We start from the raw sequence: 58,465 nt of genomic DNA on the forward strand, positions 1-58,465 counted from the left end.
TTATTCTTTATTTTTATTTCATTTATTTAATGATCAATGTTGTTTTATGGGCAATAACTTATAGGCTTTGTTAGTTCCAGGTTCAATATGTGCAATAAGGCCATTTCAATACGTTTTCAATAAACATTTAACCAGTCCGGCCCGCGACTTGCATCACCTTTAAAAGATTTGGCCAACTGTGTATTTGAGTTTGACACTACTGATTTAGTTAACCTTACATAACTTCTAGACTGATGGTCTTTCATAAATTGTTATCAACAATTTTAACCCCTGCCTATTAACTTAACTTAAAAAAACAAAGAACAGGAGCGGTCCCAGGGGGGTGTGCCACATAGTTTGAGAATTACTAAACTAACGTAACAAAACTTTTTTTTAAGTTACACATTACCAATGGGAGAAACCGGAGCAACTGGCATAAACCCAACCACACATGGGGGTGAACATGTGAACTCCACAAAGACAGGTCTAGAATGAGCCAGAACCTGACTGTGAGGCACATTAAGTGACCCCATGCTGACCTAAAGAACGGTTCCTCATTCCTTTTCTGTCCTGCAGATGTTCCCCTGCCCCAAAACACAGAAGGGATATAAGAAAGAAATGAAGGTAGAGAGTGTGAAGAGAGGAGATGCTGAAAGGGAATTTGGTAAAAAGGGAAAACGTTTTTTTAGGTTACACCTAACCAATGGGAGAAACCGGAGCACCCGGAGTTAACCCAACCACACGTGGGGATGAACATGCTAACGCAACACAGGCATGTCTGGGCGTCACATCCTGCCTGTACCTCTAGCTTTCTTCTTTGAAGCTGAGGCGTTCATAGATTTTGGCTGGAGTGTTTTATGAATGGGTGGTAGGACAGTCAGAGGTTTGCCCACGAGTTGGGGTAGTTCAATTTTACTAACTGGTTCACAAGCATCACAATTACGTCCAGCCATGTGCACGACACCATGAGTCTTTCCTTTGGCCACAGTCTGGGTAGAGGGACGCACGTCCGTATTGACGGTGCCTTGCTGACTGGCAGGGGTAAGTGTGGGTTTCCTGCTACAATTTTGCGACACCTGCTCGTTCATCACATGAGAGCTCTCCTGTCTTACAGCAGTGGAATGTACCTCAGATATGTAGTGCAGGGTTTCTGGATCCTGGTTCCTGTTGCACTGCTCCGGAGCAGGAACAGTACATGAACTTGATTGAGCGGTGGTCTCAAGTGGTGGGAATCAAGGATATGAGGGCTTTTGCATCCAGGCCGGTCTTGGCATGTGTTTGAGAACTGGTTTGTCACATGAGAGGCACTGAAACCTCTCTCCAAGTGGTTCTCTTAAACCAGCAGTGTCATCTCCTTCCTGAGGCATCTCGTGCTGTTTTAACTGCCTCTTGAGGATTGAATTCACGTCAGCTTTGGTCACCTTAGATTCCATCTCGACGGTGAGTTTGGACTGCTTTGACACAAAGTCAGACTGCTGACGGCTCACTTTGCTTCCCAGGTTCTTTGTGATCTGGTTGAGTTTGTCGGAGTGGCTCTGTTCTTGTTTTTAAAGCTGCAGGATTGCATTCTGTAAATTGGTCATCACATCGACATTCTCTGTATCCCTAACCAGCGTTTTTACTCTCTGCTGCAGCTGTTCGTAGCGTTGGAACAGAAGTTTGAACTTGCTGCCAATTTCCACAGAGTTGGTGGTAGAAGCGGACCTGTCTTCACTCTCATCCTGTTCAGCCTCATCTTGGAGGCATTTGTGGATCAAAGACATCACCGTATTCTCGATCATGCCTTGCAGGTCGTCCAGCTTATCTGGAAGGTCTTGATGTGTGTTTGTCTTCTCACATAGAGTCACTTTAGTGCTCAGCTTCTTAATGTCCTCTTCCCGCCCTGACGGAGAAGATTTGCTGCCTGAGCTCATGAGAGGCTTCTCTGTGTGAATCTAGACTCTCTGATGTTGCTGAGGTTGTTTCCATTACTGGTCTATGGTTCAGAAACATGTCCTCCAAACTGTCATGTTTGACTGTTAGGTTGTCTATCAAAGCTCTGAGCTGGCTTGATTCATTGACAAGGCTTTCTAATAAAGATTTCATCTGGCTCAGTTGCTTAGAAGGAATCTCTGGAGGTTCCGTCTGAGCAACACCATGATCAACAGGCCCTGAATGTAAAAGCTCCTTCCTAAGGCTTTGTTTCTCACTTAGCAGACCTGACTGCATGACATCCAAAGTCACACACTGATTCAACATTTCTGGGTCCGGATACTTCTGGAGAGTTTCCCTCAGAGATGGCAATTCCTCCCCGTGTTGGTCCTGCTCACTATGTCATCTATCTGACCAATCATGTGATGTATAAGAGGGCGCAGGTTCAGGAAGTTCACCACTCCAAGCTGCCGTACAGGTTCTTTTAAATAGCCCGTTCAAGTCTCTGTTAGCCATTTGTTTTTTGTGTGGGAAAACAGATTTAAATTCAAATTGAAGTTAAGCATATTTAAACTTATCAAGCAAAATCTTTCAGTGCCACTTGTATACTTTCGTCACTTGGCATCGCCCTGATCCCTGACATCACAGCGATGCCAAGTGACGTCACATGGAATCGCTTTAATTGAAAGCCACGCGGGATACGTCCCTAAAATTAGAGTGATTCCAAGTGACGTCACACGGAGCTGAGTTCAGGTGATCAGTGCGCCTGTGCGAAGACCGGTAAACGTGTTCTGTGGAAGTCCAAGTGCTTTCTAGAAATAACAGCCTACAGTGACCTGTTTTTGTTATTACTTGATTAAATATGCGTTATTTGTGATTATCAGCCGCATAGATATGAGTGAGAAGCAGCATACTACACTAAATGTACGACCGTCATCGTCTGTTTACATGGACACAAATGAGGTTACAGGAGGACCGCAGCCGACTTCAGTCCAGGAGGAAAGGGCTCGCCGCTGAAGCTCACTGAAGCCAGGTGGATCCGCGGTCTCTGCAGGTAAGACAGTTTAATATGAAAGCATTCAAATGCAGTTTACACATCAAAACAATACAGCAATAGTTTTAAGTTGACATGAGTGTTGACAAGCTAACCATTGTTGACAAGCTAACCATTTTGAGGTTGCATTTGCAAGCTAGCTGCTATATTATTATGAACGCATCACCAAGTTTCTGCGGCTTAGCATGTTTAAATCGTCTACTGTGAGGTAAACAAAGTCATTACTACCGCTAGTAAGGTAAAAACACAAATAACTGCCCCCCACGAGTCCTGTTCAATGCCCCCATTAGCTTCATTAGCTTCTAAATTAGCCTGTAGGCTACTTTTTCCATACTGTATAATAGCGTCACATGTATATTATTAATCTGCTTGTTCTAACCCTATACTGATGCTATATCATACTCATGTTTAGAGAAAATAAAAACCAAAGACTCCTTTTTATGGCTAAACCAACAGTAAAGTCCAGATGTGCTGGTCATGATAATATACAGTGGCATGCACACTTCAACATAACAACGCCACATCTCTTCTTAGCACACCTGACACCTGTGAGTTTAAGCTAGATGCTTACCACGAGACTCCACCAGATACGTGTGTTCGTTACAGCTCCGATCTGGTTTTGCTCCGCCGTCCACCGTCCGGCAACCTCCACCGGTTGCGTTTTGAGTTGGCCATGGCGCAGTACGGTCGACAGCCGTCGTCACGAGTCCGAGGAGTTCCCATGTGGCAAAGCAGCGAGGGTGTACTTTTTAAGTTGGGCTAGATTTAACTCTGACAACGCCACCTAGGGGAATTTCACCCCCAGGAAATATTTAGGTGGATACAGCCACTTTGGTATTACACGGAAAAAAAGGTCACAGGTTCAAAATCACTGAGCAGAGACATGCTTCCAAAACTAGACAAGTTTATCCATATATATATATATATATATATATATATATATATATATATATATATATATATATATATATATTTTATTTTTTTATTTTTTTATTATTTTTTTTTTAAATGTACATAATTCTCTATAAAAAGTTCTACATACGGTCTGTTGGAGGATATTTGGTAAACTATATTGCACAATTACCCTTTGGCCCTTCAATCAAAGTACAAAGAATCAAAATTAAAGGTGTAGTGAGCAGGGCTGTGGGCCTCCCAGTGAAGGTGACTGGCTCAGGGAGGGGGGGAAGGGGTCCAATGAGACACACCAAACGTGAAAACCTACACACTGTCGGATCACACCACGTTGCACACTACTGCAAAAGGAAGTGAAGGGGACCGCCACCAAAGGGGATCAGTCAGCCACCCGCTCAGGCCCAACAGTTCCTGTCACCACAACCAACGGGCTAGCTAGATGAATAATAAAATAAGGAAAATATAAGCACAACAATTAAACACAGGAAGTTACAACAAAAAAATAATAAATGAAAAATAATAAATGAAATGTCACTGTACAAAACAACCCAACGGTCATGTCGCATTTAAATGAAAATCCTGAATGCTCCTTTAATCAGGCTCAGAGTAGAGCGAGCAGACAGAGCAAAGCAGAGTAGCGTAGACAGAACAGCAGATATCACCAGCGAGCATACGGCTCAGGGTTGGAGATGAACCACCTGCCACGGTGTGCAGCTTGGCCTACACGTGCACAAAACACACTTGAATTATAAAAGAGATTGCACTTGAATTCTTAGGAGAAAGGTACATTCAAATACATACCGTAACGTTTCAAGCGCCGCGGCCCGTCAACGGGAGTAAGAGCCACAAAGTTATTTAGTTTGCTGCTAACAGACAGCATGAATACGGCAGACAGACAATGAGCAGGCCTGGCTCAGCAAAGCAACTCCGAGAGCACACAGGCCATTACGCACGGGATCTGGGCCACATGTTCCCAACACACTTCTCCAGGCCAGCTCTGCTGTGAAGCATGAAAGCGCATGCCGATATAATGCCAATAACACTGTAAGTGTGCCGACGTAGCAAGAATGTCAGAGAGTTTACCTTATGATCCCAGTGGGGGAACTGAAAAGTAACCGGATGTTAAATTGTTGTTTCGGTGTGTGTCTTCCTGCCTGCTCGGTACTAAATTCAGCTGAATTGCTGCGTTGTGCTCCGGCATCCGCCAGAAATAGAAGTCCTGCGTATCTGTACCAGAGGGCTCCGGACTGCCAGAGCTGGACCTACAAGATACGCAGCGGTTGGGACAATTAAAAAAAAATTAAATCAATGTTCTCTTTAATTTGCTCCGCCGCCGCTCCCCATGGGCTCCCTTAGTTCATAGTAGGCTCCGCCCTCCCCCCGCATTGACTTTCCACAGAGAAACAAACACAACATGCAGCAAGCCAAGAGTTCATTCCTAAAACGGCACTGTCTCGTCAGTAGTTTGGTTTTGTGGCTTTGGGCCTCGAACAAACCACGGTCCGCCGCAAAATTTGTGCAAAGGCTGTTGCAACTAAAGGCAACGGCCGACACATTTACTTCAGCATCTCAAACAGACACATGTATCAGAGTAGGACAGTTGTTGCTCACTACTAGAAGACCGCGGCAGCCCACAAACACCCGCTACCCCCAGGTTTGTGTTACGAAGCCACAACGGGGCCTCTAGGCAGAGGAAGCAGACAGGCTTGTCTTCCTGGTCAAAAATGTGTTATAAAGACAGCAAGCACACACCTCATGTCTTGTACATCTACTAGGGCTGCAACGTTAAGTCGACATAATTGATTATGTCGACGCGACGTATTTATTATTGTTACAATAATTTTTTTAAAACACAAACCTACAAGCAAGCAACTTGCATTTTTTAAAGACATATTCATCCATTCGTGTGCAACCCAAAAGTGATTTATTAAAATTCATAGTTTTGGGATTACATAGCTGGAGACAAGCTCTTTGAATACATTAATTGGTTAATATTGTGTACAGACGTGAAGAGTGGCCGGTAAAATCGATTATGAAAAAGTAAGTCAAATTTTCAAATAACAGGTATCTGTCTGAAAGCAACGATATCAGTAATAATTCATGTGATCATGTGTAGGTTATTTAATCAGTACAAAACAGTCATAATTTGAATTGGATAAAACACCTAATAATAAACCTCCACTTGCAATGATTTATGTAAGGGATAATGCCCTTCGAGGTGTCCATAATCAGGAATTAATGGACTTCGTGGAGGCAACTGTCCTCCGTGTCGTCCATTAATTCCTGATTATGGACACCACATCGGCTTTACCATGGTCACTTGCCAAAGAAAAGAAATTGAGACCATTCATTTAAATTTTTAATGCGTTTTACAATCAAAATTTAAAGTTTTTCACAAGCCATAACTTTCCCTGATAACACCTGAGGGTTTGACTAACGCCTGGAACAATCATTACCCTCCCGTAAGGTTCTTATGCAGCGGAAACGTTGTTCACTCCTCCAGTGAATAGGACAGACCTTAGATATACGACTTGGCAACGGGAGATATTCTAGTACGCTCAGCGATGAAGCAGAAAGCTAACACTATGTTAGCAAAATTCAAAGTCAATAACATTGCGTACGGTTGACAAACAGTAAATATAATTTGACAGAATGTTTAGTAGTCCCCCCAGAAATCTGCAGGGGAAAAGTTTAAATTCCGCGGAGAGCAATTTTGATTCTGCGGAGAGCAATTCTTGATTCGGTGGCTTGAAAGTAAAAAAATTCCGCAAACATTGAAAAAACTTACTTTTTATAATGTGCAATCAAGTCGGCCGGGATGAAAACTACATACAAAATGTGATATTCCGCGGAGGGTCTTTGAACCCGTGGACGGCCGAGAAATCTGCCGTAATTTACGCAACCACGGAATCGCGGATTCCTGGGGGGGACTAGTTTAACAACAAGACTAGCTAGCTAACCAGTCATGTCATTGTCCCCAAATCAATATCAAGATTTTCACGAACAAATGATCGGCCGTGCGTGACGTTACTGTGGCCGCAGCCTGAAGTAGAGAGCTGAACAGCAAACAGGATGTGAGATTATTCGCGTATCACTAAATTTAGAGGGGAAGTGTACTTTCTGCAGTCTGAAGGACTGACAGACTGCACTCTGTGTTGGAAATAAAATATTCAGATTTTTTTTCATGTGGATTTAATTTATTTTTAATGTTGAGGCCAGCTGATGCCAATGCCAGCAGAGGTTTGTAGGACTAGATATATTGCAACATTGTATCCATCCCCATAATATAATAGACTGTTATTTCTTTATTAGCCATAAGTGAAGCCTAATCACCGCTTCGCTGACCTTTTTCAACATGTTCCCAAGGGAGTGGACACCCATCGGCTCCCGGCTATACCACATGTCCGAGGCCAGGCCGCGCTTCGCGTGGAGGTAGAAAAATTTGGCATCTGATGGACATTTCGATAGATTTCTTGAAACTTAACACTGGACACAGCGGATCTTCGGGCCTGGCAAACGTTAACCCTCTTAGGTTTTCCTTTTCTGGGTCATTCGGGTCTTTGTGATTCTTAGTTTGTCGATTGTGCGCCAGGCTGACATACTCGACCCAATCCTCGTCTCTCTGGAGGATGAAAGATGCCATGGATAGCTCCCGGTTGCCCTCCCTGCCACGCCGAGCCAAACATAGTTGGATGTTGTACCAGACTTTTCTGACCAGGCCGACGGGCGTATCAGGAGACAGTGCTGTGGAATTTGTAATTAAGGTCAAGGTCCGACTCAGAGACACGGGGATCGTGGAGGCTTTTTGTACGGTTTTACGTTACGAAAGCACGGCTTTAAACACGGCATTGCTGGTCCTGAATCTGGTGTCAGTTATGACATTGAATCCAATTAACCCCTTGACACCTGAATTTATATGCAATTAGGTTAAAAAATTAATTATTTGTGTTTTTGCTTTCAAGCAGAGACTAAATTAAGTGGAGATAATTAATTTGACTGTAGCACATAGAATAGTTATAAATTTGGGTATGATGCAAATTAGTGACAACAGGCATTAGTAAGAAATAAAGTAATAATTAAAACACATTTCCCATCTGAGGCATGAAATTGATTTTATTAATGCCAACATACTATTTAAATTTAAATTGTAATCTGGTTTCATGACAGACATTCAAAACTTCATCATGACAATGATAACAAAACAACAAGTACTAGATTAATTATGTTCATTTTGTCTTCTAGTATATATTAGTTATATAGCTGCGCTAGGAAGTGCATCATCCTCTTCTTCAGTGCTGCTGTCATCACTACTGCTGCTGCTGTGGTCACCTGTTTCTTGCCTAAAAAAAAAAAACACTATTGAAAAGTGCAGACATTTTTATTTACATATACACAACATGCTCTCACGGTGACATCCACAAATATGTGGCTAACAACACAAAAGCTGAAAGTCTGTACAATATTATAGCATTATTACTGCTATGTTCATCACCTTGTGCAGGTATGTACTCGTCATCCCTGTCTCCACTCTCACTAAGACAGCTGTCATCACTATCTGCTGGTGGAACCCTGGTTTGTACTCCAGGAGTTCGCTTTCCATAGAACATGGATGCATGCATATTCTCCTGAGTAAAAATAAACGGCAAAAATTGCATTCATATAACATGCTAATTCTATAATGATTAGAAAGAGTTACAAGAATTGTATTTGCTATAGAATTTGTGTGTGACTGCTGAAAGCCATCTAAATGTAGTATTGTTTACATGTAGCCAATATGGCAGAACGTTGCGTATTCGCGACGAACACAAAACTTCAAATATCTTCAAAAATATCGGTCAAAAGTACTCTATTTTGCTTTTGCTAGCTCCATAGACAAACAAAAAGGAGACATGTATTTTTATTTTACTATACCTGAGGATTAATGGACACCCTGCCGCCAATCAGAATCAAGTATTCCCCCAGACCATGGTATGAAACATAATAATAATTCATTTGTAAGGTAAGTAATCAATTAAAAACTGTATTAATTAGTATTAATTAGGGCTGGGTATCACCAGGTACCTCGCGATACGATACTATCACGATATTTTGCCCACGATAACGATAATATCACGATACAGCAATTCTGCGATAATCGATATATTGCAAAAAAATTTCATCCACGATACATCACGATATCTGTGTCACTGAAGAAATTCAGAATTTATTGACTGCACTGAATCCATTTCATAGGAATTACAAAACATTGTCAATCAATTTCACATGAATGACAGCCAAGTAAACAAAGAGTATATTGCACAGTGACTGTTCTTAACACACATACTGACTACTATCATTATCTATCATTAAATATCTATATGTGTGGGTTTCAGAGCTACTTAAACCATTTTTTAAATTTTATTTGGTTGTATACCTTTGTTTGAATAAAGATAAAGCTGTCCTCCGAAGAGGGGCTTTGGTGGTGGGCCGAAAAAAAAAAAAAAAAAAATGTTATTTTTTTTTTACATTTTTAAATATCGATATTTGGCACCAGTGTATCGATAACGTACCTCAAGACGAAATATTGCGATGTATCGTAGAATCGATATTTTGGCACACCCCTAGTATTAATTAGTTCAAATAATATATTAAAAATTCAGTTGTGTTTCAAAATATTATGTTTTCAGTTGCATGTTTCATGGGTAGTCATGGGACTAATCGAAAAGATTAATTTAGTTTACATATCTTCAGGGATATAAAATACTTTTTTGTAAACAAAGGCACCTTTTGCAAAATTATTTATTTAATGAAAGTTATGTTAACACTTTATCAATACCAATAGGGAAACTGTTTTTAAAATAGCAAGCAATCTGACAAGCATTTTAACAGATAGGGACACATTCTTTTCAAAAGGGTGCACTTTCATTTATTTTTTCGAGTGAGTTCGAAGCTGCACTGTCTACAATGGCTGGGCAAATTTGTTTAAAATAAAAGCATTAAAATAAATGCAATGTTTTTAATAATTTCTTTGTAATATGAAGTTTGTTCTTGAGAAGGAAAAAAAAGATTAAAATCGTAACTCAAGTGTGGTGTGATACAAAAAGGAGATTCAATTTTTAGGCCATATCGCCCAGCCCTTCTCTCTGTGCTAAACAAAATCAGATGGAGTATTTATTAGTGATTAATTTGAAATGACAAAATAATCTAAATATATTTCAGTTGTCTGTCACAGTGTTCTGCTCACATCACGATCGCTGTCAGTCCTCCTGCCAGTACTATAACCACATCACTAATGCCGGGGAAATGAAGCAAAACATTTCAATTGTCATTTTAAAGAAAAAAGAAACAACAACCAAATAATCAGAAGAATGCTGAATATCAGATCTGATAATTGGCCAGGCTGATAATGAATAGATCAATAGTCTATTGTATGTTCATACATTTAAATACATGTTTAATTACTTTAACTTGTACATGTAATACTCAAGTACATTTAATATCAGTTACTTTAAGACTTTTGCTCAAAGTATGGGTGACTTTCATGCTTATCAAAGTAATACTTCAACATGAGAATTGAACAAATCTTTACTTTGACTTAAGTATGACTTATGGGTACTTTATACAACTCTGGTTCTCAGGCTCTGGTTATCTGTCTCCGAACAGAAGCTGGTGAGGAACCAGAGGGCCATCATTCAGGAGAGGGACAGGCAGCGTGGGAGCAGGGGAGGTAAGAGCTGCTGGAGCTCCAGAACGTGAACTTCCAGGGAAACGCTCTCCGGACAATGTATTTGTAAACAATTATTTTTATTTTAAAGTTAAGATTTTACCTTGTTTGATTCATAACATTGACTCTGTTCAGATTTTGCTCAAAAATTAATTTCCATGATATTTTCGGATCAGATTTTCTCTGAATGATGTGAATCTACTCGCCGCACTATGACACGCTGTGTGTTTGTTTTTCCTGCCGGGTGTGACACTGGGGGCGTGGCTAACATTTGTAATATATCTCTGTCTTCAGAGTACAAGCAGCAGACAGAGGAGCCCTGGTACCTGACTGAATTGAACACACTTCATTTAAAGAAGCTGACAATGTGGAAGATTTCTGAATTCAACACAATCACAGAGTGCCTCAAATAAAAGACACCCAAACAAGAACAATTATTCTGGCAGTTTTTCCTTGAATGTTTGGAAATGCTGTTGTATTGTTAGGGGGGGATTATACAACACAAAGATCCTTTCAAACAGAATTGGTCTTTTGGAGAATTAAAGCTTTCACCTGACAGTGTGCACCTTACACATACTCAAATATGCAGCTCAATATTGGAGCAGTAATATGGAAGTGTGTAACATTAATATTGAAAGGGTTTTGAAAATGTATTATAAAATAACATAGAAACAAAATATTGACTATGTCAAAGATATTTAACCTCATGGGTCGATGAAAGACAGGTGAGGCTTGTGGGAAAGACTGAGTGCATCTGGTAGAGAAGTAAGATAACACAAATTCCGGAAACTTCCATCAAGAAAGCTCTCTGCAGCTTTAGCATTGTGCTCATGTGGCACTGTCAGACTCATGATGGACAGTTAGAAAACAAAAAAAGGAAATCCAAGCAGCAGAACCAAACTTTTAATTCCATTTTCTCTCTTGCCTAAGCCAGGGCCTACAATCCCCATGATGCACTTGGACTGAGTACAGCTTCCCTTCTGTTTGTACAGCTTATTCTAAATAATAGCTCGGCTCGATTGTTGAAGTTCCAATTCAGCGAAGTCCAAAATATTCCTATCCTCATTGGGGGATAAAAAAAAGAAGGGTTAACAGAATTTGATTTGAAACCGTTTTTATTGAAAGATTAGTCAAGAGTCGCACTCAAATTTGGGTTTTCACTGAGTTTGTTTTATGAGATACAAAGGGCAGTGATTATTTGTGACAAATAGACAAGTCCCTAGATGGCCCTTAGAAAAAGCTTCACATTACATGTTTGACTTCAGGCGTTATGACAGAATTCTCCATGAAACATTTCAGTTTGATAAAATCTAATGGCATCCTTGGTCCTTGACTTGTTGTGTTCAGCCATCAGCAGCATCACACTGAAAGTGACAACATCAATCCCTGAAGGCATTGCACTTGCACACCATGGCTTTAGTTCCTGTTCCGTGGTATGTGTGGGTGTGGCCAGTTCCTGGACTGAAAGTAGCCTCTGAGTCCTTCCAGGTCCACGGGAGGGAAGTAAGCTCCAATGCGTTTTCTCAGCCACCACTTGCCCTGTGCTGCGCTGGAACTGCCCGGCTGGCTGAACTTGTATTTGAAATGTTCCCCTCGAACCCACCTGACAAGGATGAAGACACGGAGAGGAGTTTAGTTTTGCATGAAACAAAGGTATTTTAAATCCCAGTTCAAAACCAGCCAGATATGATCCACCTCACTCCACTTGCAAAATAATGATTTTTTTAATTGTCTATTGTTTTCTTCATTAAAAGGTCAATTTAGTCTATATGATGTCAAAACAAATGGAACATGCCATTGAAATTTTCCAAGAGCCTAAAGTGAACCTTCTAATTGCTTCATCGGTTCAGCCAACAATCAGTAAATCCTTACATTTAGGAAGCTGGAATCAGCAAATGTTTGACATTTTTGCTTGAAAAATGGCTAAATGACAGAAATATTATTATTCATATCAATGATATTCTGTTATTATTTCTGATTAGCGGTATAAACTGTCCTAATGAATGCATTGTGATTCAATGCACAGCCTCTTCACCTTTTTATATTGACAAAAGACACTATTTGCTCATTGTTTCACCAGAGGGAGCTATAGCACAGAGAAAAATTACTCATCATATTGATTCTTGCCAATACATATTTAAGGACAACCGGGGCTTGATCATTAATTGGACATTAATTGGATCATATTGATCATTACAAACAGGCACCTATTCAGGAAAAAAAACAGCTGAAAACAAAAGGTGTTTTTAAAACCATGAGTTCATGGGACAATATCACCAAGATGCACTGTGTGGATCTCTGCTGCCACCTTGTGCTCTGTGCTCACCTGGGAGTTTCTCTACCCTGGAAGGGGTTGCGGTCGAGCAGCGAGAGGACCGCGCTGTCATTTGACAGCAGACGTCCCGCTATGTGGATCACCCACTCACTCTGCTCGTAGGTCTGTGTGAAGACAGGGAGACGGACTGTTAGAAACTGGAACCAACGAAAATAACACGGGGTGTGACAGAGATGCGAGTGTGGAAAATGCAAAGAGGCGGGCAGAGACCAAGACAGGAGGGGGAATGTGAATTGTTGTAGTAGGCTCTCAGGCAAAATAGTAAAGACTGAAGATGAGGTAAAAGAGTGTTTGTCGTATAAGAAAAGTGATAGGTATGCACACAATAAGACAAGGACAAATAAACACCAAAAGAGAAATGCAGATGCAAAAAGATTAACAGCAACCGGCAGAGAGACGGACCCAGAGTCAACTTATTCAACTGAGGTTAGCAACATGAAAATACTGCCCTCTAGTGGCTAGGCAAGTTTATTTTGTATAGCACAATGTAGACACAAGGCAACTCAAAGGGCTTTACAGGGGCATACAAATAATGCTTCATTAACTTGACATCATCAGAGGCGACAAGATGAAAGTCTTACACCTTGAGACACATTGAACAACAGAAAAATCAGTTTTGCCACAAATATTAGCCAAAACCTATACCCATACTCCAAATCTGTCATGAAGACAAGCAAATATGTTTATAGGCTGGAAGTGTACTTCACTCCATACATCATGTCCCGCTACTGTTCAGTTTCTCACCTGGAAGGCAGCGAACCACATGAGCCAGTCCAGCCGGTAGTGGTAGGGCGATATGAGGCACGGTCGGCGGTAGACGTCGCCTGGTTTACACAGGAACTGGTACTCCTCCCAAACCGCCTCCGGGTCCTTGGGATCCTGGCTCAGAGTGCCCTGGAAGATCACTTCTGTACGCTCCTTGGTAATGCTGAAGAGAGGTCATTGTACTGTTGAGGTATGTTTGATGGATCTACAGATGTCCCCTCCAACCTCATGAGCCCGGTGACCCCTGACCGTACTGTACCTGCCGAAGGCCCCGTAGGTGTTGACGATGCGCAGCGGCTCGAATGACGTGTTCATCATCTGCCTGGAACTCAGCAGGTTCATCACCACGGGAATGCTCAGGTAGCCAATCAGAACCGCCAGAGAAATGTTCACCACCCGACGCATCAGCATACCTGGATTAGAGAGAGAGAGTTCGTACACGCACAAACAGGAAGGGTGAAATGCATGAAAGACAGCACGGCGAAGGATACTGGAGACGGTTTAACGACTTGGTTTTAACAACGCTTTGTGGATTGGAAGCAATAATGTTCCGGACGATTTTAATGCACGTAATTGTTCCTGTTTGGCCTAAAGAAGCTGCTGCGGCGTTTGGTAAAGGAAAAAAAAACAAAAACTAAGTGGCCCAGGGAATAAACTTTAATTACAGCTCAAATAAAGGGGACATATTTGTTAGTGTCCGGTGCTGAAGGAGGGATTCATCATTTCATGTTTACTAAAGCCCTATTAAGCTTACGCTTCTGCGTGTTTAAAAGCGTGTGCGTGATGACTTTAACACTTCCTCGGTGGAAAAGGTTTGACCCGTTAGATCATGGGACGGCTGGTACTGACAAACGTTGGCCGGCTCCTCGCTACCTGCGTCTGCCTGCTTATCCGCACATGTTCAACACATCAGCGCCATCCAAGGCAAACTTTCTTCACACCAGCACGCACTCTCTGGGTCTGCTCGAACGATTAAAAACGCAGTCACACTGCAGGTAGAAGCCTATTTTATATTCAACATCCTACAATAAAGCAAAGACACTAATGGGTCCAATGAGACCAATTATAAAAAGGGACCAGTCTTGTTTTACCACATTCTAAGCGGTCTGTATTGTAAAAAAAAATAAAAATGTTAGCGACATCACATTAAATTCCAATAAACCATATGTCATGCTTTTCCCAGCTACTCAGCTGTCCAAGTGCTAATCCCCTTTCTTCCCATAATTCCCTCTCCAATATGACCGGACCCATTACAGGCCGGTTGTACAAGCCTCGACTGTTAGCGACACCAATGTTTTTTTTACATACTGGTTGCCAAAATGAGATACCAACCATTTTAAAAAATAAAACTAAAGACTGAAAAAGGTCAAAAACTCTGAAGTGAAAATATATAAATTGTTTTATTGACGCAGACAGTGCATACGGCCATGACTCAGGATGACTCATACATTTTTCTGATTTACAAATTATCTTATATCACCGCTGGCAGTCATCCCAAATAGCTCTAAAAGTATCCTCTGAGGACCAATTCACAAAGCCACTGACAGACGCTGTTGGTAAGGAGCTGAGAGAAGGGCCAGGGCTGACATCATGTGTTTGTGTTAGTGAATGTGAAATAAAATAAAGTATTTAACAATTAAAAAGGAGCACAAGGAACAACTTCAATTAGGATGGATGGAGGAAGCAGGTCCTCCCATCACATAGTCCGCCATTTGATACCCTCACGTTTCTACAGTAACCCAGAAGGGACACAAAACCCTGGCTCTAGCATTTTTCAGGGTTTTAGCAGCCCTTGCAGTCTGCAGTCTCACAGCTAGATGTTTCTAATTTCTACACACTGGACCTTGAAAGCAACTTTTTGACATCATGTCCCCCGTCATATTGTGTACCTACTTAGCAATACATGTCAAAAGTCTTCAACTTTTAGTGGCACAGAGCTACAGTATGATTGGTTAGTAAGCTAGCAGGCTGTACTATGTTACGCCGCTGTGTCTTTGGGTGTTTTGCCACTTTAAACCTGGTTTGCTGGCTTAAACATCACACTGTGATGTCACACTAACGCCAACAGTCATTTCTTGCCTGACAGCTGGCAGTTGATTTGCATTGCGCAGATGGCAAGCTTGTTTGATCATGTTGACTTTGAAAAACAGCCCAAAAAAAGACTATTACATTCTTTTTAAAGGGCCAGTGTGTAGCTGTTGTTAATGAGGTAATAATACAAGTTCAGAAATATTTGTTTTTTGCCATAACTGAACAAACAAGCTGTTAATAAGGTCCCTAGAACACTGTTTGGAGCTAGAAAGGTGGCAGGGTCCGCCACATATAAAACAAAGTAAAACAGTATGAAACTGTGTTTTCCTTTAAAGTCAGTGGGTTTAAGGTTAAGAGTTTGTTTATTAAGTTTGCTTCAGCATAAAAAAAAAACAAAAAAAAAACAAGTCAATGAATCTTCTCTTCTTTAATCTTATGATTAAAATGTATTGAACAAATCTACACATTTAAGCTTGTGCATGATGCGGGGGTTTCCTACTCAAGAGTTACTGAATACAAACACTGTGATTGGTTCACAGCTCTAGACGATGCGCAAGGCATTTCACAGTGCGCTGCCTTAGAAACAACGTGAAGCATGACATGGGCTTTATCTCTCTCATCGACCTATCATCCATTTCAACTGCTCAGAAATAGGTCATGATAGAGAAGCTAGTAACTCTCGACATGCTGTTTCATCTGCATTTTAACTAGCTGCTGCCAAAATGTAGAAATCTGTATTGGCGTAATTAAAATGGACACCAGCATGATGTCCTCTGGACGGCCTCTAATATATCTCAGAACTAGGAGCCAACTCTCATTTGATTAAAAAAGATTTGTGAATCACTGTTAAATCCTAGGAATTCTAAAGTTAGGACTGACACGCTCTTTATTTTTAGGACAGTCTGCTGACTCAGCCAGTTAGGAGCTACTTTTAGCCATCAGATGTTTTGTGAATACGGTCCCTGACTACCTTTGGTGGGTGTGGGGGTCCGTCCGGCTGCACCCTCATTCTGTATCTCGAGCACCGCCTTCTTGGCTCCCCCTCTGGACTGAAACAAGAAGCCCAGCGATGCGTCGTCAAAACAGGCCAGACTGGGAACGATGGTGAGCCAGTTGAGGAAACTGAGGTTCCCACTCACTATCAGAACCACCTGTGGCGCAAGAGACAAGACGACAGATACAAACAACATCCAGGCAGTGTAGAAATCTTTATCATACAACTGCTCCCACGTGACGGAGTTCAGCCAAGATGTGGATGGTGAGAACTGACTTATTTTTAGGCCGGGCACACTGAGATACATTAACATGGAGCTCTGGCATCCCCAGCACATGATGCACAAATTACATTTCAGTGTACGGTGACGGATAATCCGATAAAACACAGATAAATGTAATAAAACATCCCCCTTAAATCCGCCGTGAATCATGTTTAACGTGATAATAATGTTCTGACAGAACAATTAAACTCGCATTACTGCCTCTGCTGTGTTTCTTGCATGTTACAAGATTAAGTGTTCCTTTGTGGAATATGAAAAAAAAAAGTTAAGGTCAAAATGATATTCTCAAGCAAAGTTAATCATTTTAAATACCCAATGGGTTATCTGAAAAATGCAGTGTGACAAAGTTGAAAAGGCAAAAAAAAAGTCTGAGACTTAGAACTCCACCTCAATACACCAGACGTGTCCGTAGTTTGGTTATGATGTACGCATTATTATTATTCAATAATGACATAAAAAATTGAATCATCTGCATGGCTACAAACTTAAGCACGGATACTCCACCCGAACCCATCCGCACCGGGCACTGCACTGATCCGGTTAAGCGCATAATTGTAGAAATGATGTCTGGGTTTGCATAAAATAACTTATAAGTGATATGAGGAAAAGCAGATGAGCTGTAACCATGGTAACAACTGCTTGACAGGGTAATACACACTCAGCGCGCGAGCTTACATGAAGTTCGTATGGGTCGAGTCAGGTTCAGACGTTAAAAAAAAACCAGGTACAAATAAAAAACACCTCTTCATGAAACTCAAACACAAGCTTTCTTGACCAGATGCCACCATTAACTGGCGCTGGTGTTTGTCGTCATCATTTCCTGTGAGTGGGCGAACGGCGCGAGGTACCTGGAACAGGATCTGGACTGCTCCGTTGACCATACACATCCACCTGCCCAGGAAGGTGAAGAACGGGAAGATGAGCTCGATGAGGTGGTTGGACAGCGTCTCGAAGCGATGGAACCACCACGGGGAGCGATGCATGTAGTACGACATGGGGTTGGGAACCGGCTGGGTCTAGGGAAGAGAGGGAGGGGCCGGAGGGTGAATATGTGAAACCCAGACCGTCTTTGAGACGGTGCTTTGAGGCAGCGAATGTGTCAGAAAAGGCTGCGTTTGTCAAGATAATCGTGATCTTTAATCAGCATTTCTGTTCCACGCACTTATGCATTAAAACAAGTTTAATAACTCTTCGGAACATAGACTCCTTCTTCTGCTTAAAATGCATGTTTTCCCTGATTTACTTTGGCTCTAAAATCTCGTCCGAGCCCGGGTTGCAGAGTAATTTATGGTGCTCCACCTTGAGGGAAACATTTCCATGTCTAAATAAAGATGGAACTTTATTTAAATTAAGGCAATCCCACCTACACCCAAAAAAAAAAAAGACACGCACTCAGAGGTTTCATACAGAGCTGTGCAGTGTTTGTGTACATGTGATTAAGTGTGTGTGTGTGCGATGTGGTCGCATGCAAACCGTGTAATAGCTGAACATGCAAACAGTCTCAGGTGAGGTGGTGAAAAGTAAATATAGCGCAGAAATAGGTGGCGGTGGGGCGGAGAGAAAACAAGACACTGCCACGCTCGTCTGTGCTCTTATTATTTTTATGGAATGGAGGGGAAAAAAAGAAAAAGGGCTCATTCAACCTGCAGCTTACCAAAACAGCCCTGGAAATCCGAGGGCAAGGAGCCTGTAACCTCAGACAACCAAACAACCCCACCTGGGCTGTAAACTAGCTGCGTTACAAGGAACAAACCGATGCAGACAAAACACCAACTATGCCGAAAGCATTCTACGCAGCCCCCACCCCCCCTGAGAGCGGGGACAGGAGGGGGATCTGCAGCTTCTCTGCAGGTTTGAAAGGGAGCAGTGTGTCAGAGGGGGTTAATAAGGCTTCACCCGGCGCCAGTGGCTTCCGTCGCTGGCCATTGACATTTGAGGTTAAAGCAGGTCAAGGAAACTGACCCAGCATGGAATAAGGTCCATATAGCAATATGATTTGTCAGGCGACAACCAGTTTTCTAATAGACTCCATTTAATGACATTTTAAAGGGACATTTCCCCCCCAAAATCAAAAAAAGACACATTTTTCCTCTCACCTGTAGAGCTACTTATTCGTCCAGTCAATTCATAGATTGCTTTGGTGCGAGGTGCTGAGTTTTAGAGATACGTCAGTCTTCTCTCTAATACAGTGGAACTAGAATGGCTCTTTCGACACATCAGCAGTATGTTTCCTTTCTGTATCATACTGCAGAAGAAAGAGTGCAGGATGCCATGTAGCCATGCACGTCTTAAATAATGTTTAAATGCTGCACTGCCACAAACGCAAAGCTCTACTCCATCAATAGATGCACATTTTCTTTTTAAATGGTGACAAGATTCTTGGGTGTCGATTGGTAAAAGACATGATAATTCCTACATAAGAAGGTCTGTGGTTTAGGTTCAGTAGCCGGGTCACACTTTCTTCAACTCTCACTGGATCAAGCTAGATGGACTAAGAAAAAATTACGTGTTTTTCATTTTGAGGAGAACCATCCCTTCAAAAAAAACTGAATATACTTTGCCTATACAAGCATTTATATCATATTTCAGCTTCAAGGAGCGTTTTAGCGTCTTCAAGGTCATCTTCCATACGTCCCGTGACGTTACTGCTGAGTATGAACTCTCACAAAAATCTTGCTTACGGCTTCGGTAAAAGACAGAACTATAGGCAGAATGAATATCTAACTTTTGTCAGTCAGACAGACAAATGACTAAAAATCCATGCTAGTTGTACGTTACCTGCAGACCGTGTGATAAGCAGATGTTTGCTAGCTTGTCCACATAAACACTATAGGCATCTGCTGATATACAGCTTTGGTTAAAAACAGAACGGCAGTGCACACGGACGCAATAAAGACCCACATGAAGGGAACTGATTTAAAACCGTAAAAAGGCACACACGCAAACATAAGTATAAGGCTGTCACGGGACACAGATATACTGTCCAGTATGTAAACCACAGAGCGGTAAATTGGAAGCCACACCACGCTGGTTTACATGTAAAAAAAACAACAAAAAAAAACAAGCTGACATTTCGATGTTTCAGATGACTCTCCTTGTTACAGTTCATCAGTGCTGCCACTGCAGATGGTCCACATTTTCCTGCTTTATTGTTGAACAACCGACTGCTCTTGTATTCTATTTAAAATGGTAGAGGCAAACAACCAAGTCATGGTTCCTTTTAGTCACAGGAGTTTGGAATCAATGCATCAGTGAATTACTCTCGTTTTTGTGTAAATTGTAAGTGACAGGCTCAATGTTCCCTTCAAGTTTCCTTGACCACTGCATAATTATATTGGGTCACTCTTCCTTCAATAATTACAGTCATTTAGAAGAACAAAATTCGAGAGAGTTTTACATGAAGATGGTTAAAAAAACAAACCTATGCAGATATTTCTTATTGGCATATAAACATTTGCTACCGTACAATTCTTTGGTGGCCCGATCCTAATCTGTAATTACAGTTATGATTATACTGTATTACATTTATAAACACATTGCTTTAAGGTTTAAAAAGAGTTTTTAATGGAGACCAACGCCATGTTCAGACAGACCAAATCCATCTTGCCAGGCTTCAAGCTATTTGCTCTTGGCCTGACCACAGTTATTCGGACCAATCAACATGTTACTGATAACTACTCGACGTTAAAAAGAAAAGAACAATTTAAGAGCTTTTCTCAATGAAAAAGATGTTTTTGCGCTTTGGCTTTGTCAACAGCATGATTTACCAACTGGTTCCACTGGAAGTGCCCTACTGTTATTGGAATGGTTTAAGTTAGATGATAGATAATGTGGTTTGTCATATCAGCTGCCAATTTTGGGCCTGCCCTTTTGAAAACATTTTCTAAAGAAGGTTTTTCCAGATGCAAGCTCAGTGTACCAAACTCACCAGATTAGCAAAATGTAGCACAGACATTCGTGGTCCCCAGACAATAAACTTTATAAAACGTTTGATCTCTTGACCTTTCCTCCGGCACCACTGTCAATTTTCTGTTTGTTTCCCCAATATCTATTTGGTTTGGAATAGGGGTAGAGTGATTATCAACCCTGGCAGATTACCTGGGCCAATATTTAGCATTTTCCGATTATCAGTACTGGTGATTTTTCTGTCAGATTGCTGATAAAATTTAAAATGTAAAAATGTGCTACTTTGGCTGTAATGCAAACATCCTGGCACGCAATGTCTCGCCCACAACAATATCTGATTGGTAACTCATCACAATTAATATCTTATAAACACCGAATAATCTGAATCTGCGAAGTCACTAGTTAGCAAGTAAAGTACCTCTAAATTGTACTTAAAGTGAAAGCGAGGAGCCTTCAGTTGTAGATTCTAGCGGCCCCTTATGTCAAAAGCGGTACGACACCAGCGCCTGCTGTTGTGAAGATCTATGCCTGCATTTGTTTAGGAGGCGAGTGACGGAGAGACCGCAGGATGGATTGCGATGAGGTCATGTATTTATATGTAATTTTATATGTGATATACATGATCGGACAGCAGTTTCTTTCGCTGATGATCACGTTTGCTGTTACAGGTCATTTATATTCATCAGAAGAATCAGGAGACTCTTTCATAAACACCTCGCTTTTTTTTTTTGTCACTTTAATACTGCTCTTATAGTGAGTAAATTGCACTTGGTACTGAAATTTCGACACAAAGATTTTAGTTTTTACCGCAAATGAATATTGGTCCCAAACATCAACTTTTAGTCTCCTTGATTTCCAATCATCGTTATCGGCCCAGAAAAATGTATAGCAATCAACCCATAGTGTATAAGCAAATTCTTTCTAAACTGATGACATTCCAAATAGCCTCGGAAATAGGTTACTTTGTGTACCTTGCTAAGTTGAAAATGCTAATATGCTAAATAAATATTTAGCTGGATGTAGCTATAAATGACATTCAGCTCAATGCACCACTGTGCTTCAGGACAGTGTCAGAGTCACTAGCATGGTTGTAGACTCTTGTGTCTGACTAAGCATAGTTTATCTGTCTGCATGGAAATCTCTGTATTTTGTCTTATCATCCCTTTAAACAAAAGTACTGTACTTGTGACTCACTATCACATTCTTCATAAAGCACAATGGTGACTCTGCATGTACAGTTGAACCAAGGAATGATTTCCCCTGTGTTTCATTTGATTAATATCACAGAGGACGGTGACTCTGAAACTGTTCAATATTTAACACGAAATAGAGATAACAAATTGCAGCAGCGGATAAAATATCCTATCCCATATTTCATCTTGCCACCCCTGTGGTTTTACAATCACATACATAGTGATTTCCATGGTGTTAGCAATGCTAAAATTGTTGTGAACCTGGGAACTAAATATCAGGGTATAAACTACAGTAGATTTACAATGCAGTGCACCAGAAAAAAAAACATATTTCTCCCCAAAAACGTTCATATACAAGGTTTGTACACCTCCAGTGTATCAGACCGTGTACTATTCAATATTGTGCTCTTAAAACATGTTAGAGTGTCATCTTCAGTCATCAAGTCCCATCGGAGCCAGTGTATTCTTGTCTATGTTAATTACAGAAGATGCACGGCCCTCCTCCCTCTGCGGGTTGGAAACACAGAGCAGAGTAGGTCACGGTGGTTGAGTGTCCCACAGGGGAAAAACAAACAAGGGATTTGCACAACCTCAGGGTCTGTGCAAGACGCTGATTTATTGAATCCCACAACAGCGGTTACCTTAATGTGTTGCCCTGGTGTGGTCAGCCTGATGTGAATTCACTGCTGTCTTGTCATCACTCAGGACACAAAGCCAAGGCGCAATGTTTTTGTGCATCTGGATCAGTGTTGGAAGTTCAGCGCGGCAAAGAAAAAGAGGCCTTTGGGGAAATTTACAAACTAGTGTTTCAGAGGATGATTTAGGCCTTTTTCTGAAGTTGTGCTGGCCATCTGCCCGCAAGAATATTTCAAAATATAACTGTGTCGCAGAAAGTGTCTTAACTGGTAATTTGTTTTGTTTTTTTAGCAGCATCTTTGGTGCTCGGGGCTCATTGCTGTGGAGTTTTTTTTCTGCACTAGACTTCTCAGAAGTCAACAAACAGCCTTGGGATTTTATGATGAGAAAAATCAGAGTTTCTCTTGTTTCCTCCTTCACTCAAGACAACCACGCTGTTAATCTCGCACTGTTGTTGCGTTTGAAAGTGCCAGCTGCATAATTTCTCGTGCACCAGCAAACTTTTCCCACGAAAGGAACAACCAAGTACCGAATGTTCTGCTCAGACAACATAAATGCTTTCGCACACTTATATTTCAAAATAAACTGTCAGCATTTGAGTTGCGTTGTGGGCGCCATATGCGTCACATTTTTGACAAGAAAGAAAAATGTGTGGCTTCAGAAAAAAAGACTGCAAAAACTGCATCATAAGGCGTCACTGTGGTTCAGTGGTTAGCTCTGCTGCCCCACAACAAGAAGGTTCTCACTTCAACACATCAAAAAATTCAGGTAGGGTTAATGGGTCAGTCGGCCTGTAGGGGTGAGCCCGACCTCTCCGGGATGTACCCGGCATCACCTCACCAGAGTGAGCTTGAATCTCCTCCAACTTTCAAAATCAGGGGTCTTACACTCAATTTCATCCTGGGCTACATGAGCATTAAGGTTGCCCTCAAAGGGGCAAATAATAATGTGAGACTATAGAAATCTACCTGTGTGATATAAAACTAATAAAAACATTTACACTGTACTTTAGAATTTAGAATTTGCAATTTATTCAAGATTTTACTCAACTACAATTTTATGGTACTTTACATTTCTGCTAATCCACTTCATTCTGTCACAAATATTGCACTCTTTTAACCACTACATTTGATTGACAACTTTACTGATTCAGACTATTATTACAAAGTAAAAGTCTAGTGATATGAACAGTTATTTTTTAACCTCTTAGTGAACGCCCCCATTTTAAGGTTCTTTTTCCAAAACGACATACCGAAATTAAAAGCATGACAGCTCCCACATAGTTTGAGACTCAGGGATGTGCTTGGTACCATTGGAAAGGTAACACCTTTACACTTACACTTCTAGAAGTGTAAGTGTGATTCTATGACATACTGACACAGAGTTACAGAGGTTGGAACACAGGTTTTGGTTTCCAAAAACAAATGTTCAATTCAAATGTCAATAAACTGACTAAGATATAAGGGTTCAGGTATGTCTATGGACACAGCAGACACAATTAGGCCATAGCCACAGGTCTCAGCTTGCTACACTCAAAATTTGAAGTCAAAAGACTAAAAAATTGATTTTTCACTTTTTTTTTTCTAAAGGCATGTCTGTGCGTTTTGCTTGGGTCCTTTTTTTCCAAGAGCGCCTACTGAGATTCAAAGGCTTATAACTTGAGAACCCCTTTACCTAGAAACATAAACTTGGTCTCAAATGAAAGCTAAGACCCTGGGGTTTCTTGCTTGTTCGACACTTGTAGCTAGTTTTGGGTAAAATGACATGGATATTCCCATTCTATGGACTCTTGGCGAACTATGAAAAAAAAATGTGGCATGACGTTGTAGCTGTGGAAAAAGGGATAACTCTGAAGGTATGTGGGCATTCTTGCTTCTTGCGGTAGAGGGCTCTTTCTAATGTTGTGTCATGGTGAGTTTAGAAGGCTATTACATGGTCTGGAAATAACTTTTTTCCTTTGTGTTTGGGCTTAAAATAATCATGACAGTCTCAGCTTTCCAACAGTGAGTATATACTGTTAAGATCTGATGCTTAAAACTATTAGCAAAAAAACTATTAGTTTTTACGAAGGGTGTTCCTATCTTGGAACGGTGTTCCTTAAGGGGTTAAAGGTGGGTGTAGCCGATGGATGTCCGTCGTGGGCATCATGAGATGCTTAATCGGTGGAGTCATTTATAAGTTAATTATTCTGAATTTCTGATTCTGCACTTTACTTGGGAATGACAAAACTTGCACTTAAAAGTTACATTTTAAGTTTCTATTACAACATGCTGTAGAAACAAAGTGAGTAACTTGTAACATATATATATGTGCATATTTACTGTCATCACACTTCATAAATAAAAATAAAAAAAACTATGGACCAATCTGCAATAAAGAGTCCAGTTTTGCATCTGATGCAAACACCACGTTTAAACAATCAAAGCTGAACTAACTGGTTCATAAACAGATTATTTTATTGACTAAATATCAATTAACCAATCATTGAAGTGTTACTGTTGTGTTATTGTGCATTAATAAAAAAAAAAAACTATTAATTCTCAAAAAGTCTTAGTATGTATTGGACTGTTTGATAACTTTTCCTTAGAGTCTGAATTCATGACAGCTTTGGGAAAAAAAGCTGAAAGGAACATCAAAGAGGACAGAAAGCAGAGCCCGGCAGCTGATGGAAAGATCAGTCAGTTTCATCAACTTATGGATGCAGGGCGTGACAGTGAGAAAGATGTGCGTTATGTACTGCAAAGGCACGACCGCCACTGCAGGGAAACACACACACGCACGCACAGAGTATACATCAAACAGTTTCTGTACACACACCTCGTAGTGGTAGTCCATGCAGGTGAGGTCTCTCCAGCATTTGTCGCCTCGGATCTTAATGAGACCCTGAAAGAGACAGAAGACATACGAACGTGTTACAGTTTACGATGCGCTATATTTAGCGAGCCGCGCTGCTGACAATCTAACAAGCAACAACCGAGAGTCAATTAGACCAGATCAGATTACAGACTGCAGTCAACTAAATCCCATATTTACTTGAAACGGTTCAAATACAACAAACCTAATTAGGATTTACTCGCCACATGCAGACGTGACTGGAACACGTGTTCAAAAACAAGAGATTTCCTCACTAATTGAGAATAAATAGAGATATTATTTGTTTCAAATGGGACCGCTGCTTTTCAATGATCAAAATGACATTACTTCATTAACTAGATCCCTCTACATACATGAGGCATCTATAGATAGATAGATAGTATAGATAGATCTGTAGTACATTTAGAAGGACCCTGCGTAAATCATCCAACACAGACAAGATTAAATATTTATAGGAAAAAACTGATGTGCAAAGCCTCCAAAGAAACAAAAGAAAGGACTCAATATCAATTTTAACTTAACTTCTGCTAATGAATTTATTCAGTTGCTAGCCAAGACAGAGAAGACACAAAAACAATTTGGCTCAGAAGAAAGAGAGGAAGTGAGCTGTATTTTTAGAGTGACTGTGCTCTCCTTTCAGGCCAGATTAAGCAGTATATGAGCATATAAGAATAATAATAATAATAATAATAATAATAATAATAATAATAATAATAAGAGTTTCAGTAGTAGTTTCAGTTGATTTCTGATGAGTTTTTACAGAATATGTGTAATTAAACATGGGGGGGGGGGGTAAATCCAAATGAAACAGCTCAATAAACTCCCTTTCCTAATCAATGTTGGTGGCTTCTTTATGAAAAGTTCTGAGTGCGTCACACAAAATGACACAATGACAAATGACAAAATGATGATTCATAAATCCTCCCCAATCGAAATGTACTTCTCCCTATAGACTAAATCACTAAATGTCTTTACCCTCAGTCCTTCTATCCGTCATATATGGGGAGTAGTAAATGATTGCACGAGTGTGCTGGTGAGGGTAAATTCATTTGCGATTTATCAGTCACCATTCTCGCATTTAAAAATTATATATAATCTAATAACGGCTAAAAGTTTGATTCTGCTAATGCAATGTGTCTGCTCGTCCTCTCTTCTCTCCCGCTGCTGTTTGTTACCATCCGTCTCTTCTCTCCATGCTTCATGTTCCCCCCGCTACTCTGGTGATCTCTCAACCCTTTCTCTTCAAGTCATTCTTTTTTTTATTCGTCCAACACAGTGCAAATGTTAGTGCAACAAATGTCAGCACTGTCAGCACACCCTCGCACAGCTGCTGGAGCATCTATGGGCTCTTTTTTTATATACATGAACATATATTTGTATTTAATTTGATACAGGCAAAAACAAATAAACCCATGACTACATACAATATATCTTCACAAAAGGACAAAACAACAGTTGGATAGAAAGAGGTAAGGAAAAAAGCGAATAAATAAAAAAATAATTAAAATTAAAACAATAAAATGTAGTCCCTTCAGCAGTTCATAGAAATGTCAAACATAGTTATTTGTTATACTAAAACTAAATTCAAATTGGTTCTTGATTGCTTTTAATTTGTATTCAATATCCAGGGACAGTTTTCACCCAAAACCTCCAACATAAAATACATTTAAAATCAAGGCTGAACGACTTTCGGCAATTGTGGATACTGGTCAACAGATTGGCTCGGTTAAGACACTAGAAAATAAAATGCAATTTCTCTTCCTCTTTCTCATTACAGAATCTAAATAACTGGTGAAATTAATATCTTAAAGATTCTGAAATATGTGTTGAGAACTGTTCTGAATAATTGGTTCATTTTTTGGGACTCTTTTTCTGATAGTTTGTTGCTTTAAAGAGCAAGAGTGCAATTAGGTGCTGTCAACACTGGCCAAAGAATCTATCACAATCTAGTATTTCACAATCACAAACCATAGGCTCAATAGTGATCTTCTTTCTCAGGTTTATAATTGACCTACAGTCTGTAGTCAGACTTGAAATAGCCCGTGAAAGTTAAACAAAGTATTGCATGCAAGATAGTTATTTTCTATCATAATCTCCTCATCTGCCGTGCCACTAGCTCACAATGCTTTGTTTACAATAGATCACCCACTGAAGAGCCATCTGAGTTAGCATAGCTGTCGTGGCTAGATCACTCTACTGCCGTATCTGCTAGTCATCCGCTAATTGTGATAAATATGGAAACAGAACGTAGAGGACATAAAATAATGCAATCGCTGTGATTCACCACAAAAGCAGCTTGTGGATGCCTTGAAGAACGATCTCGATCAAAGTTGTTACTAAAAAAATACTGCACACTTTGTAGGAGGTTGCTTTTTCAAAGATAATTTGATAAAATGTTGTAGAAGTACATGGTTGGCCTCGAACCCCGTGTCTTCAGTTAAAATCACAAAGTGGACGAATCCAAAAGAAACAAATCAGATTTGTTTGCCGTCTGAACACATCGTTAGCTGTTCAGACCTTCAGTTTCCTCGGTAACAGCTCACAGATGTGTAATGTGCGTTATACTAATAGAGAACAGCCCATACAGACTGGCAATAAGCAACAAATCTAAGTATACAGGGTGTTGGGGAGGGAACAGAAGTGCTGTGCAACATGAAATGCTTCTGTAACTCTAGGCTTGCTTTTGACCTAAAGAAAAGAGGAAGTACTCTATCGAAGACACAAGGCTTGGGCGATAATTATAAACCTTTTTTTTTTACTCCCCGCCTTTGATTGGAGTTGTTCAACGGCATTTTGGGAAATAAAGGAAACCACTAAGTGAGGTAGATGAGGCACATATTAAAAAAAAAGATACTGATAAATAATATTTGAAGTGTACCAGAGAGGATTTTCCTATAAGTAATAGGAAACAAAACTCAATCTCCTTTGCTCAGGGCCTGTTTTTCACTAAATTAACTAGTGAGTAAATACTACGCTGTCCAGGACACGAGGCTGTCAATATTGACACATCAGCCCAGCCCATGTTGGCATGGAATGTGGAAAAAAAAAATCAGCAGATGACCTCTCTAACCAGATTTAGAAAAACCAGGACATTTCATTCTGATTATGACCTTGGCTGTTGGGATGATGTCGCTGATAATTCAATTCAGTCATGAGATCCTGAAATGTCATCAATTACAACCTGATACACAGACCTCTGACAGAAACACAGCAGTCTGCCAGGAGTGTCTGGAGCACTGACGAAAAGGATGTGAATGATGTGAATTCAACACATTTACAGGAGAAAGAAGACTTACTCGCAAAATGTATCTAACCGTCAAAGACCTGGCTTGCTATAGGAATGTCTGTTGGACATTTCCTTTTTTTTTTTTCAGACGAAAACTGCGTGATCCTCCAACAACTTTATTACTAAAATAGATCATGAAAAATTTCGTCAACATGTTATATCATTAGGTCACAATGTGAACTGATTCAGCCTTACTAAAAAAAGAAACTTCACCCCTTCCAAAACAACTCTGGGTACGACCACAAGCCAAGTTCAGTCGTCCAGGTGCACTGAGCCTGACAAAAATGCAAATGACATGAGGTAGACCGCAGCATTTCAATGTGAGAGACTGGCAAAGCAAAGGTTTACCCTGGATCCCGACAATGACACAGGGTTTAAAAAAGAAAACGCAGGAGGAACCGTGTTGGCAGCACTACTGCTATACTGCAGTTTTCTAACATAGAGTAGAGGTGGAGAAACATCTCGATTGTAAGATGCATCGCAGCGCGAATGTGGAAGATTCTGCATCGATGCAGAGACAGAGCATAACCAAGAGTCTGCAGCTTGCGATGATTGTTGAAAAAGGTACGTTGCAACGTTGCTCCCATGCTTTCAATTGTGGGCAGACATTAGGCCAACGTTAAGTATGTAGGAGGTATGTCGGAGGGAGGCAGAGATCATCTGCAAGCGCTAAGAAAACTCACTCATTTTTTATCAGACATCTTGGGGTACCTGTCGGATTTTATGATGAATTACTGGGAAGAACAAACTGTACGAGACCCACAACAATCACTAATCACGTTAGCCCCTTTCCATTTTCATGTACAGTAATATAGATCACTGAGGATGCCATACACTGAGACGCATCGAGAATCGTTTTTTTCATTTGAATCGTTGACAGCTGAATCTTAGTCGAATCGAATCTTGATGCCAATGAAGATTCAAACCTGCAGCATATAGTAACTTATAATATCCTGTTTTTAACTCAAACATATTGAAATCATCAATCTAAATTGACTTCCCTTTCAGAGCTCCTTTGTTAGTTCAACATAACCAGCAGTGTTCTGGTTCGAGTGACTGTAGCTCAGGAGGTAGAGCGGGTCGTGTAGTAATCGGAAGGTCGCTGGTTCGAATCACAGCGCCTACTAGCTGCATGTAGAAGTGTCCTTGATCAAGATACTTAACCCCAAAATGCTCCTGATGAGCAGCTGGTACCTTGCATGGCAGCCCCTGCCATCAGTGTATGAATGTGTGTGTGAATGCGTGAATCTGACAAGTGTTCTAAAGCGGCTTTGAGCGGTCAGTAGACTGGAAAAGCACTATAGAAATGCAAGTCCATTTATCAATTAGTGCCTAGCATGCCTCATTAGCAACATTACCATAACCAAACTTATGGTCAGCTGTAACTATTATGTAAGACCAGACTGTTTGTTCTGACCTGCCGTGCCAGATGTCTTTCGTTTGTTTTACACAGAACCATATAGAAAGTAGTCCGTGGAAACTGTTTGCCACGGTCAAGCACATTCAAAAAAATATATTTGGAAAATGTTTGTACAATCCATCGGCTTATCAACGTTGATCATGGGTTAACTTCAACCAATCAGATCAACAGTAGGAGAGCACTCCAAGCAAAACTCAGACTATTTCCAAAGCCAGCTGGAGAAGAGCTTCCATTGAGAATACCCTTAGTGCTGTTTTCTTTTTTCAAAGACGTACTCCATCGTTCTGATACCACATGAATAATGGCACTAGTAGTGACAAAGCCAAAGAGGACTACCATCCCACTTTGCAGCCTTCCTCAGCTCAACAGAGCATCTTAGTTTCTTTCAGCTCATTGTTTTGGCTTTGCGACCCACAACTTTACAAGTTTCATTAGATCCTTAGTCAAATTATGCAGCTGTTCTACACAAAAAAAGGGGTGATAACTGCATTTGATAAGCACGCTATTTATTTAGCACTAAACAGCAGGCAGACAATTAGCCGATGAAGAAGGTCTAACATTAAGCAGAAGCAAAGAGGCAGATATTTCCATTTTAGTGTAAACTAAAAACAGGGCTAAATGGGTGGTGTTTGCTAGCATGTTCACCATATTAACCTAAAATGTGGTAATACAGTATGTCACTGTTCACAGCTTGTTTCTCTGCTGCCTCTTGGTGGCTGAAGAACGTGTGAACGCAGGTTCGAATTGTAACTCCAGATTCAATGCAATCATTTCAGATTATTTTACAAAGGGGCTCCAGGATTGGGAAGCCAGACAGACCATTGATACCACAAAGACAAAGAGGAATGGGAAAAAGAAAGAAAACATTCCTCATATCTTTGAATATCACAAAGTAGAATCAAATTAGAGCACTGCAAAACAAAACAACAATCTTCATAATCCAGACTGCTAGACTGTTCCTTGTAACTTCTTGTACATTAAGGAGAGGAAAACTTGCTAAATGGGTAACAAAATGTTTTTTCTCAAAAGGTTATGGCAACTGTGCAACGGCAGTAGCACAAGCTTATGGGTCCTCACCATCAACTACACATGTACAGGTTGAGAAGGACCTACCCATTCCAATTGGCCAGGTCTGCACCAACTCCCTTTACAAGTCATCATGCCAGCAACACTATATCTAAAAATTCCTTAGCAACAGTCAAACCAATCTGATTTGCACTCACCAAACACCTACTCACGGCAACTCTCTAATCCCAGTTAACACCCAAAGCTCCACACCTAGCGGAGCATTTCCAACTGTTGGAGTGTTTAATAGAGATGTTCCTGCCAGCAGCGAAATGTGCGATCCAATTCACGATCGCTTGTGCCAGAGCTTTAGACAGGAAGCTCTTAAATATCAGCAGCAAACCTGAGAAATGAATCACTTCAAAGTTCCTCCCAAAAAAAGGTACTAAGGAACATAAGGTAAAATATCAACAAACCCATATTTACTGCATTTATAATGTATTAAACAACATGATTAAGGTAAGGGCTTACAGGTTTTGTTCAATTGCTAATATGCTCGCAGTACTTAGCATTGTAGAAACTCTTCTATGGACAAAACCCAAGTTACTAGCTTGCTTGCTAACAACGTAGAAAGTGTAAATCAGCGCAGCTCTCCGGGGAAGGTAGTTTTAATCGTCTGAATGAGCAAGACTATCTGTGTACTCCCTGCTTCCATGGTTTGTGCAAAGCTAATACAATACCAACCACGGACCTGAAGTAGTTATGTGCTAGATGAACAGATTAAACTGGTAACTATCTCCTTTTGTGGTTATGAATAAGCCAGCATATCAAAATATACCCCCAATTGTTTTTTAATGTTTTTTCCATACTAACAGAAAACTAGCTAGCATATAATGATGGTTCATTGCAATTAAATGTTTTAAATAGTCCGGCGGCACATTAGGGAGTAATACTGCATTTTACCTGCGATACACCTTACCTTACCTTGTTGAGCTAACAAGGAGCACCAGGATCAGATCACATTAGCTACACTTTTTGTCGCTCATCACCTAAACACCAGATTACAAACTATCATGTTTTCACGCTTCTATCGCCACACAAATCAAGAGACTTGTCAACTATGCTAATGGCAACGCTTATAATTGCACAGCATCTATTTGTTTGTAAATTATTCTCTGTCAACACACTTGTTTAGCACAACATATGGCCATCCGGTATTCCTTTTTTTATTTTTGCAGCCATATGTTAGAACTGATTGTATTTTGGGCAACCTGCTGCGCCACTGCTATGTGTGTGCATTTGCTTTACAGGCTCTGTGTTGAAGGGTTATTTCCACACAACACTTAATGTTTATTTTTTAAGTAAAGATATGTCTTAAAAAAAATGTAATGATTTACATGGAACTATCATTAAGCAACATCTGGTGATGGATAATATATTAAAATGCACCATCAGTAATGGTCATAGAAAAGCACATCAACCAGTCCCAAGTACAAATACACGCTTACCATCTTAATGCATTTTCTTCCTTACTGATGTGACAGATACCAACCATGACAGCATGCACCATGATGTCAGGACAGAAATCAGAGATAAAAAAAAAGCATGTGAACGATGCAATCAGTGTGGGGACAGTCTGGAACATTTGTTAGTCACGCTGTGAAAATACACTTGAGCAACATGACGGGTGGGCTCTTGCACCCCCCTCTCCCACTCATTTGCTACGACCGAGGGGTCCTTTTGAAGCGTGTGCTACACCATGTCGCCCTCACAAGCGCAAACTCTGTGGCAGCCGCAGAGCAGTGGTTAACCGCAGGCTGTTAGACAGAAAAATGACTGTGACCAGGGTGGATTAAACACTGAGGGAACTGTACTGTACTTAACACTGCTGAGCTGCTACACAAACAAGGTCACTAAGACAGAGTCGTGCTCCCATCCCATACGTGTGAGCGTAATTTTCTGGGAATGTTCATTGCATATTGAAATCTATGTTGTCGCAAACACATAACACAGATTTAATTTAGATGAGGAAAAGACACATAGTTGAGTAGTTTGGTGAAAGTTTTGTTTTTTTGTTTTCTTTGTTCATTGTTTGACGTCCGGATTGGATTTCCTGACAATGCAGCATGTGAGCGCTAAATTCTGGATGTCCGACATTCTTTCCAGCACTTGAATGCAGCATTGTGGGAAATTACCAAAAAAATGACAATCTCATTGTGTGATTTCTACATCTAGATTGTCACAAAAATCTAATCAGCTGATATAACTGGGCTGAGCAGAGAGCTGATCAGCAGATCTATTTTTCGGTCACTACTTCCAATAGTTTGCATACAATACAATCCGACAGGGCAGCATCATCACCTTTTGGCTAATGGCAAAGACAGAAGTTTTTAGAAATGCACCATCTATTCAACAATGAAGAATGATGATTAGATTTATTGACTGACAGATTAGACAAATATTTTGAAAACAATAAATAAACTGGCATACGTAGCAGGGCTGCAACACAAGACGACAATACTGACATTATCAAAAAAATCTGGTGACTGTTTTCTCAATTAATCGGGAACTCTGCTGATTTTCAACCAGCTCTGAATCACGACAATGTTGGTGTTATGTACAAATTGACAATGGCAAACTTCTCTCCATCTTGCCTGCTCCCAGAGACCCAATTCCACTGCCAGCAAAATTCCCCATAATCACACAAAACGTGACATCTGCCAGATTGAGAGAGAGAGAGAGAGAGAGAGAGAGACACCGCCCGCTCTTTCACTCCGACTCCAGAGAGGGTTGGAACTCAGATCCAACTGTCTAGACTAGGCAGAGCTGATAAACTATAACATAGGATTCTGTTGTTCTGCTACTGTACACAAAACTGTTTAGCCTTTAATACAATATTGTTTGGTAATAGCTGGCCGCCGTACGGTTTCCTTTTTCAAAACGGAAGACGAGCCGGGCACTGAGCAACTGTCAGCACAACACCCATCAGCCACTGTGCGGCGCGGTGCATTCAGGCTGTTCTCTGCTTTTCAGTAAAAGGGAATGCCACAGCCCCTTCTCCCTGATTTCTGTGATCATGTCGCACCAGATTTAAAAAATATCTCTGTCTTTCTGCTGCATAGACAGCCATGGTTTTATGCAATGGCACATTTTCCAGCGGTGATGATTCAGTGTACAGTATTTATAGCACTGACAGGGCCAAAAACATCACAGAAGCAATTGGCATATACATATCAACATCTATGCGCCCTCATGCCGTAGTAGAGGAGCCCGGCTTCAAGTATTTATTAAAGGTGCTTGAGCCACGCTACAGTGTCCTGTCACGTGCGAACATCAACCAGTCTGTGGTCCCTGCCATTTACAAGCCTGCACGAGCAGTGGTGGAGCATGAGCTGCCTACTTGCACTAACAACTGATGGGTAGACCTCCCATTCCACTGAAAGGTACCTCACGGTTACCGCCCACTTCATCACCCCTGAGTGGGAAATGAAAAATCCAGTTTTATTAACACGCCCAGTGTATGAAACCCAACACACCAGCACTTAGTTAACAGAATGAGAACCCTCCAAATACATCTGTTTTATGTTTAATTCTATTAGTTTTATATATTAGTTTACTTTTATAACAGGAGATGTTTTTTTTATTTTGCAGTCAATTGGTGTCTGTTCAAAATAAAAAAATAAAAAAGAGAGTCTTTTACATTTTTTTTTCCCGTTGTACCGAACCCGTACTGAACCGTGACCCCCATACTGAGGTACGTACCAAACTGGGACTTGTGTGTACCGTTACACCCCTAACATATAATACAACAAAAGCCAACTAACGTTCTCAAACCAAAGACATATTAAATTCACTTAAATATCCGAATAGGAAAACGGAGCAAATTCTGAAATTTAAGACATTCTTGCTTGAAAAATGACATCAACAAATATTCAGGCGGTCAGAGATTCATTTTCTGTCAACAAGCCTAATAAATAATTGACATAGATCCTAAATGTATTCAGAGAATCTCCTATTACCATTTAGAAAAAAACATAACTCAATGGTCAAAACAACACAACTCTCACACTTGTGTTGACATTGTATACTGCTGAATGGCATAAGGTCTGTAGAGTTTCCTTGTGTTTCAGCTCTCTTCACAGTACTGACTGAAAAAAAACCCTTCATGATTTGTGCAAACTGCAATGACTGGCAGATGAAACCGAGCTGGTGGGCTAAAATTCACCATGGAAACAGTCTGACAACAAACAACCAACTGTATATTTGGGTTGGATCTCCAAATGCTGGTTGTGTTTTACAGCGAAAGACACCAAAAGTAGCATGTTTAAAATCGGACGGGTAAACACTGAATTACCCCAGGGAATTCAAATGTTGCAAAATGGCTTTATTTCTCCATGCTGGCCTCCTGGATGCCTTTTCCTCGAGGCAGGAATATAATCTGTAACCTGTTATAATTTGTATTCTGCCTGTGCAGGATATCACAATAGGAAATGTGCTAGTTAAGGTGCTGGTGACAGTGAATGGATTGGCTTTAGGAATAAGACTAGTAATTAGTCAAAAGGAATGCAGGTAACCCTTGTATGTATTTGTAAAGAGTTTTACTTACAGCTCCGAGCATGATGCGAACAATGAGCCATCTGAAGGTCCAGATGCAGATGAGGGAGGGCGGACAGTTGCGGGGGACCTGAGACAGAGTCCACAGCGGACACAGGAAAATGGCCAGAAACCCCGTCTCCAACAGCTGACTCTCCCAACCTGCGCACATCATCACAGTATCATTTGTGAGAAATTACTGTCTGAATTACGGGACATTCATGTTGATCAATACAACAATTGTTGAGACATTTGATTTTAACACACAGTATGTAATTTAACAAAATGAAACACGCATAAAATGTTCGCTTTCTCTAGGTTTTAACATTTTCCATAACTTTTAGGATAATGTACTGTAAGCACACAACTCACAAAAATATATAACAACGGTCTTGTTTTGTTTTGGGGAACATTTTGATGCAGAAACCCAAATGTCAACCTAATAATGGCACTACAGGAACAGTCAGGGGATCGCCAGAATTACTAGAGTAGATCCTGTAGAGACCATGAATGTGCATAACTTTGCATGAATCCACTTGTTATTTGAGATATTTCACAGGATTAGTGAACATTTGGACCTGCTGCTGGTTCTAGATGAAATGAAAAGAAATCAGTCAAGTCAGCTGGTTTCACTCTCTGGGGACCATGAATGTCTACACAAAATTGAAATATTTCAGTCTGGGCTTAAGTGTCAGACCAACCTCCTGACACTGCCAGCTCCACAGCCATGCTTTTAGTGTGGCTAAACATCACAGTTACTGTTGTGAAGAACTGACAGCTTCAGTTGCAGTTCAGAGACAACTGTTATATAATCATGTTATATGGTCAAAGCTCTTGGGTGGAGACCATTTTTTCAAAAGAAATGTGATTTAATTCTCATTTATATCATAAGATTTACTTTTAAAAGGTGATGTTTTTGACTCTAAAACAAGGACTGAACAATGCCAGCCAGGCATGCTAACCCAGGAACCAATTGCTTCTGACGGCAACAACTCAATCTTCTCTGTATTTTAGTCGAGACTTGGGAACTATTGGAGGAGCTCAGTCTGCAGACTTAAAGCTGCACTGTCAGCTATAGGGTGATCACTGGTCCAAAAGAAATTAGACAGTGAGGGAGAAAGACAGTGAGTTATTTAAAAAAAGAAATAAAAGCCACAAGCCCCAGCCACAGACACCGGCCTGGCGTCTCTGACTACAAAGTGTCATTAACCAATCACAGAGCTGCCACTGACCTCGCCACTTATCTGGGCCGGAGCCCTACATGCAACCTCCTATTTATACTTTCTTATTACTTTCCTTTCTGTCCTCCGTCTCCACTATTAAGTTCATGACAGCTAGCTGGGTTCACCATGTAAGAGGGCAATTTACTGCACGTCAGCAAACCTCAGTTCTGTCAGTCACCGTGTTTTAACCCAATAACAGAGAGTAAACAATCTGGGAAACAATCATGAGAAAGCTTGTAGTGACACTCCGATGCCTTGGAACAGATTTATGTGCAGTGACTGTACTGTATTTAATCGCATTTATATGATTTATATGATACTTATGTGCTCCATGACAGTGCAGCTCCATGCTGCCCAAGAATGAATGTTGTTTTTTTTTTGCATTCTTAGAGCTCAGTTCTTAACAGAATCCTACTGTGGGCCCATCAGAAACCTTCTTGAGAAAGTAAAACTGGATAGATATCACTCAATAGCAGTTTGAGGAACTTCACTACATTTGTTTCCCCACAAAACAAACTAAAATGACATCCAAACCTGAGTGTCTCACATATAATGCTTCGCTTCAAATCCACTTCTTCTATTGGCTGTGGAGGAACAAAGGAAGGAAGTCCTGGATTGTGTGTCAAGGTTGAAAACTGAGAGGCTCTTGGTTTGGATCACGAAGTTCACTTACCAAAGGAATACCTAGAACAAGAATACAGAGAAGACAAAGAGGGATATTAAAAATTGTATGTATTCTTTTAACATTAAACTAAGGGCTTAGAGAAACAAACAGGATTCCCTCTATTTGACAAATTCTACATTTCTTTAATTCATTTAAAGCTGCAACCACTAATTTTGATTTGGCACCTTTGCAGGGACAACAGGACAATTGCAGTCAAATCAATTGATTGTGGTAATTACAGTATTTTGTGTTCATATTTTCTAGCCAGTCTGATGTGGACAGGAGACTCCGACAGGGGTGCATGGGGTCATTATCATTCGATAGTGGCATTCATTTGGAGTCCTGTGTCTGTCAACTATATGACTGGAAGTCCAATATTTACCCTCTTTTAGCTCTCCATCCAACTCCTAAGAAACATACGACGATCAGCCAAACGTTAAAACCCCTGACATTTGAAGTGAACGGAATTCTTCATCTCCTAACAATGCAAAGTTCTGCTGGGAAACCTCTGGTCCTGGCATTCAGGGGGAATGTCCTTCGATACGTACCTCCAATATAAACCCAGCTGCAGACCAAGTTCAACCCCCTCATGGCAAGGGCATTAATTGATCGCGGTGGGCCCTCCAGTAGGACACTGCGTCCTGACACACCACAAAAAACTCTCAGGAATGGCTTGAGGAAGATGATGTAGAGCTCATCCTGCCAACCTGGCCCTCGAGCACCGCAGATCTTGATCTGGGCTAAGATCCATGGGGTGTGCAATATTTAAGCATTGTTGTGGCCTTTTAATGTGGTGGCTAATTTGAATCTTGTATGTCGCGAGCTGGGCCACCATAGATGTCCCACAAATATTAATTTGTATTGGGATAATTCCTGAATGATTTTAGTGTCGTAGTGTAGCACATTTTCCTGTTAGGGGGCAAGGTAATAACGTTGCCTTTTGGGGGTTGTACGTCATCTGCATTGGTATTTAGATGGGTGGCACGTATTAAAGAACAAGGTTTCCCAGTAGAACATTGCAACGTAAAGCATTTTAAGTTTTTAAGTCTTCAGTGTCTGTGGTTTTAAATTGATATTCCGGTGTAAGTTTAATCCATGGCCTAACAGACCGTGAAACTGTGTTAGACTCCCTCTCGAGAGATCAAGTTAGCAGACCGTTAATTTACAGGGATTTATCAACCTCAGAAACGACCGCACAACAACAATACACTGCAGTAAACGGATCCAAATATAAACCGCCACTAAAAAGCCACAAATAATGCTCAGAACAGCACCAAACTTCAGCAACAGTACCAATAGAGTCTCAGCACATAGTCCCGGGCATCTAACCTCCGCTAGCTTAGCTGGAGTGGAGTGTGTTAGACCATGGATTAAACTTACACCAGAATATCCCTACAATGTTTTGGCTGATCGGTGCGTCCAGCTTATTAGCTGCTAAAAGCTCCACTATGTAACGATTGCTTTCATTTTCGATCACTATGCCGATTATTTTCACGATTAATTGATTACTGTCAACTGTCAAAAAGATTTTGAAAAACGCGCATCACATTCTCGCTGGGCCAAAAGTGCTTTTTTTTCCTGTTGTTCAGAAAACACTCCAACACCAAAGGACTCTTCATTCACCATCATAAATGACAGATAGCAGTCCTTAAAATTAAAAAGGTGAAATCAGCAAATGTTTGACACTCAAACTCAAAAAAAGATAGCATGGAAATAAACACTAACCCTAACTGAATATGATAATTTTATATTGAGGTTCTTCTTATACAGTTTTAGAATTTCCATATGATCCCAGTTGTATGTATCTATATGTAAATCCCAGACTCACCACAGCTGTCCCACGTTGACCAGAGAGTGATAAAGCACCCACAGCGCGCCCATGATCACCATGTTGGCCATTCCCGTCACCAGGACAAACGCAGACAGGGCCATCCCAGCCAGGGCGATGCCATCCAGGTTGGCATCCATGTCGCTCCAGTCTAACAACCAGAGGATGGAGGGTGTGTACGCGAAGGCGGCCATGCCTATCTTTCCCCCCACATAGCGCTTGACGCTGTTGAGGTAGTTCTTGCAGGGCATCAGGCCGTGCTCGCCTATCAGCTGCTTGTTCTGGTTGTAAGCGACGCTGAAGGCCACCACTGCAGAAGAGAGGAGACGAAAGGGGATGAAGGCACAGACACATGGACGATGAGCAAGTCAGAGGCCATGTTTTTTCTATGCAAAATGTTAACTGTTCCATCGACGTCATGGAAACAGGAAAGCGAGATTAGGTTCCTGAACAGGTTGTATAGTCAATGGTTAGAGTTAATTTGCATTGACGGTTCAGGTGCAGTGCACACGAAGGTAACACAGCCTCTTAAAGGCATTATTGACTGAGAGGAGATCCCAGGACAGACCTAGAACACGTTTGAGGTATTGCATCTTCTATGTAGCTGGTCAAGAAGCAAAGGAATAGCCCGAGAGAAAGTGGAGGAAGGCAGTTAGGTTCCCAGAATAAAATATTGGCATTGTATGTTTCTGCAAACCATGGATATGTTAAATATTTCGTTAGGTACATATTATATCAGCATTTCTACAATATGCGTCATGCCATGTTCAGATTACATATATGAACAGACTATAATGTCAAGAGGAGAGGATGGCGGTGTCTTGACAGCTAGTTGATGGCATTACACCATATTTTTAACAAGATGTCAGGACATTTTCCTGCCATGTCACAGGGAACACTTTTGACAAGGCGTTGGGGCAATCTCCAGCATTGTTTGTGGCAACAGGACCAGGCAAGCCCAAACATGATCTGGTCCTATCTGTGGCCAAATGGTTTTTGGGCCTCGGCTTAACCAGCACAGCACAGAGCTGTCAAAACATGAAACTTAAAACTGAACTAAAACCAATGTAAAGTTGCAATGTAAAGAATCGTTTCAACATATCCACGTTTTTATTAGACAGGTACTATTCCAACATTTATTCTGGGGATTGGGTTGACGAACGTGAACATTAACTAACCTTAACCAGAAAAGCCGCACACAAATACCGTACTGTACAATTTTGGAGGTACTTGTACTTTACTTAACCATATTTACTTCACTACAATTGAGACAAAACCACAGTACTTTTTATAACTCTTAATCCTACTGACGCACTTATGAGCATGAGTTACATTAAAGACTTTAAGAATTTTACGTACATATATGAAACCACTAAACCATATCTAAAGCAGTAAATATCTGCTTCACTATTACAACAAATGCAGCAGTAAATATCATCTATACTGTAACACAATGACACTGGCACTTTCTAATGTTTAATTTAGTTGCCAATTGTTCTGACCAAGTTAAATGCAGGACTTTTACATTGAGATATTAAAGCCTTTACCTAAATGGAAGAGTTCAAAGACACTGAAAACACACTAAATTGTGAAAGCCAAGCAAAGTGTATGTATGTATCACTAGCTTCTCAATCCATGATGTTTTCTACACACTAAATGCTGCACTGTCTGTCACTGCAGAACATGGGCAAATGCAGATCTCCTACATAAAAACCCTCATTCACGGTTAGCCACGTGTTGAACAATACACACAGAATATGAAAAAGAGCTAGCATTTCTCAGACGTGTAATGACTCCACAGCTCTTCAGACTGCTGTGTTAGTGAAGGCTCACGCTGTCAGCATGCTCACAGTAAATAAAGGCGACGGAGCGCAGCAGCACGATACGAGTGAGCCAGTACGTCCCGGTGTGTAGCCGCTGGAGCTCCTTTTCTTTCTCGGTGTCTTTGCCGGAGTCCGCTTCATTTTCTTCGCTGCCGTCGGCACACTTCGTCTCCGTCTTACTGCTGTCGACGCGTCTTTTCCTCACGGAGCTGCCCGAGCTGTCACTGGTGGCCGCCATGTTCACAGACTGCGAGGTCACATGACTAAACAAACGCGGAAGTGAGTTATTTTTATTATTATTATTATTATTATTATTATTATTATTATTATTGATAGTATTGTTATTATTATCTCCATAACCATTATTATATTGATTTTCTATTTAAAAAATAAATAACAAATAATAATAATAATGTTAAATAATTTTGTAACAATAGCTTAATGAAAAAAACAATTTCCAGTATTGTAAAATGTTTTCTTTAACTCGAGACTTATATGTCAATAATGGCTGTAATAATAATAATAATAATAATAATAATAATAATAATAATAATAATAATAGAAAGGGTAAACTTGGTTAGTAGCAAGACTGCTTTAAATCAAATAAAATAAAATAAACATTGCAGAATGGCCCCTTTGTGGTTGTAGTGTTGTTGATATCACATTACTTAATTATAATCTAATATGTTTTAATATGTAAGAACCATCCCAATATTGTATTATCTCAGGTGGAGTTCATTTGAATTTGTACTTAATAGTTTAGTGTGTAACACATGGGACAAATATCCTACATAGCCTACACACACACACACACACACACAGTCACTAGCGTTGGATAATTGTTGCCTATATGAGGAGAAAGCATGGGGATCCCTCTGAAATGTAATGAAATGAAGTAGACGTCTTACTTCCAAAATAGTGTCAAATGGAAATGTTCAGGTCAAGCACTTAATTTCTGTCTCTGAACTTGGGCAAATCGAATCCAGTCCTACACAGCCTGTCTTATATTGCTTAGACTAACATAAAGACCTTCATAACATTTTGCCTTAAATGCCAAATGTAATATTGACTCACAATAATATGCCTCATCCTGCTTCGTGAAGCCAAACTAGGAGGAACTCTGCTTTGCAGAAGCCAATGGGACACGAGGGGTGGAGAGATGCGTGCTCTGAAGAGAGTTGTAGTGCTGAAAGAAAACAGAGACCCGTCAAACTTTACCTGGCTGTGGAGGAGAGGGATGACAAGTTTAAGAGAGTATATCTGGGATTTTACTTTTTACTTTTTAGATTTTAGCGCCAAACAGCTTTCCTAGAAAGGCGTGCGCATTTACGCAGAGTTCTCCGGGAATCCGTCAGACACCTTCTGGCAACTTTTACGCGCCAAGAATGACAGAAGAGAAGCCTGTGGCAGACCATCCGCGCAGTCCAGCCGGCAGCGACAGCTCCATGTCCCACCATGGATCTGATTCGGAGTCCCCTATCTCCCCGTTAGGGTCCAGCGCAGAGGAGGCAGCGCGCCAGCCTGGGATTACGCACAAACCGGGGAGCGGCGTTGAGGACGAGCGCTTCCCCGCCTGCATCCGCGACGCAGTGTCACAGGTGCTGAAAGGTTACGACTGGTCGCTGGTGCCGATGCCCTCTCAAGGCGAGAGAGGGCTGAAGTGCAAACCTCACGTGAAACGGCCGATGAACGCGTTCATGGTTTGGGCTCAGGCAGCGAGGAAGAAGCTGGCGGACCAGTATCCTCATCTGCACAACGCCGAGCTGAGCAAGACGCTCGGCAAACTGTGGCGGTGGGTACTGGAACTCAACAAGCGACCCTCACCTTTAACTAATGAGTTAGTCTTGGAAGTAAACCATCAGAACCATTAGTGTTTCCCAGCAAAAATTCAGGATATGATTTTCATTCAAAAATGGGAAACGGGACAACTGAGGAGAACTTCATTGTCTCAAGATGATTGTTGATTGTGTGTTTATTTTACATTTTCTCCCTACATGTGCAATTCAAAAACATGGTTTGATGAATGGCCAAATTAAAAACATACCCTGTTTATTAAATTCTCAGCTAACTGCCAGTAGATCCACAACTGATCAACTTCTCTAATTCAGTTTCAAACGCAGCCAGTGGTGGAGAAAGTATGTAGATCAATCAGTAAGTAAAAGTAGCACTACTGCAATATAAAAATACTCACACTTACAACATAATACTGCACTGATTAGTATGGATACTAAGCATGGATTATTAGCTAAATAGATTTAGGTAGCATGACTCTGTACAAAAATAGCACTGTGTTTTAAACTTTATTATAACTGAACTATTATTAATGATGCATGGATGTGTTCACAGTTACTTACTTTGGCTAAGGTTATCTCGGCCTTCTATGGTGATCAGCCAGTGGGAAATAACGAGCAGCAGATTCTTACTACGCCACAAAATTAGGTTGAATCCTGCTTTAAAACTTTTTTGCCAGTGGTGCCCCACTTGCTGGATGCTGCCAGCCTTTTGCTTTTTCAGCCCTGCCTCTCAGCCTGTGTAGTTTCCCTGCACCAATTCTCAATATCGGAAGCCTCGCAAGTGATGCACTTTTACTGAGATATACCCCGGCCTTCAGGGCTGGAGAAAAGACGAGAGGTGCTACGACTTCGAAAAGCCGATGGAGGCTCTAAAATCTGCTGATTTATTTTGGTACAGTAGGTGTCAGTCTACGAGAACCTACAGTAGCTTATGTTTAAGATATAAAGTACAGTATAAACATGAAACCTAAGAAGCGTGCTTAAAATATGAAATTAATTCAATCAATCAATCAATCAATTCGAAAAGGAAACAAAATAAATTCTGATATTCAGTGGTTTGAAACATTTCATAAATGACAAAAACAAATCATGTGTGTTTGCTGTTGTTACACTAAGGAGGTTTGACCCATGTCTGTGTGTCGGTTGGTTTGTTAGCAGGGTTACACAAAAACTGCACAGCGGTTTTCCACGATACTTTGATGGAGGGTGGGTCTTGGCCCAGAATAGACCCCAATAAACTTTGGTGCAGATCCGAAAAAAGGGACGAACAGAGGAATCTTTTCTCGCGTTCTTTAACAATGCAGGTTTTCGAAACAATGCGTGGATCGTGGTGAAAATCATCAGGCTCCTTTAGGTGGCTCTTATTTATGCCTAAGTAAAAACTGGTGGGCCTCGGTGGATGTATGCATTCTACTGAGTGCCATTCTAGTTGATAATATGTTATTTACGTGCATAATGACTAAAAACTAGTCTTAAAAAAAGCTTGCAGGGTTAAATAGGATAAAAAAATGTTTCAAAGTGAAGTGTTAATAATGCTTCTTATTTGTCACTTCCTGTCTGGTATTGTTGAAAATGCTGAGACTTTTGGTTTTTCAACACGGGACATTATACATATTGCAGCATGTGTATCCTTTTTGGAATTAACAGACTGTACAGCCAGCGTAGTTGTTGCTATTTAAAAGCACCGTCAATAATCTGATAACCCATTCCTCTCGTCCTCAGACTTCTCTCTGAATCGGAGAAGCGTCCCTTCATCGAGGAGGCCGAGAGGCTGAGGATGCAGCACAAGAAAGACTACCCAGACTACAAGTACCAGCCTCGGAGACGCAAGAGCACCAAACCAGGACAGGGGGACTGTAGACCGGGCCTGGTCCAGCAGCAGCATCAGCATGGTCTGTATAAGACAGAACCAGGCGTGGCCAGGCTGGCTGGCGTAGGGGAGATGCACCATCATTACCATCCGGACAGGATAGGTGACATTACCGATACCGTTTAAGTCTTCAATTTTGACAATTTTGTTTCAGCACATTAATATTGATTGGTATTTCCTTGGTTTTGGTTTCCAGGTCAGTCTCATGGACCTCCAACACCTCCAACTACCCCTAAAACTGACCTTCACACGGGGAACAAACACGACGGCCACCGGCCCCTGGACAGCATCACCGGCTCTGTTCCTCCCACCGCCCGTCAGAACATTGACTTCAGTAACGTGGACATCTCAGAGCTCAGCACCGACGTCATCAGCACCATCGACGGATTCGACGTCCACGAGTTTGACCAGTATCTCCCTCCCAACAGCCATGGCTCCACTGTTCTTACCCCACCAGACACCAGCCACGGACATAACAATCCTTCTGGATCCTTCGTCCTACCCGGCGGCCACTCTCACTCCCACAGCATTCCCACTTGGACACCCAAATGTACGATTTCCGCTGGAATGTCGCCATCCACTTCCAGTCGTGACGTTCACGGGATCCAAGAAGACTCTAGCCAAAGGCCTCAGATCAAAACTGAGCAGATGAGCCCAGGCCATTACAGCAGCTCCTGCACCTCCTCTCCCCCACCACCACAAACTGAGTACACCTCCCTGGACTCAGGCATCTGCCCTCCCCCCATTTCGTCCTCATCCTCCACCGGCCAATCTGACTACGCTGACCTCCAAAGCTCCGGTTTCTACAGCGCCTTCCCCGGTTACCCTCCCCATCTGTATCAGTACCCATACTTTCACTCCTCTCGCAGGCCTTACGCCACGCCGCTTATCAACAGCCTGGCTTTGGCACCACCTGCACACAGTCCACCCTCTAGTTGGGAGCAGCCTATCTACACAACACTCACCAGGCCTTAAAGAGGGAGAAACCCCTTAAAAGTTTGTCCATATGGACCAAACCTATCTGGATTTCTGAAGGACCAAGCTGATATCTGTTGGCCAAAGCTTCAAATGACTCATGTTGTGCATAATATATTGTTACATTTGTTCATTTTCTTGGGTAAAAAAAGATTAACAAATGTTCCGTGTGTTGACTCTTTTCTAAGTGGAAAGGACTGAGAAGTGACATTTAAACCTGCATCGGATACTAAAATGTTCCATTAAAACTTCACACTAAGGAAATGTTGGTATGCGAGTAAGCACCTATTTAAGACGGGGAGTTTCAGGTTTAACAGCAGGTTTTCCACTCTTAATCTGGCTGAGAAAAATAAAGTCTTTACCTTCTCACTTCTCATTGATGGGGTCCAAAGTAGACTGTGTTACATTTTGATTTGAACTGAAGGTATTTCATTTGTTCCCCTTTATGAGGCAGAGTTAGGTATGCATTGATCTGTAAGGAGTTTTTGGCCAAAAAGAAAGAGGGATAACAGGGACCAGGATATTGTGTCTCACCTTTCAATTATCACTGAAGACTGCATAACAAGCATTACGAATGAAAATACCACACCTGCCCAGCTTTAAGGGGTCCAAAGAGTGTCTGTTAAAGCAATAGTTTGTCATTTTGAGATAAATATATGCACTTTTTTTCAACACAGGTTTTTGGTTTTGAGTGTTAGCTTAGCTTAAGATGCCGAGAATAGCTCAGTCCAAAGGTGACAAAAGCGACAATTACTTATTTAAGTCTTTTTTTTTTTTTACTTGGGGTAAGCGGAAAAAAGTTGTACACAAAACATTGACATATCATTAATATTTAAGTTTAACAGTTGCTTGTTTTAATAATATCTTTGTATATTGTGTTTCTGGCAACCTGACTGGGTCACATGTCCTCTTTTGTGCTCCGTGTTTGGTCTCTACCTACTCCTGAGGGGAAATTATCTAGCTCGTTAGCTCCTTGCTGCTACACTTTTGTTCACTAGCTAGTCGCTAACTGTGTTTGTCTGCCATACAATGGTGAGCAGGTAGTGAGCCTCTGCTTTTTTGTTGAAAAAGCTGCCTCCTGTTGCTTTTACACTGCGATGAGAGCTAAGAGAGAGAACCAAAATGTTGACGTCGAGGCCAGGAAAGCCGAATAATAAGATGAAACTCTGTACAAAGCTTAAGGGAGATGCAGATTGTGGTGATGTGTCTCTGTAGATTCATCAGTGCAAATGACCCCTTTCAAACGGTCACATCGTTTTCACAAAGTCAGTTGATACCTTGCTAATATTAAAATTTTGATGGTCCCTTTAAGCACACTAATTGACCTGTTCAGAAACCTCGAGTCTTGTCGTAATTCCATTGAAACCAAGACTCTGGAGTTTTTTGTGCCAAATTAAAATAAGTATGAAGTGTTTGTCAGTGAATTTGTGGGGCTGCTCGGCAGATTAATTTACCTTTGTTGAAGCCAGTGCGACTGTCCTTGTTTCCAATCTTTGAGCTAGCTAGCTAAGCGTAGCAACACTCCTGGCTGTGGCTACGTTTTTAATGGACAAGTATGAGAGTGGTATCACTCGCCTCAATCAGCAGCCACAACAGATTCAAATCTGATATCGCAGAGGCCATTTTCTCTCCTGGCTGGACTTGTTGCTCTTGCTGCCGACCTGCTACTTCATTTCCACTTCTCTTTCCAGTCCCAACAGCTGCTCCTGCTGGGTTTCCTGTGAGGAGATTAGCTAATTTCACAGATCCAGCTCGGGGTGGAGTGCGTGATGGACAGGACAGCTGGATTGGGTTTTCCAGGCAGTGTAAACAGCTACACGATATGCTCCATTGACTTTTGACACAGAAAAAGCCTTTAACATTTTAAAACTCTTTTTAGAGTATAAAACAGAGTTTGAAATAACATTTTCTAACGCACAGAGACTGTTGTAGACACAGTCCCAAAATGGATTGAACCTACAAGGGCCAAATATGAAATCAGGGTTATTTCTTTTAAAATTAAGGCCACAGTACCATGTACTGAAGCCTCAGCTTTACTATTCAAATTTAATTATTCCCCCCCAAAAAAATATTTGCTACACTTGCCAGCACCTCAGTGACCATATTATCTTGAAGACAAACATGGTGGCTGCTGAGCCGACGTCCCACCCACTTTTAAACACTTCCTGTGTGGGTGCGACCCACCCGCAGCAGCTCAGTGGCTCACTGTCTGAGCAGTTTGACGTGACAGCCCGGTCGCCAACGACAACAACACAGCCAGACAGAAGCAACATTGATTTACCCATAATTCCATGAGGCCTCGGAGCCAGCCAATGCCTGTATGTGGAAGTTTGTGGAAGAGTGGCGAGATCATCAGGTGACATTTACACCACCCAGACCAGCTCACACTTGTGTCCCACTGTGAGCGCGCAACTCTGGATGCGGTGACTGAAGAGCGCCATCTACTGCTTTACAAGTTGAGTGAACAGCATTGGGAAAACACTAGAGCGTGGCACCTTCTGCAGTGACCTTTTCTTCGCAGATGTGTGACAAATCAAAGGGGGGAGAAAAAAAAAATCACAAATGTGTCATTGTAAGGTGCCGGGCCACCGTGCGCCTCCGGAACAGCTTCAGTGTTCCTCGGCATCGCTTCACCAAGTCTCTGGAACTTCACTGGACGGATGAACTCCTCCAAAATATTGAGTGCCAAAATCCAAAATCTCCCACAGTTGTTCAGGTGTATTTAGACTGCGATGGAATACAATTCATATCATTTCCATTTTTTTTTTTTCAACTGTTGAGTGACCTTTTCAGCCCAAAGACAAACATTTTCCCATAAAAGGATTAGTTCGGCATTTTTGGAAATAGAAGATTTTATGTTTTAGTCAAAAAAATAACATATTACAATCAGCTCAGTTAGTAGAGCAGGCGTCCCATGTGCAGAGGCTTTGTCCTCGCTGCGGTGGCCCCGGGTTTGAGTCCCTGTCTGGGGCCCTTTGGAATGAATATAATAATGTTGAGACTGGATGATAAGGTAGCTGAACACCAGCTTGTGATTCTGGCCGACAGTGACACAAAGAGGCCACTAGATGGTGCTGCTCTTCTGGTGATTCATGCAGTCTTGGCTTTAAGGGTTCCTCAAATTGAAGCAAACCACACCAGGTTGTGTCTTTTTTTTAATGTTTCGTGTTGTAGTGGGTTTTTTTTTTAGTGACAGTCGCTTCTATTATATTGTTACTCAGACCAGGGTCGGTGCTGATGGTGAGACATGTATTATGATAACTGAGTATTATTAATCATTCCATCACTTACAAGTTAGGGTCAACCATTCATATGACAATAATTATCATCCAGAAAAATCTTTTCCATAAACTCATACAAGTCACAATCTTGCTCCAATACCAAGCACGTGTAAACATTAGCAATGTGTGCACACTATGAAGGAAAAGCTCCGAGTCTCCAAAAGAAGAATTCTGTTTTCAGGTTGACTCAGTGATCTTGAAACAATCTTATTTATAGGGATATATAAAGGTTAAGTGTGTGCAATTTTTCCCAATACAACAACACTTTCAGAATTGAAACATTAAAAGCGAAAAATTGCAACAAGTATTATTCTTATGTTGGAGTCATTGTTTAGTGTTATGGCATTGCATACAATTAATATGTTCTTATACATGTTTCTCAGCTGTTTCTTCTTTAGTCTGCAATTTTTGTCATGTGCAGTCATCAACCAGTATAATCTTCCATATTACTGCCCCAATACTGAGCTGCATATTACTGAGTACGAGTATGTGTAAAGATAAGGTGCACACACTGTCAGGTGAGAGCTTTAATTGTCCAAAAGAAAAATCTGTTTGAAAGAAACTTTGTGTTGTATAATCCCCCCCCTAACAATACAACAGCATTTCCAAACTTTCAAGGAAAAAACTGCCAGAATAATTGTTCTTGTTTGGGTGACTTTTATTTGAGGCACTCTGTGATTGTGTTGAATACAGAAATCTTCCACATTGTCAGCTTCTTTAAATGAAGTGTGTTCAGTTCAGTCAGGTTCCAGGGCTCCTCTGTCTGCTGCTTGTACTCTGAAGACAGAGATATATTACAAAAGGTTAGCCGGACAACACACACACACACACACACACAATGTTTAAATATAAATCACACCATCTAAATCTGTTTTTAAGACTTGGGGTTCTTTGTCACAAACATGATGCAATTAGCGTTATACTATCTTCCTTCATCTCGTTCCTCTATTCTGTTGCATTCTGGGGCTATTCCTCATCTTGTCTCTCATTGGTTAGCTCCTCTTTTGTCTCTTTCTTTTTTATCACTTAGAATCATTACAGGAATTATAGTAATTTTACACCGTATAGCATAATGCCATGATATTTTCTGTGACAGTTATGGTACCATGAAGATCTCGTACTGGTGCAACCCTAATCTGATCAGACACAATCGCGTTCCATTAATTGCCTGCCTGAATGGAGATTGATGAGGAAAAAAAATAAATGTAAACGGTTTAAGCATGACGCTGCAAAATAACAAAATGTGAAAAAGTGAAGGGGTCTGAATACACTGTATGTTTTGAAATTATAATGCCAAAACTGCCGTCGGTTTTCATTCCGTGAAGGGTCATTGTGATTGATAATGGCAATTATTAGAGGTGTCACGATCTCGATTGTGAGTCGGTTATTGAGCGAAACGACGTCACGCTCTTGATCTTTTAAATCAAAGGTGGAATCGAGGATTTAGCCACGCCCCCAGTGTCACATCCAGCAGGAAAAAAAATAACATTCAGCATGTCATAGCGCAGGGCAGAGCGGGCAGAGCAGGTCGGCTAGAGATCGAAAGGTCGCTGGTTCAAATCCCAGCTCCGGGCTGAGCTGAGCTGCATGTCGAAGTGTCCTTGAGCAGGATACTGAACCCCAAACTGCTCCTGATGTGCGGTTGGCACCTTGCATGGCGGCCTCTGCCATCAGTGAGGGCCCTGCGATGAGCTGGGTGTACCCTGCCCTCGCCCAGAGACAGCTGGGATTGGCTCCAGCAAAAACTCCCATGACCCAATAAAAGGGATAAAGCGGTTACAGACAATGGATGGATGTCATAGCGGCGAGTAGATTCAAGTAAAGCCATCTGATGATTTGAATACTCAAGGCATGTAACCAAAATATATTTCATAATTTAACATGAGAAGGCGAACAGTTATTTAACTAACGGACAGACTGACAGAGGGAGAGACGGACAGATCTGATCCGTTGGGTTTTAATTTTCAAGTTGAGGACAACAATATGTGTTGATGTCAGCCCGCACGATCGCTCACTTACAAGAATACAACAGAGCCACCACAGCTCTGGTATCACCACATGAGTAAATGAGCTGACATATTTGGAATAATTTAGCAGCGTTTATCTTTCTGCAGCCATGTAAATGTCACTGTCAGCATCTAGCTTACACTCACAGGTGTCAGGTGTGCTAAGAAGAGGCGTGGCCAGATTCAAATGTTATCCCTAAATTGCTTATATGGGATCAAATGCAGCCAAGCTTTGTTCAAAACCACAGAAACTTGAATTGACATTCTAGTAAAGATATCAAAGACTGAATCATGTTTAAGTGTGCATGCCACTGTATATTATCATGATCAACACATCTGGACTCTTACTGTTGATTTAGCCATAAAAATTAATCTTTGGTTTTAAACATGAATAGATATAGCGTCAGTATAGCGTTGGGACGAGCAGAGTATAAGACATGTGACGCTATTATACAGTATGGAAAAAGTAGCCTACAGGCTAATTTAGAAGCTAATGGTGGCATTGAACAGGACTCGTGGGGGGCAATTATTCGAGTTTTTACCCTAGTAGCGGAAGTAATGACTTGGTTTACCTCACAGTAGACGAGTTAAACATGCTAATCCACAGAAACTCGGTGATGCATTCCATCTAGCAGCTAGCTCGCAAATGCAACCTCAAAATGGTAAGCTTGTCAACAATGGTTAGCTTGTCAATACGCATGTCAACTTAAAGCCATTGCTGTGTTGTTTTGATGCGTAAACTGCATTTGAATGCTCTCATCTTACATCGTCTTACCTGCAGAGACCGCGGATCCACCTGGCTTCAGTGAGCTTCAGCGGTGAGCTCAGTTCCTCCTGGACTGAAGTCGGCTGCAGTCCTCCTGTAACGTCATTCGTATCCACGTAGAAAGACGATGGCGGTCTCTGAACCGGACATTTAGCGTAGCACGCCGCTTGCCACTCATACCTGTGTGACTGACAAACACTAATAACGCATATTTAATCGAGTAATAACAAAAACAGGTCACTGCAGGCTGTCGTTTCAAGAAAACACGTGGACTTCCACAGAATATGTTTACCGGTCTTTGCGCAGGCGCACTGATCACCTGAACTCAGCTCGTCACTTGGAATCGCTCCAACTTGAGGGACGTAGCCCGCGTGGCTTTGAAGTAGAGCGTTCCACGTGACGTCACTTGGAATGCTCTGATCTCAGGGATCAAAGCAGAGCGGATTATGTAGTAGCTGCTTTCCATCTCAAGAATTAGTTGTTGCAGTTGATCGACACTAGAGGACACACTTCAATTTCTGAGACAGCATTTGTTGGCTAAATACTCACGTAGGACTGAAAGATTTGGCTTGATAAGCTTAAATTTGCTCAACTTCAGCTTGAATTTACAGCTGTTTCCCCACACAGAAACCAAATGGCTAACAGAGACTTGAACAAGCTATTTAAAAAAGCCTTTAAGGGGGCTGGAGAGCTGAACGTCCTGAACCTGCGCTCTCTTTTAAGTCATATGATTGAGAAGGTGGAGGAGGCTATTAGTAAGCAGGTACCCCAACACCATGTCGAATCTTTGGAAAGAGAGATTATTCAGAACAGGGAGGAATTGCAATCTCTGAGGGAAACTCTCGAGAAGTATCCGGACCCAGACCAACTCAGGGAGGATTTGCAATCTCTGAGGGAAACTCCCAAGAAGTATCCGGACCAAGACAGGGAGGAATTGCGATCTCTGAGGGAAACCCCTCCGAAGAATCCGGAACAAGACCAAGCCGTGAAGGAAGTGCGAGCTCTGAGGGAAAAACTCCCCGAAATGTTGAATAATTTTGTGACTTTGGATGTCATGGAGTCAGCTCTGCAAAGTGAGACGCAAAGCCTTCGAGAGGAGCTTTTAAATTCAGGGCCTGTTGATCCTGGCGATGCTCAGACGGAACCTCCAGAGATTCCCTCTGAGAAATTGAGCGAGGTGAATTCTTCATTAGAGAGCCTTGTCAGTGAAACAAGCCAGCACAGAGCTTTAATAGAAAGCCTTGTCGATGAATCGAGCCAGCGCAAAGCTTTGGTAGAAAGCCTTGTCAATGAATCAGGCCAGCTCAGAGCTTTAACAGAAAGCCTGGTCAATGAAACAAGCCAGCTCAGAGCTTTAACAGAAAGCCTTGTCAATGAATCAACCCAGCACAGAGCTTTGATAGATGACCTGACAGTGAAACATGACAGTTTGGAGGACATGTTTCTGAACCAAAGACCAGAAACAGAAACAACCTCAGCAACATCAGGGAGTTTAGATGCACACAGAGAAGCCTCTCGTGAGCTCAGGCAGCAAATGTCCTCCCTCAGGACATCTGTCAATAAGCAGAAGGAGGACATTAAGAAGCTGAGCGCTAAAGTGACTCTATGTGAGGAGAGAAACGCACATCAAGACCTTCAAGATAAGATGGACATGACTGAGAACACGGTGAAGTGCCCCCAAGATGAGGCTGAACAGGATGAGAGTGAAGACAGGTACGCTTCTACCACCGACCTTGAGGAAATTGAGAGCAAGATCAAATTTCTGTTCCAACTCCACGAACGGCTGCAGGAGGAAGTAAAAAGGCTTGTCTGTAAAGAGACGGTTAGGGATACAGAGAATGTCGAGGGGATAACCAGAGTGCAGAATGCAATCCTGCAGCTCGAAAGTAAATTACAGAGCTACTTCGACAAACTCAACGGGGACACAAAGAACCTGGAAGGCAAAGTGAGCCGTCAGCATTCTGACTTTGTGTCAAAGCAGTCCAAACTCACCGTCGAGATGGAATCTAAGGTGACCAAAGCTGACGTGAACTCAATCCTCAAGAGGCAGCTCAAACAGCACGAGATGCCTCAGGGAGGAGACGACGCTGCTGGTTTAAGAAAACCACTTGGAGAGAGGTTTCAGTGCCTCTCATGTGACAAACCGGTTCTCAAACACACGCCAAGACCGGCCTGGATGCAAAAGCCCTCGTATCCCAGATTCCCCCCACTCGAGACCACCGGTTCTTGTACTGTTCCTGCTCCGGAGCAGTGCAACAGGAACCAGGATCCAGAAACCCTGCACTACATATCTGAGGTACATTCCACTGGTGTAAGACAGGAGAGCTTTCATGTGATGAACGAGCAGGTGTCGCGAAATTGTAGCAGGAAACCCACACTTGCCCCTGCCAGTCAGCAAGGCACCGTCAATACGGACGTGCGCCCCCATACCCAGACTGTGGCCAAAGGAAAGACTCAGGGTGTCGTGCATATGGCTGGACGTAATTGCGATGCCTGTGAGCCAGTTAGTAAAATTGAACTACCCCAAATCGTGGTCAAACCTCTGACTATCCTACCACCCATTCAGAAAAAAATCCAGCCAAATCGTACAAACGCCTCAGCTTCAAAGAAGAAAGCTGGAGATACAGGCAGGATGTGAGGCCCAGACATGCCTGTGTTGCGTTAGCATGTTCATCCCTACGCGTGGTTGGGTTAACTCTTGTCGCTCCGATTTAAAAAAACCTTCTTGTTAGGTGTTACCACAAAAAAAGTTTACCTCTTTTACCAATTTCCCTTTCAGCAACTCCTCTCTCCACACTCCGCTTAATGTGCCTCACAGTCGGGTTCTGGCTCAGGCTAGACCTTTCTTTGTGGAGTTCACGTGTTCACCCGCATGTGTGGTTGGGTTTACCCCGGGTGCTCCGGTTCCTCCCATTTGTTAGGTGTAACCTAAAAAAAAGTTTTCCCCTTTTACATAATTCCCTTTCAGGATCTCCTCTCTCCACACTCTCTACCTTCATTTCTCTTTTATTTCCCTTCTGTGTTTTGGGGCAGGGGAACATCTTCAGGACAGAGAAGGAACGAGGAACCGTTCTTTAGGTCAGCATGGGGTCACTTAATGTGCCTCACAGTCGGGTTCTGGCTCAGGCTAGACCTGTCTTTGTGGAGTTCACGTGTTCACCCCCATGTGTGGTTGGGTTTACTCCGGGTGCTCCGGTTCCTCCCATTCGTTAGGTGTAACCTAAAAAAAAGTGTTCCCCTTTTACCAAATTCCCTTTCAGGATCTCCTCTCTCCACACTCTAACCCCCCCCCCCCCCCAAAAAAGTTGTGACAATAATTGTATATAGGTATGAAAAAAAAAAAATCACTGTCACACCCTCCACGTCTAGAGCCAGATAGTGGCAGCCTCTCTCCCCCTTTTTTCCTCTCTCTCTTGTCCGCCGCCATCTCCACCCGACGAGACCGCATCATCTACCCCCCCCCCCCCCATCACTCCATTCTTGGTTCTGTTGTTGTTTTGATGAAGCCTTAATACATTGTTTTGTTGTAACTATCCCAGCTTTGTGTCTCTTTGCCTGGCGTTTGAGCCTCTATTTCTGTGTATCACAAGTTGAAAGACCAATTAACTGTCAATTTGTTTTGTTATTAGTTGAAAGTTCAACTACACTTTTTTGGTGTTGGGGGGGATTCTTCTTCCTCCAAAGGGGGGTGTGTCAGAAAAAATTTGAGAACCGCTGTGTTAACTTAATATGCAATATTTAAAATTGTTAATTGATATAAGACCATCAGTGCAGAAGTTATGTAAGGTTAACTAAATAGCTGATTGCAGCTGATCATGTGGATTCCATAGCTGCACCCAGAGTAGGGTTCAGTGGCCCAGCTGTCAAGAGTTTCTCTTCTGAAGATGGGATCTTCACCCTTTGATGGGTTCTTTAAGTTCCGTGTACTTTGCAGCCATTATAACACTGGTCAAAGTGCCGTCCAATCATTTATGCAGCTGACTCAAGGTAGTCAATAAAGCGGTTGTTTTTTGGTGGGCCTCTGGGCTTGTGGCGCTGGCTGTTCGTCGTTGTCCGCCTCCTCTTTGACCACCTCCGCTAAAGGCCACACGCACATCCTCCTCTTGGTAGAGGGGCCAGTGTCTCTCTGGCCTGGAAAGTCAAGGTTTGTGGGTGGGTGGGGCAAAGTCCAGGTCTGCCACATCGTCGTCTTCCTTAGAGCCCTCATCATCACTGATGGTGGGACAGCTGGCACAACAGTCTCCCTCACCCAAGCAGACAGCCGCTAAAGAAAAGAGAGTTTCCACTTTAAGTTATTTGTGAAGGAAAACAATAGCAGTGAAGTGTATATCTACTTAAAACAAATAATTTTGACGGATAAATTGTAAATATAAAAAAAATATAAGATAAGTGAAAAATAGCATTGTAAGTAATGTAACCTTTTTCATAATTCCATCAGAAAAACAAAATAAATCACAAATATTGAATGACTACATCAATTTTAGCAGTAATAAGGCTCACAGTAAAAACTTAACACTAATATATGCCATTGAAGTATCATAAAAAAAACTCATAACACTGACCAAAATCACACATATGTCACTATTTATAGCTATGATTTCCATAAATGGATTACATTTTCTCATTGCCTCACTGTATAATGTTATACAAACCTGTGAACACATCCAATACACTATTGTCCCACATTACAATGCGTGATTAGTAAAAAGAAATACCTAGTATGACTTACTACATGCATCGGACGTATGTTTAAAGATGGACATTTTGTCACTTGCACTAGTTTTACCTGAAGGCGGCCTATGATCAAATCTGGTCTCTCCATTTTTCACGCCAAAAATTCAACCAATTCACTAATCCTAAACAAACAACACCTATATAAACATTTAGCTCAGCTATTCAAATGTATAATGTGTGAGTTTCATCAACTTACCATGGTGAGTTTTGATGATAAGACTGTTGGTCTGGGAGTAGGTAGCGGAAAAAGCCATGCCTTGCACGTCCCGGTGAAAGAGGGAAATTAGAAATGCTCATGGCCGCTGCTGATTGGTCCGATAGTGTGATGTCACTATCTGTGATGTTGCCTTATCTTTGCAAGATCCGGAATCTGCTACAACTATGGGAAAGTGTATATTTAACAAGTGTTGGCCTGAACATCCAGTATTCAGTTGGTTAAAAGCCGAAAAATAACAAATTATGCTCTCCAAGAGGACCCTCAACTTGGGCACACTCGTGTGAAAGCGCTGGTGTCACACACAAAATCGGGAAAACACCAGTTAGCTTCTAAAGTCTCCAGCAAAGTCACACTATCACACATTTCTGTACACCTTTTGTCACCAGTTCCCGGTCTCCTTCCTGAGGCATCTCGTGCTCTTTCAGCTGCCTCTTCAGGATTGAGTTCACGTCAGCTCTGCAGCTAACTAGCTAAAGGCAATTCTAGTTAGCAGCTGTTAGCGGTTACTCTGATGATATGCTGCCCCCTGTTAGTTTTGAGTATAAATTCAGCGTGGCCAGTTCTGACATATTGCTCCTTTACACTGTTGTTCTGTATAACATTTTGTATGTCCTTGCAGTGGAGGCCCATTTCAAACACAAGCCTTGAAGAAAATTCTTAGAATCATGATGTTTTCTTAGAATTTCCCCACTAGGAGCAACACTTTGCACTAAGAATCTTTAGGATACGGCCCCTGGAAAGCAAAGTGAGCCGTCTGCAGTCTGACTTTGTGTCAAAGCAGTCCAAACTCACCGTTGAGATGAAATCTAAGGTGACCAGAGCTGACGTGAACTCAATCCTGAAGAGGCAGCTCAAAGAGCACGAGATGCCTCAGGAAGGAGACGATGCTGCTGGTTTAAGAAAACCACCTGGAGAGATGTTTCAGTTTGGCCCTTCACTCCTTCAACATTGTTCAATGTATTTACTTCATTAAAACACAAAATATTAATCTCGATTGGGAAACGACCATGTCTATTTTTCTAAATGATACCATTAATAATTTTAGAGGTATTTGATGTTTTTCTGCCATTCTTTCCCATTCAAGCAGATCACAGAATGTTAAAGAAATCCTCAAATGTCACAGTTTTTCAAGCATTTTCAAAGCTCATCGAGTCATTCACGCTTCCAGATAGAAACTCCATTCAAACTCATCATGCCATTATTTGAGAGATAGCAGTTACTATTTTGGAGGGAGACACATGATAACGTCTGGTGACCCTCAGCTAAAACCACTATTAAACTAGAGAAGGCAAGTTCTGAAGAACCTGCGGTTGTGAATGCTCCCTGTTGACAAGCTGAAGCCAAATGCGGATTGCTGGCTGTGAAAACTTTGAATAATGTCCACAATATCTAATAACTGTGAAAT

General features: G+C 41.5%; 2 protein-coding genes and 2 long non-coding RNA genes across 6 annotated transcripts; 2 read left to right on the forward strand and 2 right to left on the reverse strand.

Moving 5' to 3' along the window:
* The first annotated feature begins 2,916 nt into the window (after positions 1-2,916).
* On the forward strand, positions 2,917-10,990 carry LOC115571602 (uncharacterized). 2 transcript variants are annotated; one of them, XR_003981952.1, is made up of 2 exons: positions 2,917-2,944; positions 10,854-10,990. It is a non-coding gene; the product is annotated as an uncharacterized LOC115571602 (long non-coding RNA). The 2 variants fall into 2 exon arrangements; XR_003981951.1 differs by lacking the exon at positions 2,917-2,944 and adding an exon at positions 10,150-10,562.
* Positions 10,991-11,445: 455 nt separating this feature from the next.
* On the reverse strand, positions 11,446-41,681 carry lmf1 (lipase maturation factor 1). Of its 2 annotated transcripts, XM_030401068.1 has the most exons (11): positions 41,446-41,681; positions 39,596-39,905; positions 37,777-37,787; positions 35,894-36,042; positions 25,520-25,585; positions 17,816-17,983; positions 16,661-16,841; positions 13,919-14,072; positions 13,639-13,822; positions 12,886-12,998; positions 11,446-12,162 (listed from the first exon to the last, which is right to left on the reverse strand). In XM_030401068.1, the coding sequence occupies exons 1-11, from the start codon at positions 41,654-41,656 to the stop codon at positions 11,976-11,978; spliced, it is 1,734 nt and encodes a 577-aa protein (XP_030256928.1). In that variant the 5' UTR covers positions 41,657-41,681; the 3' UTR covers positions 11,446-11,975. The 2 variants fall into 2 exon arrangements, with proteins under 2 accessions (XP_030256928.1, XP_030256929.1); XM_030401069.1 differs by lacking the exons at positions 37,777-37,787; positions 39,596-39,905; positions 41,446-41,681 and adding an exon at positions 37,638-37,757.
* A 640-nt stretch (positions 41,682-42,321) lies between these two features.
* Positions 42,322-46,419, forward strand: sox8a (SRY-box transcription factor 8a). Its single transcript, XM_030401070.1, has 3 exons — positions 42,322-43,210; positions 44,934-45,184; positions 45,278-46,419. The coding sequence occupies exons 1-3, from the start codon at positions 42,804-42,806 to the stop codon at positions 46,054-46,056; spliced, it is 1,437 nt and encodes a 478-aa protein (XP_030256930.1). The 5' UTR covers positions 42,322-42,803; the 3' UTR covers positions 46,057-46,419.
* Positions 46,420-49,974: 3,555 nt separating this feature from the next.
* LOC115570938 (uncharacterized) lies at positions 49,975-52,482 on the reverse strand. Its single transcript, XR_003981849.1, has 2 exons — positions 52,119-52,482; positions 49,975-50,114 (listed from the first exon to the last, which is right to left on the reverse strand). It is a non-coding gene; the product is annotated as an uncharacterized LOC115570938 (long non-coding RNA).
* Positions 52,483-58,465: the final 5,983 nt, after the last annotated feature.

The sequence above is a fragment of the Sparus aurata genome, chromosome 20 (genome assembly GCF_900880675.1).
Source record: "Sparus aurata chromosome 20, fSpaAur1.1, whole genome shotgun sequence".
Classification (NCBI taxonomy): domain Eukaryota; kingdom Metazoa; phylum Chordata; class Actinopteri; order Spariformes; family Sparidae; genus Sparus; species Sparus aurata.

Coding starts and splice junctions, on each gene's coding strand:
- lmf1 (XM_030401068.1), bottom strand. CDS start 41,656: ATGGCGGCCACCAGTGACAGCTCGGGCAGCTCCGTGAGGAAAAGACGC. Junction 25,586..35,893: donor TTCGCATCATGCTCGGAGCT/GTAAGTAAAACT, acceptor TGTCTCTTTCAG/GGTCTCATTAAGATCCGAGG. Junction 12,999..13,638: donor TGTGGTTCGCTGCCTTCCAG/GTGAGAAACTGA, acceptor GTCTTCACACAG/ACCTACGAGCAGAGTGAGTG.
- sox8a (XM_030401070.1), top strand. CDS start 42,804: ATGACAGAAGAGAAGCCTGTGGCAGACCATCCGCGCAGTCCAGCCGGC. Junction 43,211..44,933: donor ACGCTCGGCAAACTGTGGCG/GTGGGTACTGGA, acceptor TCTCGTCCTCAG/ACTTCTCTCTGAATCGGAGA. Junction 45,185..45,277: donor TTACCATCCGGACAGGATAG/GTGACATTACCG, acceptor TTTGGTTTCCAG/GTCAGTCTCATGGACCTCCA.